The sequence below is a fragment of the Pseudophryne corroboree genome, unplaced genomic scaffold, assembly GCF_028390025.1.
Source record: "Pseudophryne corroboree isolate aPseCor3 unplaced genomic scaffold, aPseCor3.hap2 scaffold_142, whole genome shotgun sequence".
Classification (NCBI taxonomy): Eukaryota; Metazoa; Chordata; class Amphibia; order Anura; family Myobatrachidae; genus Pseudophryne; species Pseudophryne corroboree.
Window position 1 is genome coordinate 481,867 of NW_026968046.1, and position 72,089 is coordinate 553,955.

The 72,089-nt window shown below is 37.1% G+C and overlaps 8 non-coding genes across 8 annotated transcripts; all 8 read right to left on the reverse strand.

Annotated features, from left to right (window-relative positions):
- Window positions 1-31,535: 31,535 nt before the first annotated feature.
- Window positions 31,536-31,699, reverse strand: LOC134996363 (U1 spliceosomal RNA). Its single transcript, XR_010199063.1, has one exon. It is a non-coding gene; the product is annotated as a U1 spliceosomal RNA (small nuclear RNA).
- Window positions 31,700-31,850: 151 nt separating this feature from the next.
- Window positions 31,851-32,014, reverse strand: LOC134996220 (U1 spliceosomal RNA). Its single transcript, XR_010198926.1, has one exon. It is a non-coding gene; the product is annotated as a U1 spliceosomal RNA (small nuclear RNA).
- Window positions 32,015-32,688: 674 nt separating this feature from the next.
- LOC134996494 (U1 spliceosomal RNA) lies at window positions 32,689-32,851 on the reverse strand. Its single transcript, XR_010199185.1, has one exon. It is a non-coding gene; the product is annotated as a U1 spliceosomal RNA (small nuclear RNA).
- A 152-nt stretch (window positions 32,852-33,003) lies between these two features.
- LOC134996164 (U1 spliceosomal RNA) lies at window positions 33,004-33,167 on the reverse strand. The gene has a single exon (XR_010198871.1). It is a non-coding gene; the product is annotated as a U1 spliceosomal RNA (small nuclear RNA).
- A 10,993-nt stretch (window positions 33,168-44,160) lies between these two features.
- Window positions 44,161-44,324, reverse strand: LOC134996360 (U1 spliceosomal RNA). The gene has a single exon (XR_010199060.1). It is a non-coding gene; the product is annotated as a U1 spliceosomal RNA (small nuclear RNA).
- Window positions 44,325-44,474: 150 nt separating this feature from the next.
- LOC134996233 (U1 spliceosomal RNA) lies at window positions 44,475-44,638 on the reverse strand. Its single transcript, XR_010198938.1, has one exon. It is a non-coding gene; the product is annotated as a U1 spliceosomal RNA (small nuclear RNA).
- A 674-nt stretch (window positions 44,639-45,312) lies between these two features.
- Window positions 45,313-45,475, reverse strand: LOC134996496 (U1 spliceosomal RNA). Its single transcript, XR_010199186.1, has one exon. It is a non-coding gene; the product is annotated as a U1 spliceosomal RNA (small nuclear RNA).
- A 152-nt stretch (window positions 45,476-45,627) lies between these two features.
- LOC134996125 (U1 spliceosomal RNA) lies at window positions 45,628-45,791 on the reverse strand. The gene has a single exon (XR_010198832.1). It is a non-coding gene; the product is annotated as a U1 spliceosomal RNA (small nuclear RNA).
- Window positions 45,792-72,089: the final 26,298 nt, after the last annotated feature.

Below are 72,089 nucleotides of genomic sequence, written 5' to 3' on the forward strand. Positions count from 1 at the left end.
AGAGGATAGTTTCAATCTGCCTACCTCTGGGTTAAGGGGCCCAGCATGCTTCCATTGCAGTACTCTGCTGCACATGTAAGTGCAAGAGAACCTGAAGCACTCACTCATCATGGGAAAGTACCAATGCGTTTCTTCATTGGTTGATGGAAGAAACATCTTACAAAAACTCTCCAGATTATTGACTTTTTAAAGTTTTCTAGGAAACGTTCTAGATGAATGCTTATTAGCCTTTGTCAGTATGTACTTTTGCAAAGTGTCTCTGTAGTGCAATCGGTTAGTGTGTTTGGTTATTAACCAAAGGGTTGGTGGTTCAATCCCACCCAGGGATGTTATTGACCTTGTCATCAGATTTTGGTGATCTTTAAGTAGACAAGTCAAAATTTCAAACCCCCTCTTATGGTGTAGGGTACCTGGCCTACTCTGATGTAATCAGAGTTAGATTTGATTAAGTGATTTTATCAAAAAACAGCTAGGAAGCACAATTTAGCAGTGGTTTGCAGAGAAAATGAAATATGCTGGCAGAAAAATCCAATTGAGTGATTAAACAGCTCTTCATTTTCTGGCTTTATTTTTATGCTAACTAATTTGTTCTCTGAAAAGTGTCCACAAAGCCAAGTATCGGATTAACATCTTTGTAGGGATGGTTTTTCACCTATTACTAAATTAAACTTGCTTCATTGGAAAGGCAGCAAGATGCATCCTCATTTCAATATCTACTGAAATAATACAGGTTGACACCAGGAAACATTAACGCCACTGCATCCTTGCTGCTTTCTCATGTGGAAGTCTGTTTAATGTGAAAACAAGGTGATATCTAATTAGCACACAGGTAAGGAATTAAGAAAATCTTTATTTAAGGGTAAGATGTTTCTCACAAAATCGTTGCCCCAATGCATCATTGAAATTCAAGCTGGAAAGATGATTTTAATATATCATTTGTACATTTTGTATTGCTCTTCTGGTGACAATGTAGTTTGTTTTTGTCAATTACCATTTTAATAATCGGGTAAAGAAAATTAATTGGATTTTTGAAAGAAAACAATACTGTCAATATACTATTAAAACAAATTAAAATGGTAAAAGTTATTGTACTTTAAGTAAAAATAAAAGAGCAAAAATATCAATCCCAGTTTTGGATTACTTTAATTAACAAAAAAAAATGCATATAGCAGAGGATAGTTTCAATCTGCCTACCTCTGGGTTATGGACCCAGCATGCTTCCATTACAGTACTCTGCTGCACATGTAAGTGCAAGAGATCCTGAAGCACTCACTCATCATGGGAAAGTACCAATGTGTTTCTTCATTGGTTGATGGAAGAAACATCTTACAAAAACTCTCCACATTATTGACTTTTTAAAATGTTTCTAGGAATCGTTCTAGATGAATGCTTATTAGCCTTTGTCAGTATGGACTTTTGCAAAGTGTTGCTGTGGCGCAATCAGTTACTGTGTAAGGCTATTAACCAAAAGGTTGGTGGTTCAATCCCACCCAGGGACGTAATTGACCTTGTTATCAGATTTTGGTGATCTTTATGTAGACAAGTCAAAATTTCAAACCCCCTCTTATGGTGTAGGGTACCTGGCCTTCTCTGATGTAATCAGAGTTAGATTTGATTCAGTGATTTTATAAAAACAGCTAGGAAGCACAATTTAGCAGTGGGTTGCAGAGAAAAAGAAATATGCTGGCAAAAAAATCCAATTGAGTGATTAAACAGCTCTTCATTTTCTGGCTTTATTTTTATGCTAACAAATTTGTTCTCTGAAAAGTGTCCACAAAGCCAAGTTTCTGATTAACACCTTTGTAGGGATGGTTTTTCACCTATTACTAAATTAAACTTGCTTCATTGGAAAGGCAGCAAGATGCATCCTCATTTGAATATCTACTGAAATAATACAGGTTGACACCAGGAAACATTAACGCCACTGCATCCTTGCTGCTTTCTCATGTGGAAGTCTGTTTAATGTGAAAACAAGGTGATATCTAATTAGCACACAGGTAAGGAATTAAGAAAATCTTTATTTAAGGGTGAAGATGTTTCTCACAAAATCGTTGCCCCAATGCATCATTGAAATTCAAGCTGGAAAGATGATTTTAATATATCACTTGTACATTTTGTATTGCTCTTCTGGTGACAATGTAGTTTGTTTTTGTCAATTACCATTTTAATAATCGGGTAAAGAAAATTAAGTGGATTTTTGAAAGAAAACAATACTGTCAATATACTATTAAAACAAATGAAAATGGTAAAAGTTATTGTACTTTAAGTAAAAATAAAAGAACAAAAATATCAATCCCAGTTTTGGATTACTTTAATTAACAAAAAAAAACGCATATAGCAGAGGATAGTTTCAATCTGCCTACCTCTGGGCTATGGACCCAGCATGCTTCCATTACAGTACTCTGCTGCACATGTAATTGCAAGAGATCCTGAAGTACTCACTCATCATGGGAAAGTACCAATGTGTTTCTTCATTGGTTGATGGAAGAAACATCTTACAAAAACTCTCCAGATTATTGACTACTTAAAGTTTTTCTAGGAAACGTTCTAGATGAATGCTTATTAGCCTTTGTCAGTATGTACTTTTGCAAAGTGTCGCTGTGGCGCAATCAGTTAGTGTGTACGGCTATTAACCAAAAGGTTGGTGGTTCAATCCCACCCAGGGATGTAATTGACCTTGTTATCAGATTTTGGTGATCTTTAAGTAGACAAGTCAAAATTTCAAAAACCCCTGTTATGGTGTAGGGTACCTGGCCTTCTCTGATGTAATCAGAGTTAGATTTGATTCAGTGATTTTATAAAAACAGCTAGGAAGCACAATTTAGCAGTGGTTTGCAGAGAAAAAGAAATATGCTGGCAAAAAAATCCAATTGAGTGATTAAACAGCTCTTCATTTTCTGGCTTTATTTTTATGCTAACAAATTTGTTCTCTGAAAAGTGTCCACAAAGCCAAGTATCTGATTAACATCTTTGTAGGGATGGTTTTTCACCTATTACTAAATTAAACTTGCTTCATTGGAAAGGCAGCAAGATGCATCCTCATTTCAATATCTACTGAAATAATACAGGTTGACACCAGGAAACATTAACGCCACTGCATCCTTGCTGCTTTCTCATGTGGAAGTCTGTTTAATGTGAAAACAAGGTGATATCTAATTAGCACACAGGTAAGGAATTAAGAAAATCTTTATTTAAGGGTGAAGATGTTTCTCACAAAATCGTTGCCCCAATGCATCATTGAAATTCAAGCTGGAAAGATGATTTTAATATATCACTTGTACATTTTGTATTGCTCTTCTGGTGACAATGTAGTTTGTTTTTGTCAATTACCATTTTAATAATAGGGTAAAGAAAATTAAGTGGATTTTTGAAAGAAAACAATACTGTCAATATACTATTAAAACAAATTAAAATGGTAAAAGTTATTGTACTTTAAGTAAAAATAAAAGAGCAAAAATATCAATCCCAGTTTTGGATTACTTTAATTAACAAAAAAAAATGCATATAGCAGAGGATAGTTTCAATCTGCCTACCTCTGGGTTAAGGGGCCCAGCATGCTTCCATTGCAGTACTCTGCTGCACATGTAAGTGCAAGAGAACCTGAAGCACTCACTCATCATGGGAAAGTACCAATGCGTTTCTTCATTGGTTGATGGAAGAAACATCTTACAAAAACTCTCCAGATTATTGACTTTTTAAAGTTTTCTAGGAAACGTTCTAGATGAATGCTTATTAGCCTTTGTCAGTATGTACGTTTGCAAAGTGTCTCTGTGGTGCAATCGATTAGTGTGTTTGGTTATTAACCAAAGGGTTGGTGGTTCAATCCCACCCAGGGATGTTATTGACCTTGTCATCAGATTTTGGTGATCTTTAAGTAGACAAGTCAAAATTTCAAACCCCCTCTTATGGTGTAGGGTACCTGGCCTACTCTGATGTAATCAGAGTTAGATTTGATTAAGTGATTTTATCAAAAAACAGCTAGGAAGCACAATTTAGCAGTGGTTTGCAGAGAAAATGAAATATGCTGGCAGAAAAATCCAATTGAGTGATTAAACAGCTCTTCATTTTCTGGCTTTATTTTTATGCTAACTAATTTGTTCTCTGAAAAGTGTCCACAAAGCCAAGTATCGGATTAACATCTTTGTAGGGATGGTTTTTCACCTATTACTAAATTAAACTTGCTTCATTGGAAAGGCAGCAAGATGCATCCTCATTTCAATATCTACTGAAATAATACAGGTTGACACCAGGAAACATTAACGCCACTGCATCCTTGCTGCTTTCTCATGTGGAAGTCTGTTTAATGTGAAAACAAGGTGATATCTAATTAGCACACAGGTAAGGAATTAAGAAAATCTTTATTTAAGGGTGAAGATGTTTCTCACAAAATCGTTGCCCCAATGCATCATTGAAATTCAAGCTGGAAAGATGATTTTAATATATCACTTGTACATTTTGTATTGCTCTTCTGGTGACAATGTAGTTTGTTTTTGTCAATTACCATTTTAATAATAGGGTAAAGAAAATTAAGTGGATTTTTGAAAGAAAACAATACTGTCAATATACTATTAAAACAAATTAAAATGGTAAAAGTTATTGTACTTTAAGTAAAAATAAAAGAGCAAAAATATCAATCCTAGTTTTGGATTACTTTAATTAACAAAAAAAAAATGCATATAGCAGAGGATAGTTTCAATCTGCCTACCTCTGGGTTAAGGGGCCCAGCATGCTTCCATTGCAGTACTCTGCTGCACATGTAAGTGCAAGAGAACCTGAAGCACTCACTCATCATGGGAAAGTACCAATGTGTTTCTTCATTGGTTGATGGAAGAAACATCTTACAAAAACTCTCCACATTATTGACTTTTTAAAATGTTTCTAGGAATCGTTCTAGATGAATGCTTATTAGCCTTTGTCAGTATGGACTTTTGCAAAGTGTTGCTGTGGCGCAATCAGTTACTGTGTAAGGCTAATAACCAAAAGGTTGGTGGTTCAATCCCACCCAGGGACGTAATTGACCTTGTTATCAGATTTTGGTGATCTTTATGTAGACAAGTCAAAATTTCAAACCCCCTCTTATGGTGTAGGGTACCTGGCCTTCTCTGATGTAATCAGAGTTAGATTTGATTCAGTGATTTTATAAAAACAGCTAGGAAGCACAATTTAGCAGTGGGTTGCAGAGAAAAAGAAATATGCTGGCAAAAAAATCCAATTGAGTGATTAAACAGCTCTTCATTTTCTGGCTTTATTTTTATGCTAACAAATTTGTTCTCTGAAAAGTGTCCACAAAGCCAAGTTTCTGATTAACACCTTTGCAGGGATGGTTTTTCACCTATTACTAAATTAAACTTGCTTCATTGGAAAGGCTGCAAGATGCATCCTCATTTGAATATCTACTGAAATAATACAGGTTGACACCAGGAAACATTAACGCCACTGCATCCTTGCTGCTTTCTCATGTGGAAGTCTGTTTAATGTGAAAACAAGGTGATATCTAATTAGCACACAGGTAAGGAATTAAGAAAATCTTTATTTAAGGGTGAAGATGTTTCTCACAAAATCGTTGCCCCAATGCATCATTGAAATTCAAGCTGGAAAGATTATTTTAATATATCACTTGTACATTTTGTATTGCTCTTCTGGTGACAATGTAGTTTGTTTTTGTCAATTACCATTTTAATAATCGGGTAAAGAAAATTAAGTGGATTTTTGAAAGAAAACAATACTGTCAATATACTATTAAAACAAATGAAAATGGTAAAAGTTATTGTACTTTAAGTAAAAATAAAAGAGCAAAAATATCAATCCCAGTTTTGGATTACTTTAATTAACAAAAAAAAACGCATATAGCAGAGGATAGTTTCAATCTGCCTACCTCTGGGCTATGGACCCAGCATGCTTCCATTACAGTACTCTGCTGCACATGTAATTGCAAGAGATCCTGAAGTACTCACTCATCATGGGAAAGTACCAATGTGTTTCTTCATTGGTTGATGGAAGAAACATCTTACAAAAACTCTCCAGATTATTGACTACTTAAAGTTTTTCTAGGAAACGTTCTAGATGAATGCTTATTAGCCTTTGTCAGTATGTACTTTTGCAAAGTGTCGCTGTGGCGCAATCAGTTAGTGTGTACGGCTATTAACCAAAAGGTTGGTGGTTCAATCCCACCCAGGGATGTAATTGACCTTGTTATCAGATTTTGGTGATCTTTAAGTAGACAAGTCAAAATTTCAAAAACCCCTGTTATGGTGTTGGGTACCTGGCCTTCTCTGATGTAATCAGAGTTAGATTTGATTCAGTGATTTTATAAAAACAGCTAGGAAGCACAATTTAGCAGTGGTTTGCAGAGAAAAAGAAATATGCTGGCAAAAAAATCCAATTGAGTGATTAAACAGCTCTTCATTTTCTGGCTTTATTTTTATGCTAACAAATTTGTTCTCTGAAAAGTGTCCACAAAGCCAAGTATCTGATTAACATCTTTGTAGGGATGGTTTTTCACCTATTACTAAATTAAACTTGCTTCATTGGAAAGGCAGCAAGATGCATCCTCATTTCAATATCTACTGAAATAATACAGGTTGACACCAGGAAACATTAACGCCACTGCATCCTTGCTGCTTTCTCATGTGGAAGTCTGTTTAATGTGAAAACAAGGTGATATCTAATTAGCACACAGGTAAGGAATTAAGAAAATCTTTATTTAAGGGTGAAGATGTTTCTCACAAAATCGTTGCCCCAATGCATCATTGAAATTCAAGCTGGAAAGATGATTTTAATATATCACTTGTACATTTTGTATTGCTCTTCTGGTGACAATGTAGTTTGTTTTTGTCAATTACCATTTTAATAATAGGGTAAAGAAAATTAAGTGGATTTTTGAAAGAAAACAATACTGTCAATATACTATTAAAACAAATTAAAATGGTAAAAGTTATTGTACTTTAAGTAAAAATAAAAGAGCAAAAATATCAATCCTAGTTTTGGATTACTTTAATTAACAAAAAAAAATGCATATAGCAGAGGATAGTTTCAATCTGCCTACCTCTGGGTTAAGGGGCCCAGCATGCTTCCATTGCAGTACTCTGCTGCACATGTAAGTGCAAGAGAACCTGAAGCACTCACTCATCATGGGAAAGTACCAATGCGTTTCTTCATTGGTTGATGGAAGAAACATCTTACAAAAACTCTCCAGATTATTGACTTTTTAAAGTTTTCTAGGAAACGTTCTAGATGAATGCTTATTAGCCTTTGTCAGTATGTACTTTTGCAAAGTGTCTCTGTAGTGCAATCGGTTAGTGTGTTTGGTTATTAACCAAAGGGTTGGTGGTTCAATCCCACCCAGGGATGTTATTGACCTTGTCATCAGATTTTGGTGATCTTTAAGTAGACAAGTCAAAATTTCAAACCCCCTCTTATGGTGTAGGGTACCTGGCCTACTCTGATGTAATCAGAGTTAGATTTGATTAAGTGATTTTATCAAAAAACAGCTAGGAAGCACAATTTAGCAGTGGTTTGCAGAGAAAATGAAATATGCTGGCAGAAAAATCCAATTGAGTGATTAAACAGCTCTTCATTTTCTGGCTTTATTTTTATGCTAACTAATTTGTTCTCTGAAAAGTGTCCACAAAGCCAAGTATCGGATTAACATCTTTGTAGGGATGGTTTTTCACCTATTACTAAATTAAACTTGCTTCATTGGAAAGGCAGCAAGATGCATCCTCATTTCAATATCTACTGAAATAATACAGGTTGACACCAGGAAACATTAACGCCACTGCATCCTTGCTGCTTTCTCATGTGGAAGTCTGTTTAATGTGAAAACAAGGTGATATCTAATTAGCACACAGGTAAGGAATTAAGAAAATCTTTATTTAAGGGTAAGATGTTTCTCACAAAATCGTTGCCCCAATGCATCATTGAAATTCAAGCTGGAAAGATGATTTTAATATATCATTTGTACATTTTGTATTGCTCTTCTGGTGACAATGTAGTTTGTTTTTGTCAATTACCATTTTAATAATCGGGTAAAGAAAATTAATTGGATTTTTGAAAGAAAACAATACTGTCAATATACTATTAAAACAAATTAAAATGGTAAAAGTTATTGTACTTTAAGTAAAAATAAAAGAGCAAAAATATCAATCCCAGTTTTGGATTACTTTAATTAACAAAAAAAAATGCATATAGCAGAGGATAGTTTCAATCTGCCTACCTCTGGGTTATGGACCCAGCATGCTTCCATTACAGTACTCTGCTGCACATGTAAGTGCAAGAGATCCTGAAGCACTCACTCATCATGGGAAAGTACCAATGTGTTTCTTCATTGGTTGATGGAAGAAACATCTTACAAAAACTCTCCACATTATTGACTTTTTAAAATGTTTCTAGGAATCGTTCTAGATGAATGCTTATTAGCCTTTGTCAGTATGGACTTTTGCAAAGTGTTGCTGTGGCGCAATCAGTTACTGTGTAAGGCTATTAACCAAAAGGTTGGTGGTTCAATCCCACCCAGGGACGTAATTGACCTTGTTATCAGATTTTGGTGATCTTTATGTAGACAAGTCAAAATTTCAAACCCCCTCTTATGGTGTAGGGTACCTGGCCTTCTCTGATGTAATCAGAGTTAGATTTGATTCAGTGATTTTATAAAAACAGCTAGGAAGCACAATTTAGCAGTGGGTTGCAGAGAAAAAGAAATATGCTGGCAAAAAAATCCAATTGAGTGATTAAACAGCTCTTCATTTTCTGGCTTTATTTTTATGCTAACAAATTTGTTCTCTGAAAAGTGTCCACAAAGCCAAGTTTCTGATTAACACCTTTGTAGGGATGGTTTTTCACCTATTACTAAATTAAACTTGCTTCATTGGAAAGGCAGCAAGATGCATCCTCATTTGAATATCTACTGAAATAATACAGGTTGACACCAGGAAACATTAACGCCACTGCATCCTTGCTGCTTTCTCATGTGGAAGTCTGTTTAATGTGAAAACAAGGTGATATCTAATTAGCACACAGGTAAGGAATTAAGAAAATCTTTATTTAAGGGTGAAGATGTTTCTCACAAAATCGTTGCCCCAATGCATCATTGAAATTCAAGCTGGAAAGATGATTTTAATATATCACTTGTACATTTTGTATTGCTCTTCTGGTGACAATGTAGTTTGTTTTTGTCAATTACCATTTTAATAATCGGGTAAAGAAAATTAAGTGGATTTTTGAAAGAAAACAATACTGTCAATATACTATTAAAACAAATGAAAATGGTAAAAGTTATTGTACTTTAAGTAAAAATAAAAGAGCAAAAATATCAATCCCAGTTTTGGATTACTTTAATTAACAAAAAAAAACGCATATAGCAGAGGATAGTTTCAATCTGCCTACCTCTGGGCTATGGACCCAGCATGCTTCCATTACAGTACTCTGCTGCACATGTAATTGCAAGAGATCCTGAAGTACTCACTCATCATGGGAAAGTACCAATGTGTTTCTTCATTGGTTGATGGAAGAAACATCTTACAAAAACTCTCCAGATTATTGACTACTTAAAGTTTTTCTAGGAAACGTTCTAGATGAATGCTTATTAGCCTTTGTCAGTATGTACTTTTGCAAAGTGTCGCTGTGGCGCAATCAGTTAGTGTGTACGGCTATTAACCAAAAGGTTGGTGGTTCAATCCCACCCAGGGATGTAATTGACCTTGTTATCAGATTTTGGTGATCTTTAAGTAGACAAGTCAAAATTTCAAAAACCCCTGTTATGGTGTAGGGTACCTGGCCTTCTCTGATGTAATCAGAGTTAGATTTGATTCAGTGATTTTATAAAAACAGCTAGGAAGCACAATTTAGCAGTGGTTTGCAGAGAAAAAGAAATATGCTGGCAAAAAAATCCAATTGAGTGATTAAACAGCTCTTCATTTTCTGGCTTTATTTTTATGCTAACAAATTTGTTCTCTGAAAAGTGTCCACAAAGCCAAGTATCTGATTAACATCTTTGTAGGGATGGTTTTTCACCTATTACTAAATTAAACTTGCTTCATTGGAAAGGCAGCAAGATGCATCCTCATTTCAATATCTACTGAAATAATACAGGTTGACACCAGGAAACATTAACGCCACTGCATCCTTGCTGCTTTCTCATGTGGAAGTCTGTTTAATGTGAAAACAAGGTGATATCTAATTAGCACACAGGTAAGGAATTAAGAAAATCTTTATTTAAGGGTGAAGATGTTTCTCACAAAATCGTTGCCCCAATGCATCATTGAAATTCAAGCTGGAAAGATGATTTTAATATATCACTTGTACATTTTGTATTGCTCTTCTGGTGACAATGTAGTTTGTTTTTGTCAATTACCATTTTAATAATAGGGTAAAGAAAATTAAGTGGATTTTTGAAAGAAAACAATACTGTCAATATACTATTAAAACAAATTAAAATGGTAAAAGTTATTGTACTTTAAGTAAAAATAAAAGCAAAAATATCAATCCCAGTTTTGGATTACTTTAATTAACAAAAAAAAATGCATATAGCAGAGGATAGTTTCAATCTGCCTACCTCTGGGTTAAGGGGCCCAGCATGCTTCCATTGCAGTACTCTGCTGCACATGTAAGTGCAAGAGAACCTGAAGCACTCACTCATCATGGGAAAGTACCAATGCGTTTCTTCATTGGTTGATGGAAGAAACATCTTACAAAAACTCTCCAGATTATTGACTTTTTAAAGTTTTCTAGGAAACGTTCTAGATGAATGCTTATTAGCCTTTGTCAGTATGTACTTTTGCAAAGTGTCTCTGTGGTGCAATCGATTAGTGTGTTTGGTTATTAACCAAAGGGTTGGTGGTTCAATCCCACCCAGGGATGTTATTGACCTTGTCATCAGATTTTGGTGATCTTTAAGTAGACAAGTCAAAATTTCAAACCCCCTCTTATGGTGTAGGGTACCTGGCCTACTCTGATGTAATCAGAGTTAGATTTGATTAAGTGATTTTATCAAAAAACAGCTAGGAAGCACAATTTAGCAGTGGTTTGCAGAGAAAATGAAATATGCTGGCAGAAAAATCCAATTGAGTGATTAAACAGCTCTTCATTTTCTGGCTTTATTTTTATGCTAACTAATTTGTTCTCTGAAAAGTGTCCACAAAGCCAAGTATCGGATTAACATCTTTGTAGGGATGGTTTTTCACCTATTACTAAATTAAACTTGCTTCATTGGAAAGGCAGCAAGATGCATCCTCATTTCAATATCTACTGAAATAATACAGGTTGACACCAGGAAACATTAACGCCACTGCATCCTTGCTGCTTTCTCATGTGGAAGTCTGTTTAATGTGAAAACAAGGTGATATCTAATTAGCACACAGGTAAGGAATTAAGAAAATCTTTATTTAAGGGTAAGATGTTTCTCACAAAATCGTTGCCCCAATGCATCATTGAAATTCAAGCTGGAAAGATGATTTTAATATATCATTTGTACATTTTGTATTGCTCTTCTGGTGACAATGTAGTTTGTTTTTGTCAATTACCATTTTAATAATCGGGTAAAGAAAATTAATTGGATTTTTGAAAGAAAACAATACTGTCAATATACTATTAAAACAAATTAAAATGGTAAAAGTTATTGTACTTTAAGTAAAAATAAAAGAGCAAAAATATCAATCCCAGTTTTGGATTACTTTAATTAACAAAAAAAAATGCATATAGCAGAGGATAGTTTCAATCTGCCTACCTCTGGGTTATGGACCCAGCATGCTTCCATTACAGTACTCTGCTGCACATGTAAGTGCAAGAGATCCTGAAGCACTCACTCATCATGGGAAAGTACCAATGTGTTTCTTCATTGGTTGATGGAAGAAACATCTTACAAAAACTCTCCACATTATTGACTTTTTAAAATGTTTCTAGGAATCGTTCTAGATGAATGCTTATTAGCCTTTGTCAGTATGGACTTTTGCAAAGTGTTGCTGTGGCGCAATCAGTTACTGTGTAAGGCTATTAACCAAAAGGTTGGTGGTTCAATCCCACCCAGGGACGTAATTGACCTTGTTATCAGATTTTGGTGATCTTTATGTAGACAAGTCAAAATTTCAAACCCCCTCTTATGGTGTAGGGTACCTGGCCTTCTCTGATGTAATCAGAGTTAGATTTGATTCAGTGATTTTATAAAAACAGCTAGGAAGCACAATTTAGCAGTGGGTTGCAGAGAAAAAGAAATATGCTGGCAAAAAAATCCAATTGAGTGATTAAACAGCTCTTCATTTTCTGGCTTTATTTTTATGCTAACAAATTTGTTCTCTGAAAAGTGTCCACAAAGCCAAGTTTCTGATTAACACCTTTGTAGGGATGGTTTTTCACCTATTACTAAATTAAACTTGCTTCATTGGAAAGGCAGCAAGATGCATCCTCATTTGAATATCTACTGAAATAATACAGGTTGACACCAGGAAACATTAACGCCACTGCATCCTTGCTGCTTTCTCATGTGGAAGTCTGTTTAATGTGAAAACAAGGTGATATCTAATTAGCACACAGGTAAGGAATTAAGAAAATCTTTATTTAAGGGTGAAGATGTTTCTCACAAAATCGTTGCCCCAATGCATCATTGAAATTCAAGCTGGAAAGATGATTTTAATATATCACTTGTACATTTTGTATTGCTCTTCTGGTGACAATGTAGTTTGTTTTTGTCAATTACCATTTTAATAATCGGGTAAAGAAAATTAAGTGGATTTTTGAAAGAAAACAATACTGTCAATATACTATTAAAACAAATGAAAATGGTAAAAGTTATTGTACTTTAAGTAAAAATAAAAGAGCAAAAATATCAATCCCAGTTTTGGATTACTTTAATTAACAAAAAAAAACGCATATAGCAGAGGATAGTTTCAATCTGCCTACCTCTGGGCTATGGACCCAGCATGCTTCCATTACAGTACTCTGCTGCACATGTAATTGCAAGAGATCCTGAAGTACTCACTCATCATGGGAAAGTACCAATGTGTTTCTTCATTGGTTGATGGAAGAAACATCTTACAAAAACTCTCCAGATTATTGACTACTTAAAGTTTTTCTAGGAAACGTTCTAGATGAATGCTTATTAGCCTTTGTCAGTATGTACTTTTGCAAAGTGTCGCTGTGGCGCAATCAGTTAGTGTGTACGGCTATTAACCAAAAGGTTGGTGGTTCAATCCCACCCAGGGATGTAATTGACCTTGTTATCAGATTTTGGTGATCTTTAAGTAGACAAGTCAAAATTTCAAAAACCCCTGTTATGGTGTAGGGTACCTGGCCTTCTCTGATGTAATCAGAGTTAGATTTGATTCAGTGATTTTATAAAAACAGCTAGGAAGCACAATTTAGCAGTGGTTTGCAGAGAAAAAGAAATATGCTGGCAAAAAAATCCAATTGAGTGATTAAACAGCTCTTCATTTTCTGGCTTTATTTTTATGCTAACAAATTTGTTCTCTGAAAAGTGTCCACAAAGCCAAGTATCTGATTAACATCTTTGTAGGGATGGTTTTTCACCTATTACTAAATTAAACTTGCTTCATTGGAAAGGCAGCAAGATGCATCCTCATTTCAATATCTACTGAAATAATACAGGTTGACACCAGGAAACATTAACGCCACTGCATCCTTGCTGCTTTCTCATGTGGAAGTCTGTTTAATGTGAAAACAAGGTGATATCTAATTAGCACACAGGTAAGGAATTAAGAAAATCTTTATTTAAGGGTGAAGATGTTTCTCACAAAATCGTTGCCCCAATGCATCATTGAAATTCAAGCTGGAAAGATGATTTTAATATATCACTTGTACATTTTGTATTGCTCTTCTGGTGACAATGTAGTTTGTTTTTGTCAATTACCATTTTAATAATAGGGTAAAGAAAATTAAGTGGATTTTTGAAAGAAAACAATACTGTCAATATACTATTAAAACAAATTAAAATGGTAAAAGTTATTGTACTTTAAGTAAAAATAAAAGAGCAAAAATATCAATCCCAGTTTTGGATTACTTTAATTAACAAAAAAAAATGCATATAGCAGAGGATAGTTTCAATCTGCCTACCTCTGGGTTAAGGGGCCCAGCATGCTTCCATTGCAGTACTCTGCTGCACATGTAAGTGCAAGAGAACCTGAAGCACTCACTCATCATGGGAAAGTACCAATGCGTTTCTTCATTGGTTGATGGAAGAAACATCTTACAAAAACTCTCCAGATTATTGACTTTTTAAAGTTTTCTAGGAAACGTTCTAGATGAATGCTTATTAGCCTTTGTCAGTATGTACTTTTGCAAAGTGTCTCTGTGGTGCAATCGATTAGTGTGTTTGGTTATTAACCAAAGGGTTGGTGGTTCAATCCCACCCAGGGATGTTATTGACCTTGTCATCAGATTTTGGTGATCTTTAAGTAGACAAGTCAAAATTTCAAACCCCCTCTTATGGTGTAGGGTACCTGGCCTACTCTGATGTAATCAGAGTTAGATTTGATTAAGTGATTTTATCAAAAAACAGCTAGGAAGCACAATTTAGCAGTGGTTTGCAGAGAAAATGAAATATGCTGGCAGAAAAATCCAATTGAGTGATTAAACAGCTCTTCATTTTCTGGCTTTATTTTTATGCTAACTAATTTGTTCTCTGAAAAGTGTCCACAAAGCCAAGTATCGGATTAACATCTTTGTAGGGATGGTTTTTCACCTATTACTAAATTAAACTTGCTTCATTGGAAAGGCAGCAAGATGCATCCTCATTTCAATATCTACTGAAATAATACAGGTTGACACCAGGAAACATTAACGCCACTGCATCCTTGCTGCTTTCTCATGTGGAAGTCTGTTTAATGTGAAAACAAGGTGATATCTAATTAGCACACAGGTAAGGAATTAAGAAAATCTTTATTTAAGGGTAAGATGTTTCTCACAAAATCGTTGCCCCAATGCATCATTGAAATTCAAGCTGGAAAGATGATTTTAATATATCATTTGTACATTTTGTATTGCTCTTCTGGTGACAATGTAGTTTGTTTTTGTCAATTACCATTTTAATAATCGGGTAAAGAAAATTAATTGGATTTTTGAAAGAAAACAATACTGTCAATATACTATTAAAACAAATTAAAATGGTAAAAGTTATTGTACTTTAAGTAAAAATAAAAGAGCAAAAATATCAATCCCAGTTTTGGATTACTTTAATTAACAAAAAAAAATGCATATAGCAGAGGATAGTTTCAATCTGCCTACCTCTGGGTTATGGACCCAGCATGCTTCCATTACAGTACTCTGCTGCACATGTAAGTGCAAGAGATCCTGAAGCACTCACTCATCATGGGAAAGTACCAATGTGTTTCTTCATTGGTTGATGGAAGAAACATCTTACAAAAACTCTCCACATTATTGACTTTTTAAAATGTTTCTAGGAATCGTTCTAGATGAATGCTTATTAGCCTTTGTCAGTATGGACTTTTGCAAAGTGTTGCTGTGGCGCAATCAGTTACTGTGTAAGGCTATTAACCAAAAGGTTGGTGGTTCAATCCCACCCAGGGACGTAATTGACCTTGTTATCAGATTTTGGTGATCTTTATGTAGACAAGTCAAAATTTCAAACCCCCTCTTATGGTGTAGGGTACCTGGCCTTCTCTGATGTAATCAGAGTTAGATTTGATTCAGTGATTTTATAAAAACAGCTAGGAAGCACAATTTAGCAGTGGGTTGCAGAGAAAAAGAAATATGCTGGCAAAAAAATCCAATTGAGTGATTAAACAGCTCTTCATTTTCTGGCTTTATTTTTATGCTAACAAATTTGTTCTCTGAAAAGTGTCCACAAAGCCAAGTTTCTGATTAACACCTTTGTAGGGATGGTTTTTCACCTATTACTAAATTAAACTTGCTTCATTGGAAAGGCAGCAAGATGCATCCTCATTTGAATATCTACTGAAATAATACAGGTTGACACCAGGAAACATTAACGCCACTGCATCCTTGCTGCTTTCTCATGTGGAAGTCTGTTTAATGTGAAAACAAGGTGATATCTAATTAGCACACAGGTAAGGAATTAAGAAAATCTTTATTTAAGGGTGAAGATGTTTCTCACAAAATCGTTGCCCCAATGCATCATTGAAATTCAAGCTGGAAAGATGATTTTAATATATCACTTGTACATTTTGTATTGCTCTTCTGGTGACAATGTAGTTTGTTTTTGTCAATTACCATTTTAATAATCGGGTAAAGAAAATTAAGTGGATTTTTGAAAGAAAACAATACTGTCAATATACTATTAAAACAAATGAAAATGGTAAAAGTTATTGTACTTTAAGTAAAAATAAAAGAGCAAAAATATCAATCCCAGTTTTGGATTACTTTAATTAACAAAAAAAAACGCATATAGCAGAGGATAGTTTCAATCTGCCTACCTCTGGGCTATGGACCCAGCATGCTTCCATTACAGTACTCTGCTGCACATGTAATTGCAAGAGATCCTGAAGTACTCACTCATCATGGGAAAGTACCAATGTGTTTCTTCATTGGTTGATGGAAGAAACATCTTACAAAAACTCTCCAGATTATTGACTACTTAAAGTTTTTCTAGGAAACGTTCTAGATGAATGCTTATTAGCCTTTGTCAGTATGTACTTTTGCAAAGTGTCGCTGTGGCGCAATCAGTTAGTGTGTACGGCTATTAACCAAAAGGTTGGTGGTTCAATCCCACCCAGGGATGTAATTGACCTTGTTATCAGATTTTGGTGATCTTTAAGTAGACAAGTCAAAATTTCAAAAACCCCTGTTATGGTGTAGGGTACCTGGCCTTCTCTGATGTAATCAGAGTTAGATTTGATTCAGTGATTTTATAAAAACAGCTAGGAAGCACAATTTAGCAGTGGTTTGCAGAGAAAAAGAAATATGCTGGCAAAAAAATCCAATTGAGTGATTAAACAGCTCTTCATTTTCTGGCTATATTTTTATGCTAACAAATTTGTTCTCTGAAAAGTGTCCACAAAGCCAAGTATCTGATTAACATCTTTGTAGGGATGGTTTTTCACCTATTACTAAATTAAACTTGCTTCATTGGAAAGGCAGCAAGATGCATCCTCATTTCAATATCTACTGAAATAATACAGGTTGACACCAGGAAACATTAACGCCACTGCATCCTTGCTGCTTTCTCATGTGGAAGTCTGTTTAATGTGAAAACAAGGTGATATCTAATTAGCACACAGGTAAGGAATTAAGAAAATCTTTATTTAAGGGTGAAGATGTTTCTCACAAAATCGTTGCCCCAATGCATCATTGAAATTCAAGCTGGAAAGATGATTTTAATATATCACTTGTACATTTTGTATTGCTCTTCTGGTGACAATGTAGTTTGTTTTTGTCAATTACCATTTTAATAATAGGGTAAAGAAAATTAAGTGGATTTTTGAAAGAAAACAATACTGTCAATATACTATTAAAACAAATTAAAATGGTAAAAGTTATTGTACTTTAAGTAAAAATAAAAGAGCAAAAATATCAATCCCAGTTTTGGATTACTTTAATTAACAAAAAAAAATGCATATAGCAGAGGATAGTTTCAATCTGCCTACCTCTGGGTTAAGGGGCCCAGCATGCTTCCATTGCAGTACTCTGCTGCACATGTAAGTGCAAGAGAACCTGAAGCACTCACTCATCATGGGAAAGTACCAATGCGTTTCTTCATTGGTTGATGGAAGAAACATCTTACAAAAACTCTCCAGATTATTGACTTTTTAAAGTTTTCTAGGAAACGTTCTAGATGAATGCTTATTAGCCTTTGTCAGTATGTACTTTTGCAAAGTGTCTCTGTGGTGCAATCGATTAGTGTGTTTGGTTATTAACCAAAGGGTTGGTGGTTCAATCCCACCCAGGGATGTTATTGACCTTGTCATCAGATTTTGGTGATCTTTAAGTAGACAAGTCAAAATTTCAAACCCCCTCTTATGGTGTAGGGTACCTGGCCTACTCTGATGTAATCAGAGTTAGATTTGATTAAGTGATTTTATCAAAAAACAGCTAGGAAGCACAATTTAGCAGTGGTTTGCAGAGAAAATGAAATATGCTGGCAGAAAAATCCAATTGAGTGATTAAACAGCTCTTCATTTTCTGGCTTTATTTTTATGCTAACTAATTTGTTCTCTGAAAAGTGTCCACAAAGCCAAGTATCGGATTAACATCTTTGTAGGGATGGTTTTTCACCTATTACTAAATTAAACTTGCTTCATTGGAAAGGCAGCAAGATGCATCCTCATTGCAATATCTACTGAAATAATACAGGTTGACACCAGGAAACATAAACGCCACTGCATCCTTGCTGCTTTCTCATGTGGAAGTCTGTTTAATGTGAAAACAAGGTGATATCTAATTAGCACACAGGTAAGGAATTAAGAAAATCTTTATTTAAGGGTAAGATGTTTCTCACAAAATCGTTGCCCCAATGCATCATTGAAATTCAAGCTGGAAAGATGATTTTAATATATCATTTGTACATTTTGTATTGCTCTTCTGGTGACAATGTAGTTTGTTTTTGTCAATTACCATTTTAATAATCGGGTAAAGAAAATTAATTGGATTTTTGAAAGAAAACAATACTGTCAATATACTATTAAAACAAATTAAAATGGTAAAAGTTATTGTACTTTAAGTAAAAATAAAAGAGCAAAAATATCAATCCCAGTTTTGGATTACTTTAATTAACAAAAAAAAAATGCATATAGCAGAGGATAGTTTCAATCTGCCTACCTCTGGGTTATGGACCCAGCATGCTTCCATTACAGTACTCTGCTGCACATGTAAGTGCAAGAGATCCTGAAGCACTCACTCATCATGGGAAAGTATCAATGTGTTTCTTCATTGGTTGATGGAAGAAACATCTTACAAAAACTCTCCACATTATTGACTTTTTAAAATGTTTCTAGGAATCGTTCTAGATGAATGCTTATTAGCCTTTGTCAGTATGGACTTTTGCAAAGTGTTGCTGTGGCGCAATCAGTTACTGTGTAAGGCTATTAACCAAAAGGTTGGTGGTTCAATCCCACCCAGGGACGTAATTGACCTTGTTATCAGATTTTGGTGATCTTTATGTAGACAAGTCAAAATTTCAAACCCCCTCTTATGGTGTAGGGTACCTGGCCTTCTCTGATGTAATCAGAGTTAGATTTGATTCAGTGATTTTATAAAAACAGCTAGGAAGCACAATTTAGCAGTGGGTTGCAGAGAAAAAGAAATATGCTGGCAAAAAAATCCAATTGAGTGATTAAACAGCTCTTCATTTTCTGGCTTTATTTTTATGCTAACAAATTTGTTCTCTGAAAAGTGTCCACAAAGCCAAGTTTCTGATTAACACCTTTGTAGGGATGGTTTTTCACCTATTACTAAATTAAACTTGCTTCATTGGAAAGGCAGCAAGATGCATCCTCATTTGAATATCTACTGAAATAATACAGGTTGACACCAGGAAACATTAACGCCACTGCATCCTTGCTGCTTTCTCATGTGGAAGTCTGTTTAATGTGAAAACAAGGTGATATCTAATTAGCACACAGGTAAGGAATTAAGAAAATCTTTATTTAAGGGTGAAGATGTTTCTCACAAAATCGTTGCCCCAATGCATCATTGAAATTCAAGCTGGAAAGATGATTTTAATATATCACTTGTACATTTTGTATTGCTCTTCTGGTGACAATGTAGTTTGTTTTTGTCAATTACCATTTTAATAATCGGGTAAAGAAAATTAAGTGGATTTTTGAAAGAAAACAATACTGTCAATATACTATTAAAACAAATGAAAATGGTAAAAGTTATTGTACTTTAAGTAAAAATAAAAGAGCAAAAATATCAATCCCAGTTTTGGATTACTTTAATTAACAAAAAAAAACGCATATAGCAGAGGATAGTTTCAATCTGCCTACCTCTGGGCTATGGACCCAGCATGCTTCCATTACAGTACTCTGCTGCACATGTAATTGCAAGAGATCCTGAAGTACTCACTCATCATGGGAAAGTACCAATGTGTTTCTTCATTGGTTGATGGAAGAAACATCTTACAAAAACTCTCCAGATTATTGACTACTTAAAGTTTTTCTAGGAAACGTTCTAGATGAATGCTTATTAGCCTTTGTCAGTATGTACTTTTGCAAAGTGTCGCTGTGGCGCAATCAGTTAGTGTGTACGGCTATTAACCAAAAGGTTGGTGGTTCAATCCCACCCAGGGATGTAATTGACCTTGTTATCAGATTTTGGTGATCTTTAAGTAGACAAGTCAAAATTTCAAAAACCCCTGTTATGGTGTAGGGTACCTGGCCTTCTCTGATGTAATCAGAGTTAGATTTGATTCAGTGATTTTATAAAAACAGCTAGGAAGCACAATTTAGCAGTGGTTTGCAGAGAAAAAGAAATATGCTGGCAAAAAAATCCAATTGAGTGATTAAACAGCACTTCATTTTCTGGCTTTATTTTTATGCTAACAAATTTGTTCTCTGAAAAGTGTCCACAAAGCCAAGTATCTGATTAACATCTTTGTAGGGATGGTTTTTCACCTATTACTAAATTAAACTTGCTTCATTGGAAAGGCAGCAAGATGCATCCTCATTTCAATATCTACTGAAATAATACAGGTTGACACCAGGAAACATTAACGCCACTGCATCCTTGCTGCTTTCTCATGTGGAAGTCTGTTTAATGTGAAAACAAGGTGATATCTAATTAGCACACAGGTAAGGAATTAAGAAAATCTTTATTTAAGGGTAAGATGTTTCTCACAAAATCGTTGCCCCAATGCATCATTGAAATTCAAGCTGGAAAGATGATTTTAATATATCACTTGTACATTTTGTATTGCTCTTCTGGTGACAATGTAGTTTGTTTTTGTCAATTACCATTTTAATAATAGGGTAAAGAAAATTAAGTGGATTTTTGAAAGAAAACAATACTGTCAATATACTATTAAAACAAATTAAAATGGTAAAAGTTATTGTACTTTAAGTAAAAATAAAAGAGCAAAAATATCAATCCCAGTTTTGGATTACTTTAATTAACAAAAAAAAAATGCATATAGCAGAGGATAGTTTCAATCTGCCTACCTCTGGGTTAAGGGGCCCAGCATTCTTCCATTGCAGTACTCTGCTGCACATGTAAGTGCAAGAGATCCTGAAGCACTCACTCATCATGGGAAAGTACCAATGCGTTTCTTCATTGGTTGATGGAAGAAACATCTTACAAAAACTCTCCAGATTATTGACTTTTTAAAGTTTTCTAGGAAACGTTCTAGATGAATGCTTATTAGCCTTTGTCAGTATGTACTTTTGCAAAGTGTCTCTGTGGTGCAATCGGTTAGTGTGTTTGGTTATTAACCAAAGGGTTGGTGGTTCAATCCCACCCAGGGATGTTATTGACCTTGTCATCAGATTTTGGTGATCTTTAAGTAGACAAGTCAAAATTTCAAACCCCCTCTTATGGTGTAGGGTACCTGGCCTACTCTGATGTAATCAGAGTTAGATTTGATTAAGTGATTTTATCGAAAAACAGCTAGGAAGCACAATTTAGCAGTGGTTTGCAGAGAAAATGAAATATGCTGGCAGAAAAATCCAATTGAGTGATTAAACAGCTCTTCATTTTCTGGCTTTATTTTTATGCTAACTAATTTGTTCTCTAAAAAGTGTCCACAAAGCCAAGTATCGGATTAACATCTTTGTAGGGATGGTTTTTCACCTATTACTAAATTAAACTTGCTTCATTGGAAAGGCAGCAAGATGCATCCTCATTTCAATATCTACTGAAATAATACAGGTTGACACCAGGAAACATTAACGCCACTGCATCCTTGCTGCTTTCTCATGTGGAAGTCTGTTTAATGTGAAAACAAGGTGATATCTAATTAGCACACAGGTAAGGAATTAAGAAAATCTTTATTTAAGGGTAAGATGTTTCTCACAAAATCGTTGCCCCAATGCATCATTGAAATTCAAGCTGGAAAGATGATTTTAATATATCACTTGTACATTTTGTATTGCTCTTCTGGTGACAATGTAGTTTGTTTTTGTCAATTACCATTTTAATAATCGGGTAAAGAAAATTAAGTGGATTTTTGAAAGAAAACAATACTGTCAATATACTATTAAAACAAATTAAAATGGTAAAAGTTATTGTACTTTAAGTAAAAATAAAAGAGCAAAAATATCAATACCAGTTTTGGATTACTTTAATTAACAAAAAAAAATGCATATAGCAGAGGATAGTTTCAATCTGCCTACCTCTGGGTTATGGACCCAGCATGCTTCCATTACAATCCTCTGCTGCACATGTAAGTGCAAGAGATCCTGAAGCACTCACTCATCATGGGAAAGTACCAATGTGTTTCTTCATTGGTTGATGGAAGAAACATCTTACAAAAACTCTCCACATTATTGACTTTTTAAAATGTTTCTAGGAATCGTTCTAGATGAATGCTTATTAGCCTTTGTCAGTATGGACTTTTGCAAAGTGTTGCTGTGGCGCAATCAGTTACTGTGTAAGGCTATTAACCAAAAGGTTGGTGGTTCAATCCCACCCAGGGATGTAATTGACCTTGTTATCAGATTTTGGTGATCTTTATGTAGACAAGTCAAAATTTCGAAAACCCCTGTTATGGTGTAGGGTACCTGGCCTTCTCTGATGTAATCAGAGTTAGATTTGATTCAGTGATTTTATAAAAACAGCTAGGAAGCACAATTTAGCAGTGGGTTGCAGAGAAAAAGAAATATGCTGGCAAAAAAATCCAATTGAGTGATTAAACAGCTCTTCATTTTCTGGCTTTATTTTTATGCTAACAAATTTGTTCTCTGAAAAGTGTCCACAAAGCCAAGTTTCTGATTAACACCTTTGTAGGGATGGTTTTTCACCTATTACTAAATTAAACTTGCTTCATTGGAAAGGCAGCAAGATGCATCCTCATTTGAATATCTACTGAAATAATACAGGTTGACACCAGGAAACATTAACGCCACTGCATCCTTGCTGCTTTCTCATGTGGAAGTCTGTTTAATGTGAAAACAAGGTGATATCTAATTAGCACACAGGTAAGGAATTAAGAAAATCTTTATTTAAGGGTGAAGATGTTTCTCACAAAATCGTTGCCCCAATGCATCATTGAAATTCAAGCTGGAAAGATGATTTTAATATAACACTTGTACATTTTGTATTGCTCTTCTGGTGACAATGTAGTTTGTTTTTGTCAATTACCATTTTAATAATCGGGTAAAGAAAATTAAGTGGATTTTTGAAAGAAAACAATACTGTCAATATACTATTAAAACAAATGAAAATGGTAAAAGTTATTGTACTTTAAGTAAAAATAAAAGAGCAAAAATATCAATCCCAGTTTTGGATTACTTTAATTAACAAAAAAAAACGCATATAGCAGAGGATAGTTTCAATCTGCCTACCTCTGGGCTATGGACCCAGCATGCTTCCATTACAGTACTCTGCTGCACATGTAATTGCAAGAGATCCTGAAGTACTTACTCATCATGGGAAAGTACCAATGTGTTTCTTCATTGGTTGATGGAAGAAACATCTTACAAAAACTCTCCAGATTATTGACTATTTAAAGTTTTTCTAGGAAACGTTCTAGATGAATGCTTATTAGCCTTTGTCAGTATGTACTTTTGCAAAGTGTCGCTGTGGCGCAATCAGTTAGTGTGTACGGCTATTAACCAAAAGGTTGGTGGTTCAATCCCACCCAGGGATGTAATTGACCTTGTTATCAGATTTTGGTGATCTTTAAGTAGACAAGTCAAAATTTCAAAAACCCCTGTTATGGTGTAGGGTACCTGGCCTTCTCTGATGTAATCAGAGTTAGATTTGATTCAGTGATTTTATAAAAACAGCTAGGAAGCACAATTTAGCAGTGGTTTGCAGAGAAAAAGAAATATGCTGGCAAAAAAATCCAATTGAGTGATAAAACAGCTCTTCATTTTCTGGCTTTATTTTTATGCTAACAAATTTGTTCTCTGAAAAGTGTCCACAAAGCCAAGTATCTGATTAACATCTTTGTAGGGATGGTTTTTCACCTATTACTAAATTAAACTTGCTTCATTGGAAAGGCAGCAAGATGCATCCTCATTTCAATATCTACTGAAATAATACAGGTTGACACCAGGAAACATTAACGCCACTGCATCCTTGCTGCTTTCTCATGTGGAAGTCTGTTTAATGTGAAAACAAGGTGATATCTAATTAGCACACAGGTAAGGAATTAAGAAAATCTTTATTTAAGGGTAAGATGTTTCTCACAAAATCGTTGCCCCAATGCATCATTGAAATTCAAGCTGGAAAGATGATTTTAATATATCACTTGTACATTTTGTATTGCTCTTCTGGTGACAATGTAGTTTGTTTTTGTCAATTACCATTTTAATAATCGGGTAAAGAAAATTAAGTGGATTTTTGAAAGAAAACAATAATGTCAATATACTATTAAAACAAATTAAAATGGTAAAAGTTATTGTACTTTAAGTAAAAATAAAAGAGCAAAAATATCAATACCAGTTTTGGATTACTTTAATTAACAAAAAAAAAATGCATATAGCAGAGGATAGTTTCAATCTGCCTACCTCTGGGTTATGGACCCAGCATGCTTCCATTACAGTCCTCTGCTGCACATGTAAGTGCAAGAGATCCTGAAGCACTCACTCATCATGGGAAAGTACCAATGTGTTTCTTCATTGGTTGATGGAAGAAACATCTTACAAAAACTCTCCACATTATTGACTTTTTAAAATGTTTCTAGGAATCGTTCTAGATGAATGCTTATTAGCCTTTGTCAGTATGGACTTTTGCAAAGTGTTGCTGTGGCGCAATCAGTTACTGTGTAAGGCTATTAACCAAAATGTTGGTGGTTCAATCCCACCCAGGGATGTAATTGACCTTGTTATCCGATTTTGGTGATCTTTATGTAGACAAGTCAAAATTTCGAAAACCCCTGTTATGGTGTAGGGTACCTGGCCTTCTCTGATGTAATCAGAGTTAGATTTGATTCAGTGATTTTATAAAAACAGCTAGGAAGCACAATTTAGCAGTGGGTTGCAGAGAAAAAGAAATATGCTGGCAAAAAAATCCAATTGAGTGATTAAATAGCTCTTCATTTTCTGGCTTTATTTTTATGCTAACAAATTTGTTCTCTGAAAAGTGTCCACAAAGCCAAGTATCTGATTAACATCTTTGTAGGGATGGTTTTTCACCTATTACTAAATTAAACTTGCTTCATTGGAAAGGCAGCAAGATGCATCCTCATTTCAATATCTACTGAAATAATACAGGTTGACACCAGGAAACATTAACGCCACTGCATCCTTGCTGCTTTCTCATGTGGAAGTCTGTTTAATGTGAAAACAAGGTGATATCTAATTAGCACACAGGTAAGGAATTAAGAAAATCTTTATTTAAGGGTGAAGATGTTTCTCACAAAATCGTTGCCCCAATGCATCATTGAAATTCAAGCTGGAAAGATGATTTTAATATATCATTTGTACATTTTGTATTGCTCTTCTGGTGACAATGTAGTTTGTTTTTGTCAATTACCATTTTAATAATCGGGTAAAGAAAATTAATTGGATTTTTGAAAGAAAACAATACTGTCAATATACTATTAAAACAAATTAAAATGGTAAAAGTTATTGTACTTTAAGTAAAAATAAAAGAGCAAAAATATCAATCCCAGTTTTGGATTACTTTAATTAACAAAAAAAAATGCATATAGCAGAGGATAGTTTCAATCTGCCTACCTCTGGGTTATGGACCCAGCATGCTTCCATTACAGTACTCTGCTGCACATGTAAGTGCAAGAGATCCTGAAGCACTCACTCATCATGGGAAAGTACCAATGTGTTTCTTCATTGGTTGATGGAAGAAACATCTTACAAAATCTCTCCACATTATTGACTTTTTAAAATGTTTCTAGGAATCGTTCTAGATGAATGCTTATTAGCCTTTGTCAGTAAGGACTTTTGCAAAGTGTTGCTGTGGCGCAATCAGTTACTGTGTAAGGCTATTAACCAAAAGGTTGGTGGTTCAATCCCACCCAGGGACGTAATTGACCTTGTTATCAGATTTTGGTGATCTTTATGTAGACAAGTCAAAATTTCAAACCCCCTCTTATGGTGTAGGGTACCTGGCCTTCTCTGATGTAATCAGAGTTAGATTTGATTCAGTGATTTTATAAAAACAGCTAGGAAGCACAATTTAGCAGTGGGTTGCATAGAAAAAGAAATATGCTGGCAAAAAAATCCAATTGAGTGATTAAACAGCTCTTCATTTTCTGGCTTTATTTTTATGCTAACAAATTTGTTCTCTGAAAAGTGTCCACAAAGCCAAGTTTCTGATTAACACCTTTGTAGGGATGGTTTTTCACCTATTACTAAATTAAACTTGCTTCATTGGAAAGGCAGCAAGATGCATCCTCATTTGAATATCTACTGAAATAATACAGGTTGACACCAGGAAACATTAACGCCACTGCATCCTTGCTGCTTTCTCATGTGGAAGTCTGTTTAATGTGAAAACAAGGTGATATCTAATTAGCACACAGGTAAGGAATTAAGAAAATCTTTATTTAAGGGTGAAGATGTTTCTCACAAAATCGTTGCCCCAATGCATCATTGAAATTCAAGCTGGAAAGATGATTTTAATATATCACTTGTACATTTTGTATTGCTCTTCTGGTGACAATGTAGTTTGTTTTTGTCAATTACCATTTTAATAATCGGGTAAAGAAAATTAAGTGGATTTTTGAAAGAAAACAATACTGTCAATATACTATTAAAACAAATGAAAATGGTAAAAGTTATTGTACTTTAAGTAAAAATAAAAGAGCAAAAATATCAATCCCAGTTATGGATTACTTTAATTAACAAAAAAAAACGCATATAGCAGAGGATAGTTTCAATCTGCCTACCTCTGGGCTATGGACCCAGCATGCTTCCATTACAGTACTCTGCTGCACATGTAATTGCAAGAGATCCTGAAGTACTCACTCATCATGGGAAAGTACCAATGTGTTTCTTCATTGGTTGATGGAAGAAACATCTTACAAAAACTCTCCAGATTATTGACTATTTAAAGTTTTTCTAGGAAACGTTCTAGATGAATGCTTATTAGCCTTTGTCAGTATGTACTTTTGCAAAGTGTCGCTGTGGCGCAATCAGTTAGTGTGTACGGCTATTAACCAAAAGGTTGGTGGTTCAATCCCACCCAGGGATGTAATTGACCTTGTTATCAGATTTTGGTGATCTTTAAGTAGACAAGTCAAAATTTCAAAAACCCCTGTTATGGTGTAGGGTACCTGGCCTTCTCTGATGTAATCAGAGTTAGATTTGATTCAGTGATTTTATAAAAACAGCTAGGAAGCACAATTTAGCAGTGGTTTGCAGAGAAAAAGAAATATGCTGGCAAAAAAATCCAATTGAGTGATTAAACAGCTCTTCATTTTCTGGCTTTATTTTTATGCTAACAAATTTGTTCTCTGAAAAGTGTCCACAAAGCCAAGTATCTGATTAACATCTTTGTAGGGATGGTTTTTCACCTATTACTAAATTAAACTTGCTTCATTGGAAAGGCAGCAAGATGCATCCTCATTTCAATATCTACTGAAATAATACAGGTTGACACCAGGAAACATTAACGCCACTGCATCCTTGCTGCTTTCTCATGTGGAAGTCTGTTTAATGTGAAAACAGGGTGATATCTAATTAGCACACAGGTAAGGAATTAAGAAAATCTTTATTTAAGGGTGAAGATGTTTCTCACAAAATCGTTGCCCCAATGCACCATTGAAATTCAAGCTGGAAAGATGATTTTAATATATCACTTGTACATTTTGTATTGCTCTTCTGGTGACAATGTAGTTTGTTTTTGTCAATTACCATTTTAATAATAGGGTAAAGAAAATTAAGTGGATTTTTGAAAGAAAACAATACTGTCAATATACTATTAAAACAAATTAAAATGGTAAAAGTTATTGTACTTTAAGTAAAAATAAAAGAGCAAAAATATCAATCCCAGTTTTGGATTACTTTAATTAACAAAAAAAAAATGCATATAGCAGAGGATAGTTTCAATCTGCCTACCTCTGGGTTAAGGGGCCCAGCATGCTTCCATTGCAGTACTCTGCTGCACATGTAAGTGCAAGAGATCCTGAAGCACTCACTCATCATGGGAAAGTACCAATGCGTTTCTTCATTGGTTGATGGAAGAAACATCTTACAAAAACTCTCCAGATTATTGACTTTTTAAAGTTTTCTAGGAAACGTTCTAGATGAATGCTTATTAGCCTTTGTCAGTATGTACTTTTGCAAAGTGTCTCTGTGGTGTAATCGGTTAGTGTGTTTGGTTATTAACCAAAGGGTTGGTGGTTCAATCCCACCCAGGGATGTTATTGACCTTGTCATCAGATTTTGGTGATCTTTAAGTAGACAAGTCAAAATTTCAAACCCCCTCTTATGGTGTAGGGTACCTGGCCTACTCTGATGTAATCAGAGTTAGATTTGATTAAGTGATTTTATCAAAAAACAGCTAGGAAGCACAATTTAGCAGTGGTTTGCAGAGAAAATGAAATATGCTGGCAGAAAAATCCAATTGAGTGATTAAACAGCTCTTCATTTTCTGGCTTTATTTTTATGCTAACTAATTTGTTCTCTGAAAAGTGTCCACAAAGCCAAGTATCGGATTAACATCTTTGTAGGGATGGTTTTTCACCTATTACTAAATTAAACTTGCTTCATTGGAAAGGCAGCAAGATGCATCCTCATTTCAATATCTACTGAAATAATACAGGTTGACACCAGGAAACATTAACGCCACTGCATCCTTGCTGCTTTCTCATGTGGAAGTCTGTTTAATGTGAAAACAAGGTGATATCTAATTAGCACACAGGTAAGGAATTAAGAAAATCTTTATTTAAGGGTAAGATGTTTCTCACAAAATCGTTGCCCCAATGCATCATTGAAATTCAAGCTGGAAAGATGATTTTAATATATCACTTGTACATTTTGTATTGCTCTTCTGGTGACAATGTAGTTTGTTTTTGTCAATTACCATTTTAATAATCGGGTAAAGAAAATTAAGTGGATTTTTGAAAGAAAACAATACTGTCTATATACTATTAAAACAAATTAAAAAGGTAAAAGTTATTGTACTTTAAGTAAAATAAAAAGAGCAAAAATATCAATCCCAGTTTTGGATTACTTTAATTAACAAAAAAAATGCATATAGCAGAGGATAATTTCAATCTGCCTACCTCTGGGTTATGGACCCAGCATGCTTCCATTACAGTACTCTGCTGCACATGTAAGTGCAAGAGATCCTGAAGCACTCACTCATCATGGGAAAGTACCAATGTGTTTCTTCATTGGTTGATGGAAGAAACATCTTACAAAAACTCTCCAGATTATTGACTATTTAAAGTTTTTCTAGGAAACGTTCTAGATGAATGCTTATTAGCCTTTGTCAGTATGTACTTTCACAAAGTGTCGCTGTAGCGCAATCAGTTAGTGTGTACGGCTATTAACCAAAAAGTTGGTGGTTCAATCCCACCCAGGGACGTAATTGACCTTGTGATCAGATTTTGGTGATATTTAAGTAGACAAGTCAAAATTTCAAACCCTCTCTTATGGTGTAGGGTACCTGGCCTACTCTGATGTAATCAGTTAGATTTGATTAAGTGATTTTATGAAAAAAAACAGCTAGGAAGCACAATTTAGCAGTGGGTTGCAGAGAAAAAGAAATATGCTGGCAGAAAAATCCAATTGAGTGATTAAACAGCTCTTCATTTTCTGGCTTTATTTTTATGCTAACAAATTTGTTCTCTGAAAAGAGTCCACAAAGCCAAGTATCTGATTAACACCTTTGTAGGGATGGTTTTTCACCTATTACTAAATTAAACATGCTTCATTGGAAAGGCAGCAATATGCATCCTCATTTCAATATCTACTGAAATAATACAGGTTGACACCAGGAAACATTAACGCCACTGCATCCTTGCTGCTTTCTCATGTGGAAGTCTGTTTAATGTGAAAACAAGGTGATATCTAATTAGCACACAGGTAAGGAATTAAGAAAATCTTTATTTAAGGGTGAAGAGGTTTCTCACAAAATCGTTGCCCCAATGCATCATTGAAATTCAAGCTGGAAAGATGATTTTAATATATCACTTGTACATTTTGTATTGCTCTTCTGGTGACAATGTAGTTTGTTTTTGTCAATTACCATTTGAATAATAGGGTAAAGAAAATTAAGTGGATTTTTGAAAGAAAACAATACTGTCAATATACTATTAAAACAAATTAAAATAATAAAAGTTATTGTACTTTAAGTAAAAATAAAAGAGCAAAAATATCAATCCCAGTTTTGGATTACTTTAATTAACAAAAAAAAAATGCATATAGCAGAGGATAGTTTCAATCTGCCTACCTCTGGGTTATGGGCCCAGCATGCTTCCATTGCAGTACTCTGCTGCACATGTAAGTGCAAGAGATCCTGAAGCACTCACTCATCATGGGAAAGTACCAATGTGTTTCTTCATTGGTTGATGGAAGAAACATCTTACAAAAACTCTCCAGATTATTGACTTTTTAAAGTTTTTCTAGGAAACGTTCTAGATGAATGCTTATTAGCCTTTGTCAGTATATACTTTCGCAATGTGTCTCTGTGGCGCAATCAGTTAGCGTGTTCGGTTATTAACCAAAAGGTTGGTGGTTCAATCCTACCCAGGGACGTAATTTTCCTTGTTATCAGATTTTGGTGATCTTTAAGTAGACAAGTCAAAATTTCAAACCCCCTCTTATGGTGTAGGGTACCTGGCCTTCTCTGATGTAATCAGAGTTAGATTTGATTAAGTGATTTTATAAAAGAACAGCTAGGAAGCACAACTTAGCAGTGGGTTGCAGAGAAAAAGAAATACGCTTGCAGAAAAATCCAATTGAGTGATTAAACAGCTCTTCATTTTCTGGCTTTATTTTTATGCTAACAAATTTGTTCTCTGAAAAGTGTCCACAAAGCCAAGTATCTGATTAACACCTTTGTAGGGATGGTTTTTCACTTATTACTAAATTAAACTTGCTTCATTGGAAAGGCAGCAAGTGATGTCATCCAAGCAGTGGGTCAAAGTTGGCTTCATCCCTCGTCTGCTTATGAAAAGAGAAAAGGGATATGCAGGGCATGGCGGCCTTTTGCGACGCTTGGATGACCCCTAGTTCGCATTAAACACCCCCACCCTCCTTCGGTGTGGGGCTCATGTTGGCCATGCCCCAGCCCCTAAAGCATTCAAGCTGATTTCTTGCAGCAGCTGGGTACTGTAACAGCTCCAGAGCTGCTCTGTAAGGCAAGTAAAAGGGTGTGGGCCCTGCAGCACTACCTGTAGTTTGCATTGTGCATTGGAAGGCACAAAGTAAGCAGACGGGAGGAGAAGTCAGGATAGTGCACAAGGTTATAGAAGGGATGGGCTCAAGAAAAGAGAAGTGGAAACAGACAGCATACTAGGCTGGAGAGAGACCTGAGACAAAGAGATCTGAATTATACGAGAGCCGTCCAGGGGAAACACAAATTATGCAGTCAAGTTTCCCACATTTGGGGAAATCGCAAGGGGCAGCACACCCAGAGTGCAATGGGTGAGCCTTGCCCTGGGAGAAGCACCTTCATGATCATAGTATCTCACCTGGCAGGTTAGTAGGAGTTGGGCTAGAGCTGGGGAGGGTCGCTGCTCGGGCACTACCTTTCAAGTGAAGGAGATCCAACTGAGGCAGCACAAGGGAACTCTCAAAAGAAGAACAAGGCTAGAGGAAGATCTGAGACAAAGAAATCTGACTTTTACCAGAGCTGACCAGAGGAAAGCACAAACACAGTCCACCACTACCACAAATAATGCAGTCGAGTTTCCCACATTTGGGGAAATCACAGGGGTCAGCATACCCAGAATGCAATGAATGAACCTCACCCTGGGAGAACAATCTTCATGACAATAGTATCTCCTATGCAAAATAAGTATGATTTGGGATAGGGCTGGGGAGGGCCGTTGCTCAGGCACATCTCTGTCAAGTAAAGGAGATTCAACTGAGGCAGCACAAGGGAACTCTCATCTGGGGACAACAACTGCAGGGAGAACACATATTTTCAGATGAACATGGGGTGGCAGAAGGCTGCCTAATACTGAAGCACCCCCAAACAACAAACCAAATGCAACAACTAGTGCAAGCATTCCTGGGGGATGGCCTGCAGCAGATGGATTTGAATATGGTGATGTCATCCAAGCAGTGGGTCAAAGTTGGCTTCAACCCTCGTCTGCATATGAAAAGAGAAAAGGAGCGTGCAGGGCATGGAGGCCTTTTGTGGTGCTTGGATGACCCCTAGTTCGCATTAAGCACCCCCACCCTCCTTCGGTGTGGGGCTCATGTTGGCCATTCCCCAGCCCCTGAAGCATTCAAGCTGATTTCTTGCAGCAGCTGGGCACTGTAACAGCTCCAGAGCTGCTCTGTAAAGCAAGTAAAAGGGTGTGGGCCCTGCAGCACTACCCGTAGTTTGCATTGTGCATTGGGAGGCACAAAGTAAGCAGACGGGAGGAGAAGTCAGGATAGTGCACAAGGGTATAGAAGGGAGGGGCTCAAGAAAAAAGAAGTGGAACCAGACAGCAAACTAGGCTGGAGAGAGACCTGAGACAAAGAGATCTGAATTACATGAGAGCCGACCAGGGAAAACTCAAATTATGCAGTCAAGTTTCCCACATTTGGGGAAATCGCAGGGGCAGCACACCCAGAGTGCAATGGGTGAGCCTTGCCCTGGGAGAAGCAACTTCATGATCATAGTATCTCACCTGGCAGGTAAGTAGGAGTTGGGCTAGAGCTGGGGAGGGTCGCTGCTCGGGCACCCCCCTGTCAAGTGAAGGAGATCCAACTGAGGCAGCACAAGGGAACTCTCGAAAGAAGACAAAGGCTAGAGGAAGATCTGAGACAAAGAAATCTGACTTTTACCAGAGCTGACCAGAGGAAAGCACAAACACAGTCCCCCACTACCACAAATAATGCAGTCGAGTTTCCCACATTTGGGGAAATCACAGGGGTCAGCATACCCAGAATGCAATGAATGAACCTAACCCTGGGAGAACAATCTTCATGACCATGGTATCTCCTATGCAAAATAAGTATGATTTGGGATAGGGCTGGGGAGGGCCGTTGCTCAGGCACATCTCTGTCAAGTAAGTTGCATTTGATTTGTTGTTTGGGGGTGCTTTAGTATTAGGCAGCCTTCTGCCCTACCATGTTCATCTGAAAATATGTGTTCTCCCTGCAGTTGTTGTCCCCAGATGAGAGTTCCCTTGTGCTGCCTCAGTTGAATCTCCTTTTGGAGAAGACCTCAATAAGATTGTAGCTGATCTGGCTACTGCTAAAACAGCTTGCCTACCTAGTATGACTCCTACCACGCAGAAGGCTAAAAGTACTTTTCTTGGCCCTTTCATCCTCCAGGTAAAGCGTACCCAAGGTCAGGCATACCCAAAGCAAGCTCATGTTTCCAGACCTGCCAAGCCCAGACTGAAGCAATCCTGGGCTGCCCATCAGCCTGCTTCCAAAACGGACAAGCCTGCCGCATGACGGTGCAGGCCTCCCTCTGGGGGATCCCAGGGTGGGGGGCCCGACTTCTAGGTTTGGCAAAGAAAGGTATAATTCTAAGCTAGAGAATTCTGTTTGGAGCTCACCTTGTACTTTGTGAAGAAATAATCAGCATTGTGGCTGAGCAGATACATGTAGTGTGTGGCTGCAAACTGCATGGATCTGCTGCGTTGTAATGCTGATTCTTTTTTTTTGCAAAGTACCAATAGCTTCATATAATGTTCACAATTTTTATGCAGGATCAAATAGCTCAATAGGTAGGGTGTTTGATTAGAATTCAACAGGTTATAGGTTTGAATCCTGGGTATGGTAGTTTGAGATGTGTTATTTAATAAAGTATGTTGTTCTGACTGCCGGCATCCTATCACCTGGGATATCATACTAAATAAATGGAGTTGATAAAATTTTTTTTTTTTTTTTTTTAACTAGGGACAATTTCCAGATACTTCTCTTTATAACTGAGATTGCCCCCTGGAACTTCACATCAGTTGACAACTATGCATGAGTGGGCAGTGCTTGCCCTGGATCTGTCCACCCATTTATGTGCCGCCATAAAATAAAGCATGACTAACAGTTATCCTGGGCGTACACTACACAATTATCTGTCAGGCTATCTATCCAGTCTGGATGGATGGAATGAAAATCTGGTAATGTATAGGAGCAAATGTCAATTAACCATTTGCTCCCAAACACTAGAAAAGTGGTCAAAAATGGTCATTACACAAATTGGTTAAACCCAAAATTTAACCAATTTGTTTAGGGGACCATTTTTGTCCATTTTTTAGTGTTTGAGAGTAAATCGTTGATGGTCATTTGCTCACATAGATAACCGGATTTCTATTCCAACCAGCCAGTGTTGGAGAGATGGTCTGCCAGATTACATAATGCATACCAGAGCCATAACTAGACTTTTTGGTGCCCTGTGACAGAGAATTATATGCCCTCCCCCCCATTTTTGCAATATGGACAAAAGGCGCATGCCTTGTGGGGAAGGGGCATAACAAGATTGGTCTCAGAGAAAGCACATGAGATATGAAGATATATCTAGTATACTTGACACTCAATGGTTTGTGGTATTGCAGGGGTGCCCTCCTTAAATGCATATACAGTCACACATGGCATGTTTGTGTAAATGGCATATCAGCAGTCAGCACTAACTGGTGACATGCCATTTGTACAAGTAAGCCATGTGTGACTAATATATAAACATACTTTATTAAATAACACCTCAAACTATCATACCCAGGATTCAAACCTATAACCTGTTAAATTCTAATCAAACACCCTACCCATTGAGCTACTTGATCCTGCATCTATTCTAACCTCCAAAAACAGATTCAGTTGCATTTTCCAGCGTGTTTTGTTTGCGCCTTTGCAAATGTCTTACATCGACAAACTTATTTAGTACTATTTTGCAAATAGGGTTACATTGTCGCAACATTGTGTTCCCTAATTGCTTGATTTTTTAAATGCAAAAATTGATAAAGACACCTGATAATTGCTCTGTGGAGTCTTCTTTTGTGTCTACTTCTTATCTACATTTAATTCCCTACCTATAATCAAGGCATTTTTAAATGCTGGGTGCTGCCAGGACGTGAGGCCTACCTAGTCTTTAGATCTGAATTTGAATGTACTTGTGAACTAACTTAATTTCCTACTTCTAAACTCATTCCTAAATTCACTACTTACATTAATCCTGTAGTTGGGCATTTTGAGCCTTCAATTGTGGGCATTGTTTTGTGTCCAGACCAGCAGCTGGTGGTGTGCATTTGCTGGAAAGGCATCGAAGACCTCCGATATGCTGCATCTCCTGATGTGTGTCTGCCTCAAGTGGCTGTCAGCAAATGCATGCTAGACACCCCATTCCAAGCTGATTGTGACATCACGGAACATGCATCATAGAACAGGCATGCTAGAACATGGGTCTTCAACCTGCGACCCTCCAGCTGCTGTGGAACTACATATCCCAGCATGCCCTGCCTCAGTTTTAGCATACCTTAATAGCAAAACTGTGGCAGGGCATGCTGGGATGTGTAGTTTCACAGCAGCTGGAGGGCCACAGGATGAAGACCCATGTGCTAGAACCAAACCGCAGGTACATTGAATGCTAGCAAGCTGAATGTTTAAATCCTTTTTGTTCCGCAGCATTCCAATGCGGAAGATTCCATGGAACCAGAGATTATTCCATTGAGAAGGACATGCTGCCTGGATGACTGCACTGTGCAAATTAAATCACGGAGCCAGTTGGCTTGTGGGTGGCTCTGGTGACTGGGTGGTTGGGTGGGCGGTGTGTCGGAGGTGGAGCACATGCAAATGAATGTGTATCATCCAGCTAGTGAGAGAGAAAACTCATGCAGGAGTGTGCCTGCTTGTCAGTGAGTTATGCACCTTGCCAGACGTCAAATCTACATGGAGCAACTGGAGGGGACAAGAGCAGGTTTGGAAAATATACACAGAAGAGCATATATGCTGGCGCATTCTCCATGATTGTGTCAGCTTATGTTTTGGTGCACTGCACTTTCCTCCACTAAGTTTTAGCCATTTTGTTTAAACGCAAGTGTAGTTGCTTCTCGCTCTTTTGGCTGTGATATTGTATTGTGGTTGAAGAGTCTGCTGGAGGGATTGTTTTCTTCATTGGCGAGAGACTGAAGATATTCCAGGATGGAAGGCTTGGGAACACTATCCGTTTTTCAGTTGTGGAAGAGTTGAAAGACCGGATTGGACTACATTCTATAGTAAAGGGTATCTTTGTATTTATTAATCCTCCCTTTATATGTGTCTGTCTTTCAATAAAGCTTTGGGCTTGTGATTCCGTCACCCTCTTACACTCCACACCCATAGCCTTATTAACTATTGTATTGTTTAAATGTATAGTGCAGTTCATGATTTATAGTGTAGGCTGACCTGTACTGTAGTTCTTGAACTGTACTATACCGACAGCATTTGTATTGTGTTTTGGCTGTGCTGCAACACAGTACTTATGTGTGTAATGTTTATGTATGTTTTTTTGCTTCTTTATGTCAATAAAGACTGCTTTTTCAATCCAATATCTGAAAACAATCAATGTTTATCTTTGATGGCAATAGAAGTGGTATGATATTTGCTGCTTTTGAAAGGCAATATCTGATATGTCCCCTATCTGGGAACCATATATTAAATGGCTTTTCAGAAAAGGGAGATGGGAGAAGAGCTTTCAGTACTTGTAGGACCGATGCACATTTCCTATTCTAGCCTCCAAAAACAGATTCAGTTGCATTTTCCAGCGTGTTTTGGATGCGCCTTTGCAAATGTCTTACATCGACAAACTTATTTAGTACTATTTTGCAAATAGGGTTACATTGTTGCAACATTGTGTTCCCTAATTGCTTGATTTTTTAAATGCAACAATTGATAAAAACACCTGATAACTGCTCTGCGGAGTCTTATTTTGTGTCTACTTCTTATCTACATTTAATTCCGTACCTCTAATCAAGGCATTTTTAAATGCTGGCGGCTGCCAGGACGTAAGGCCTACCTAGACTTTAGATCTGAATTTGAATGTACTTGTGAACTAACTTAATTTCCTACTTCTAAATTCATTCCTAAATTCACTACTTACATGAATCCTGTAGTTGGGCATTTTGGGACTTCGATTGTGGGCATTGTTTTGTGTCCAGACCAGCAGCAGGTGGTGTGCATTTGCTGGAAAGGCATCAAAGACCTCCGATATGCTGCATCTCCTGATGTGTGTCTCCCTCAAGTGGCTGTCAGCAAATGCCTGCTAGACACCCCATTCCAAGCTGATTGTGACATCACGGAACATGCATCATAGAACAGGCATGCTAAAACATGGGTCTTCAACCTGCGACCCTCCAGCTGCTGTGGAACTACACATCCCAGCATGCCCTGCCTCAGTTTTAGCATACCTTATAGCAAAACTGTGGCAGGGCGTGCTGGGATGTGTAGTTTCACAGCAGCTGGAGGGCCACAGGATGAAGACCCATGTGCTAGAGCCAAGCCGCAGGTACATTGAATGCTAGCAAGCTGAATATTTAAATCCTTTTTGTTCCGCAGCATTCCAATGCGGAAGATTCCATGGAACCAGAGATCCTTCCATTGAGAAGGACATGCTGCCTGGATGACTACACTGTGCAAATTAAATCACGGAGCCAGTTGGTTTGTGGGTGGCTCTGGTGACTGGGTGGTTGGGTGGGTGGTGTGTCGGAGGTGGAGCACATGCAAATGATTGTGTATCATCCAGCTAGTGAGAGTGAAAACTCATGCAGGAGTGTGCCTGCTTGTCAGTGGGTTATGCACCTTGCCAGACGTTAAATCTACATAGAGCAGCTGGAGGGGACAAGAGCATGTTTGCAAAATATAGATAGAAGAGCATATATGCTGGCGCATTCTCCATGATTGTGTCAGCTTATGTTTTGGTGCACTGCACTTTCCTCCACTAAGTTTTAGCCATTTTTGTTAAGCTCAAGTGTAGTTGCTTCTCGGCCTTTTGGCTGTGATCTTGTATTGTGGTTGAAGGGTCTGCTGGAGGGAGGGATTGCTTTCTTCATTGGCGAAAGACCAAAGATATTCCAGGATGGAAGGCTTGGGAACACTATCTGTTTTTCAGTTGTGGAAGAGCACAGAGGTCGGATTGGACTACATTCTATAGTAAAGGATGTCTTTCTATTTATTAAACCTCCCCTTATATGTGTCAGTCTTTCAATAAAGCTTTGGGCTTGTGATTCCCTCACCCTCTTACACTCCACACCCATAGCCTTATTAACTGTTGTATTATTGTACAGTTTAAATGTATAGTGCAGTTCATGATTTATAGTGTAGGCTGGCCTGTGCTGTAGTTCTTGAACTGTACTATACCATCAGCATTTCTATTGTGTTTTGGCTGTGCCGCAACGCGGTACTTATGTGTGTAATGTTTATGTATGTTTTTTTGCTTCTTTATGTGCATCGGTCCTACAAGTAATGAAAGCTCTTCTCCCATCTCCCTTTTCTGAAAAGCCATTTAATATATGGTTCCCAGATAGGGGACATATCAGATATTGGATTTCAAAAGCATCAAATATCATACCACTTTTATTGCCATCAAAGATAAACATTGATTGTTTTCAGATATTGGCTTGAAAAAGCAGTCTTTATTGACATAAAAAAAAAACATACATAAACATTGCACACATAAATACAGTGTTGCAGCACAGCCAAAACACAATACAAATGCTGACGGTATAGTACAGTTCAAGAACTACAGCACAGGCCAGTCTACACTATAAATCATGAACTGCACTATACATTTAAAGTATACAATAATACAACAGTTAATAAGGCTATGGGTGTGGAGTGTAAGAGGGTGAGGGATTCACAAAACCGAAGCTTTATTGTAACACAGACACATATAAGGGGAGGGTCAATAAATAGAAAGATATCCTTTACTATAGAATGTAGTCCAATCCGACCTCTGTGCTCTTCCACAACTGAAAAACAGATAGTGTTCCCAAGCCTTCCATCCTGGAATATCTTTGGTCTTTCGCCAATGAAGAAAACAATCCCTCCCTCCAGCAGACCCTTCAACCACGATACAAGATCACAGCCAAAAGGCCGAGAAGCAACTACACTTGAGCTTAACAAAAATGGCTAAAACTTAGTGGAGGAAAGTGCAGTGCACCAAAACATAAGCTGACACAATCATGGAGAATGCGCCAGCATATATGCTCTTCTATCTATATTTTGCAAACCTGCTCTTGTCCCCTCCAGCTGCTCTATGTAGATTTAACGTCTGGCAAGGTGCATAACCCACTGACAAGCAGGAACACTCCTGCATGAGTTTTCTCTCTCACTAGCTGGATGATACACAATCATTTGCATGCGCTCCACTTCCGACACACCACCCACCCAACCACCCAGTCACCAGAGCCACCCACAAGCCAACTGGCTCCGTGATTTAATTTGCACAGTGTAGTCATCCAGGCAGCATGTCCTTCTCAATGGAAGGATCTCTGGTTCCATGGAATCTTCCGCATTGGAATGCTGCGGAACACAAAGGATTTAAATATTCAGCTTGCTAGCATTCAATGTACCTGCGGCTTGGCTCTAGCACATGGGTCTTCATCCTGTGGCCCTCCAGCTGCTGTGAAACTACACATCCCAGCATGCCCTGCCACAGTTTTGCTATTAAGGTATGCTAAAACTGAGGCAGGGCATGCTGGGATGTGTAGTTCCACAGCAGCTGGAGGGTCGCAGGTTGAAGACCCATGTTTTAGCATGCCTGTTCTATGATGCATGTTCCATGATGTCACAATCAGCTTGGAATGGGGTGTCTAGCAGGCATTTGCTGACAGCCACTTGAGGGAGACACACATCAGGAGATGCAGCATATCGGAGGTCTTCGATGCCTTTCCAGCAAATGCACACCACCTGCTGCTGGTCTGGACACAAAACAATGCCCACAATCGAAGTCCCAAAATGCCCAACTACAGGATTCATGTAAGTAGTGAATTTAGGAATGAATTTAGAAGTAGGAAATTAAGTTAGTTCACAAGTACATTCAAATTCAGATCTAAAGACTAAACACAAAACACAAAATAAGACTCCACAGAGCAATTATCAGGTGTCTTTATCAATTGTTGCATTTAAAAAATCAAGCAATTAGGGAGCACAATGTTGCGACAATGTAACCCTATTTGCAAAATAGTACTAAATAAGTTTGTCGATGTAAGACATTTGCAAAGGCGCAAACAAAACACGCTGGAAAATGCAACTGAATCTGTTTTTGGAGGTTAGAAAAGATGCAGGATCAAGTAGCTCCATGGGTAGGGTGTTTGATTAGAATTCAACAGGTTATAGGTTTGAATCCTGGGTATGATAGTTTGAGGTGTTATTTAATAAAGCATGTTTATATATTAGTCACACATGGCTTACTTGTACAAATGGCATGTCACCAGTTAGTGCTGACTGCTGATATGCCATTTGCACTAAAACAAATTAAAATGGTAAAAGTTATTGTACTTTAAGTAAAAATAAAAGCTAAAATATCAATCCCAGTTTTGGATTACTTTAATGAACAAAAAAAAAATGCATATAGCAAAGGATAGTTTCAATCTGCCTACCTCTGGGTTATGGACCCAGCATGCTTCCATTACAGTACTCTGCTGCACATGTAAGTGCAAGAGATCCTGAAGCACTCACTCATCATGGGAAAGTACCAATGTGTTTCTTCATTGGTTGATGGAAGAAACATCTTACAAAAACTCTCCACATTATTGACTTTTTAAAATGTTTCTAGGAATCGTTCTAGATGAATGCTTATTAGCCTTTGTCAGTATAGACTTTTACAAAGTGTTGCTGTGGCGCAATCAGTTACTGTGTAAGGCTATTAACCAAAAGGTTGGTGGTTCAATCCCACCCAGGGACGTAATTGACCTTGTTATCAGATTTTGGTGATCTTTATGTAGACAAGTGAAAATTTCAAACCCCCTCTTATGGTGTAGGGTACCTGGCCTTCTCTGATGTAATCAGAGTTAGATTTGATTCAGTGATTTTATAAAAACAGCTAGGAAGCACAATTTAGCAGTGGGTTGCAGAGAAAAAGAAATATGCTGGCAAAAAAATCCAATTGAGTGATTAAACAGCTTTTCATTTTCTGGCTTTATTTTTATGCTAACAAATTTGTTCTCTGAAAAGTGTCCACAAAGCCAAGTTTCTGATTAACACATTTGTAGGGATGGTTTTTAACCTATTACTAAATTAAACTTGCTTCATTGGAAAGGCAGCAAGATGCATCCTCATTTCAATATCTACTGAAATAATACAGGTTGACACCAGGAAACATTAACGCCACTGCATCCTTTGTGCTTTCTCATGTGGAAGTCTGTTTAATGTGAAAACAAGGTGATATCTAATTAGCACACAGGTAAGGAATTAAGAAAATATTTATTTAAGGGTGAAGATGTTTCTCACAAAATCGTTGCCCCAATGCATCATTGAAATTCAAGCTGGAAAGATGATTTTAATATATCACTTGTACATTTTGTATTGCTCTTCTGGTGACAATGTAGTTTGTTTTTGTCAATTACCATTTTAATAATCGGGTAAAGAAAATTAAGTGGATTTTTGAAAGAAAACAATACTGTCAATATACTATTAAAACAAATGAAAATGGTAAAAGTTATTGTACTTTAAGTAAAAATAAAAGAGCAAAAATATCAATCCCAGTTTTGGATTACTTTAATTAACAAAAAAAAAACGCATATAGCAGAGGATAGTTTCAATCTGCCTACCTCTGGGCTATGGACCCAGCATGCTTCCATTACAGTACTCTGCTGCACATGTAATTGCAAGAGATCCTGAAGCACTCACTCATCATGGGAAAGTACCAATGTGTTTCTTCATTGGTTGATGGAAGAAACATCTTACAAAAACTCTCCAGATTATTGACTATTTAAAGTTTTTCTAGGAAACGTTCTAGATGAATGCTTATTAGCCTTTGTCAGTATGTACTTTTGCAAAGTGTCGCTGTGGCGCAATCAGTTAGTGTGTACAGCTATTAACCAAAAGGTTGGTGGTTCAATCCCACCCAGGGATGTAATTGACCTTGTTATCAGATTTTGGTGATCTTTAAGTAGACAAGTCAAAATTTCAAAAACCCCTGTTATGGTGTAGGGTACCTGGCCTTCTCTGATGTAATCAGAGTTAGATTTGATTCAGTGATTTTATAAAAACAGCTAGGAAGCACAATTTAGCAGTGGTTTGCAGAGAAAAAGAAATATGCTGGCAAAAAAATCAAATTGAGTGATTAAACAGCTCTTCATTTTCTGGCTTTATTTTTATGCTAACAAATTTGTTCTCTGAAAAGTGTCCACAAAGCCAAGTATCTGATTAACATCTTTGTAGGGATGGTTTTTCACCTATTACTAAATTAAACTTGCTTCATTGGAAAGGCAGCAAGATGCATCCTCATTTCAATATCTACTGAAATAATACAGGTTGACACCAGGAAACATTAACGCCACTGCATCCTTGCTGCTTTCTCATGTGGAAGTCTGTTTAATGTGAAAACAAGGTGATATCTAATTAGCACACAGGTAAGGAATTAAGAAAATCTTTATTTAAGGGTGAAGATGTTTCTCACAAAATCGTTGCCCCAATGCATCATTGAAATTCAAGCTGGAAAGATGATTTTAATATATCACTTGTACATTTTGTATTGCTCTTCTGGTGACAATGTAGTTTGTTTTTGTCAATTACCATTTTAATAATAGGGTAAAGAAAATTAAGTGGATTTTTGAAAGAAAACAATACTGTCAATATACTATTAAAACAAATTAAAATGGTAAAAGTTATTGTACTTTAAGTAAAAATAAAAGAGCAAAAATATCAATCCCAGTTTTGGATTACTTTAATTAACAAAAAAAAATGCATATAGCAGAGGATAGTTTCAATCTGCCTACCTCTGGGTTAAGGGGCCCAGCATGCTTCCATTGCAGTACTCTGCTGCACATGTAAGTGCAAGAGTTCCTGAAGCACTCACTCATCATGGGAAAGTACCAATGCGTTTCTTCATTGGTTGATGGAAGAAACATCTTACAAAAACTCTCCAGATTATTGACTTTTTAAAGTTTTCTAGGAAACGTTCTAGATGAATGCTTATTAACCTTTGTCAGTATGTACTTTTGCAAAGTGTCTCGGTGGTGCAATCGGTTAGTGTGTTTGGTTATTAACCAAAGGGTTGGTGGTTCAATCCCACCCAGGGATGTTATTGACCTTGTCATCAGATTTTGGTGATCTTTAAGTAGACAAGTCAAAATTTCAAACCCCCTCTTATGGTGTAGGGTACCTGGCCTTCTCTGATGTAATCAGAGTTAGATTTGATTAAGTGATTTTATAAAAGAACAGCTAGGAAGCACAACTTAGCAGTGGGTTGCAGAGAAAAAGAAATACGCTTGCAGAAAAATCCAATTGAGTGATTAAACAGCTCTTCATTTTCTGGCTTTATTTTTATGCTAACTAATTTGTTCTCTGAAAAGTGTCCACAAAGCCAAGTATCTGATTAACACCTTTGTAGGGATGGTTTTTCACCTATTACTAAATTAAACTTGCTTCATTGGAAAGGCAGCAAGTGATGTCATCCAAGCAGTGGGTCAAAGTTGGCTTCAACCCTCGTCTGCTTATGAAAAGAGAAAAGGGATATGCAGGGCATGGCGGCCTTTTGCGACGCTTGGATGACCCCTAGTTCGCATTAAACACCCCCACCCTCCTTCGGTGTGGGGCTCATGTTGGCCATGCCCCAGCCCCTGAAGCATTCAAGCTGATTTCTTGCAGCAGCTGGGTACTGTAACAGCTCCAGAGCTGCTCTGTAAGGCAAGTAAAAGGGTGTGGGCCCTGCAGCACTACCTGTAGTTTGCATTGTGCATTGGAAGGCACAAAGTAAGCAGACGGGAGGAGAAGTCAGGATAGTGCACAAGGTTATAGAAGGGAGGGGCTCAAGAAAAGAGAAGTGGAAACAGACAGCATACTAGGCTGGAGAGAGACCTGAGACAAAGAGATCTGAATTATACGAGAGCCGTCCAGGGGAAACACAAATTATGCAGTCAAGTTTCCCACATTTGGGGAAATCGCAAGGGGCAGCACACCCAGAGTGCAATGGGTGAGCCTTGCCCTGGGAGAAGCACCTTCATGATCGTAGTATCTCACCTGGCAGGTTAGTAGGAGTTGGGCTAGAGCTGGGGAGGGTCGCTGCTCGGGCACTACCTTTCAAGTGAAGGAGATCCAACTGAGGCAGCACAAGGGAACTCTCAAAAGAAGAACAAGGCTAGAGGAAGATCTGAGACAAAGAAATCTGACTTTACCAGAGCTGACCAGAGGAAAGCACAAACACAGTCCACCACTACCACAAATAATGCAGTCGAGTTTCCCACATTTGGGGAAATCACAGGGGTCAGCATACCCAGAATGCAATGAATGAACCTCACCCTGGGAAAACAATCTTCATGACAATAGTATCTCCTATGCAAAATAAGTATGATTTGGGATAGGGCTGGGGAGGGCCGCTGCTCAGGCACATCTCTGTCAAGTAAAGGAGATTCAACTGAGGCAGCACAAGGGAACTCTCATCTGGGGACAACAACTGCAGGGAGAACACATATTTTCAGATGAACATGGGGTGGCAGAAGGCTGCCTAATACTGAAGCACCCCCAAACAACAAACCAAATGCAACAACTAGTGCAAGCATTCCTGGGGGATGGCCTGCAGCAGATGGATTTGAATATGGTGATGTCATCCAAGCAGTGGGTCAAAGTTGGCTTCAACCCTTGTCTGCATATGAAAAGAGAAAAGGAGCGTGCAGGGCATGGAGGCCTTTTGTGGTGCTTGGATGACCCCTAGTTCGCATTAAGCACCCCCACCCTCCTTCGGTGTGGGGCTCATGTTGGCCATTCCCCAGCCCCTGAAGCATTCAAGCTGATTTCTTGCAGCAGCTGGGCACTGTAACAGCTCCAGAGCTGCTCTGTAAAGCAAGTAAAAGGGTGTGGGCCCTGCAGCACTACCCGTAGTTTGCATTGTGCATTGGGAGGCACAAAGTAAGCAGACGGGAGGAGAAGTCAGGATAGTGCACAAGGGTATAGAAGGGAGGGGCTCAAGAAAAAAGAAGTGGAACCAGACAGCAAACTAGGCTGGAGAGAGACCTGAGACAAAGAGATCTGAATTACATGAGAGCCGACCAGGGAAAACTCAAATTATGCAGTCAAGTTTCCCACATTTGGGGAAATCGCAGGGGCAGCACACCCAGAGTGCAATGGGTGAGCCTTGCCCTGGGAGAAGCAACTTCATGATCATAGTATCTCACCTGGCAGGTAAGTAGGAGTTGGGCTAGAGCTGGGGAGGGTCGCTGCTCGGGCACCCCCCTGTCAAGTGAAGGAGATCCAACTGAGGCAGCACAAGGGAACTCTCGAAAGAAGAACAAGGCTAGAGGAAGATCTGAGACAAAGAAATCTGAATTTTACCAGAGCTGACCAGAGGAAAGCACAAATACAGTCCCCCACTACCACAAATAATGCAGTCGAGTTTCCCACATTTGGGGAAATCACAGGGGTCAGCATACCCAGAATGCAATGAATGAACCTAACCCTGGGAGAACAATCTTCATGACCATGGTATCTCCTATGCAAAATAAGTATGATTTGGGATAGGGCTGGGGAGGGCCGTTGCTCAGGCACATCTCTGTCAAGTAAGTTGCATTTGATTTGTTGTTTGGGGGTGCTTCAGTATTAGGCAGCCTTCTGCCCTACCATGTTCATCTGAAAATATGTGTTCTCCCTGCAGTTGTTGTCCCCAGATGAGAGTTCCCTTGTGCTGCCTCAGTTGAATCTCCTTTTGGAGAAGACCTCAATAAGATTGTAGCTGATCTGGCTACTGCTAAAACAGCTTGCCTACCTAGTATGACTCCTACCACGCAGAAGGCTAAAAGTACTTTTCTTGGCCCTTTCATCCTCCAGGTAAAGCGTACCCAAGGTCAGGCATACCCAAAGCAAGCTCATGTTTCCAGACCTGCCAAGCCCAGACTGAAGCAATCCTGGGCTGCCCATCAACCTGCTTCCAAAATGGACAAGCCTGCCGCATGACGGTGCAGGCCTCCCTCTGGGGGATCCCAGGGTGGGGGGCCCGACTTCTAGGTTTGGCAAAGAAAGGTATAATTCTAAGCTAGAGAATTCTGTTTGGAGCTCACCTTGTACTTTGTGAAGAAATAATCAGCATTGTGGCTGAGCAGATACATGTAGTGTGTGGCTGCAAACTGCATGGATCTGCTGCGTTGTAATGCTGATTCTTTTTTTTTGCAAAGTACCAATAGCTTCATATAATGTTCACAATTTTTATGCAGGATCAAATAGCTCAATAGGTAGGGTGTTTGATTAGAATTCAACAGGTTATAGGTTTGAATCCTGGGTATGGTAGTTTGAGATGTGTTATTTAATAAAGTATGTTGTTCTGACTGCCGGCATCCTATCACCTGGGATATCATACTAAATAAATGGAGTTGATCAAATTTTTTTTTTTTTTTTAACTAGGGACAATTTCCAGATACTTCCCTTTATAACTGAGATTGCCCCCTGGAACTTCACATCAGTTGACAACTATGCATGAGTGGGCAGTGCTTGCCCTGGATCTGTCCACCCATTTATGTGCCGCCATAAAATAAAGCATGACTAACAGTTATCCTGGGCGTACACTACACAATTATCTGTCAGGCTATCTATCCAGTCTGGATGGTTGGAATGAAAATCTGGTAATGTATAGGAGCAAATGTCAATTAACCATTTGCTCCCAAACACTAGAAAAGTGGTCAAAAATGGTCATTACACAAATTGGTTAAACCCAAAATTTAACCAATTTGTTTAGGGGACCATTTTTGTCCATTTTTTAGTGTTTGAGAGTAAATCGTTGATGGTCATTTGCTCACATAGATAACCGGATTTCTATTCCAACCAGCCAGTGTTGGAGAGATGGTCTGCCAGATTACATAATGCATACCAGAGCCATAACTAGACTTTTTGGTGCCCTGTGACAGAGAATTATATGCCCTCCCCCCCATTTTTGCAATATGGACAAAAGGCGCATGCCTTGTGGGGAAGGGGCATAACAAGATTGGTCTCAGAGAAAGCACATGAGATATGAAGATATATCTAGTATACTTGACACTCAATGGTTTGTGGTATTGCAGGGGTGCCCTCCTTAAATGCATATACAGTCACACATGGCATGTTTGTGTAAATGGCATATCAGCAGTCAGCACTAACTGGTGACATGCCATTTGTACAAGTAAGCCATGTGTGACTAATATATAAACATACTTTATTAAATAACACCTCAAACTATCATACCCAGGATTCAAACCTAAAACCTGTTAAATTCTAATCAAACACCCTACCCATTGAGCTACTTGATCCTGCATCTATTCTAACCTCCAAAAACAGATTCAGTTGCATTTTCCAGCGTGTTTTGTTTGCGCCTTTGCAAATGTCTTACATCGACAAACTTATTTAGTACTATTTTGCAAATAGGGTTACATTGTTGCAACATTGTGTTCCCTAATTGCTTGATTTTTTAAATGCAAAAATTGATAAAGACACCTGATAATTGCTCTGTGGAGTCTTCTTTTGTGTCTACTTCTTATCTACATTTAATTCCCTACCTATAATCAAGGCATTTTTAAATGCTGGGTGCTGCCAGGACGTGAGGCCTACCTAGTCTTTAGATCTGAATTTGAATGTACTTGTGAACTAACTTAATTTCCTACTTCTAAATTCATTCCTAAATTCACTACTTACATTAATCCTGTAGTTGGGCATTTTGAGCCTTCAATTGTGGGCATTGTTTTGTGTCCAGACCAGCAGCTGGTGGTGTGCATTTGCTGGAAAGGCATCGAAGACCTCCGATATGCTGCATCTCCTGATGTGTGTCTGCCTCAAGTGGCTGTCAGCAAATGCATGCTAGACACCCCATTCCAAGCTGATTGTGACATCACGGAACATGCATCATAGAACAGGCATGCTAGAACATGGGTCTTCAACCTGCGACCCTCCAGCTGCTGTGGAACTACATATCCCAGCATGCCCTGCCTCAGTTTTAGCATACCTTAAAAGCAAAACTGTGGCAGGGCATGCTGGGATGTGTAGTTTCACAGCAGCTGGAGGGCCACAGGATGAAGACCCATGTGCTAGAACCAAACCGCAGGTACATTGAATGCTAGCAAGCTGAATGTTTAAATCCTTTTTGTTCCGCAGCATTCCAATGCGGAAGATTCCATGGAACCAGAGATTATTCCATTGAGAAGGACATGCTGCCTGGATGACTGCACTGTGCAAATTAAATCACGGAGCCAGTTGGCTTGTGGGTGGCTCTGGTGACTGGGTGGTTGGGTGGGCGGTGTGTCGGAGGTGGAGCACATGCAAATGAATGTGTATCATCCAGCTAGTGAGAGAGAAAACTCATGTAGGAGTGTGCCTGCTTGTCAGTGAGTTATGCACCTTGCCAGACGTCAAATCTACATGGAGCAACTGGAGGGGACAAGAGCAGGTTTGGAAAATATAGACAGAAGAGCATATATGCTGGCGCATTCTCCATGATTGTGTCAGCTTATGTTTTGGTGCACTGCACTTTCCTCCACTAAGTTTTAGCCATTTTGTTTAAACGCAAGTGTAGTTGCTTCTCGCTCTTTTGGCTGTGATATTGTATTGTGGTTGAAGAGTCTGCTGGAGGGATTGTTTTCTTCATTGGCGAGAGACTGAAGATATTCCAGGATGGAAGGCTTGGGAACACTATCCGTTTTTCAGTTGTGGAAGAGTTGAAAGACCGGATTGGACTACATTCTATAGTAAAGGGTATCTTTGTATTTATTAATCCTCCCTTTATATGTGTCTGTCTTTCAATAAAGCTTTGGGCTTGTGATTCCGTCACCCTCTTACACTCCACACCCATAGCCTTATTAACTATTGTATTGTTTAAATGTATAGTGCAGTTCATGATTTATAGTGTAGGCTGACCTGTGCTGTAGTTCTTGAACTGTACTATACCGACAGCATTTGTATTGTGTTTTGGCTGTGCTGCAACACAGTACTTATGTGTGTAATGTTTATGTATGTTTTTTTGCTTCTTTATGTCAATAAAGACTGCTTTTTCAATCCAATATCTGAAAACAATCAATGTTTATCTTTGATGGCAATAGAAGTGGTATGATATTTGCTGCTTTTGAAAGGCAATATCTGATATGTCCCCTATCTGGTAACCATATATTAAATGGCTTTTCAGAAAAGGGAGATGGGAGAAGAGCTTTCAGTACTTGTAGGACCGATGCACATTTCCTATTCTAGCCTCCAAAAACAGATTCAGTTGCATTTTCCAGCGTGTTTTGGATGCGCCTTTGCAAATGTCTTACATCGACAAACTTATTTAGTACTATTTTGCAAATAGGGTTACATTGTTGCAACATTGTGTTCCCTAATTGCTTGATTTTTTAAATGCAACAATTGATAAAAACACCTGATAACTGCTCTGCGGAGTCTTATTTTGTGTCTACTTCTTATCTACATTTAATTCCGTACCTCTAATCAAGGCATTTTTAAATGCTGGCGGCTGCCAGGACGTGAGGCCTACCTAGACTTTAGATCTGAATTTGAATGTACTTGTGAACTAACTTAATTTCCTACTTCTAAATTCATTCCTAAATTCACTACTTACATGAATCCTGTAGTTGGGCATTTTGGGACTTCGATTGTGGGCATTGTTTTGTGTCCAGACCAGCAGCAGGTGGTGTGCATTTGCTGGAAAGGCATCGAAGACCTCCGATATGCTGCATCTCCTGATGTGTGTCTCCCTCAAGTGGCTGTCAGCAAATGCCTGCTAGACACCCCATTCCAAGCTGATTGTGACATCACGGAACATGCATCATAGAACAGGCATGCTAAAACATGGGTCTTCAACCTGCGACCCTCCAGCTGCTGTGGAACTACACATCCCAGCATGCCCTGCCTCAGTTTTAGCATACCTTATAGCAAAACTGTGGCAGGGCATGCTGGGATGTGTAGTTTCACAGCAGCTGGAGGGCCACAGGATGAAGACCCATGTGCTAGAGCCAAGCCGCAGGTACATTGAATGCTAGCAAGCTGAATATTTAAATCCTTTTTGTTCCGCAGCATTCCAATGCGGAAGATTCCATGGAACCAGAGATCCTTCCATTGAGAAGGACATGCTGCCTGGATGACTACACTGTGCAAATTAAATCACGGAGCCAGTTGGTTTGTGGGTGGCTCTGGTGACTGGGTGGTTGGGTGGGTGGTGTGTCGGAGGTGGAGCACATGCAAATGATTGTGTATCATCCAGCTAGTGAGAGTGAAAACTCATGCAGGAGTGTGCCTGCTTGTCAGTGGGTTATGCACCTTGCCAGACGTTAAATCTACATAGAGCAGCTGGAGGGGACAAGAGCAGGTTTGCAAAATATAGATAGAAGAGCATATATGCTGGCGCATTCTCCATGATTGTGTCAGCTTATGTTTTGGTGCACTGCACTTTCCTCCACTAAGTTTTAGCCATTTTTGTTAAGCTCAAGTGTAGTTGCTTCTCGGCCTTTTGGCTGTGATCTTGTATTGTGGTTGAAGGGTCTGCTGGAGGGAGGGATTGCTTTCTTCATTGGCGAAAGACCAAAGATATTCCAGGATGGAAGGCTTGGGAACACTATCCGTTTTTCAATTGTGGAAGAGTTGAAAGACCGGATTGGACTACATTCTATAGTAAAGGATGTCTTTCTATTTATTAATCCTCCCCTTATATGTGTCAGTCTTTCAATAAAGCTTCGGGCTTGTGATTCCCTCACCCTCTTACACTCCACACCCATAGCCTTATTAACTGTTGTATTATTGTACAGTTTAAATGTATAGTGCAGTTCATGATTTATAGTGTAGGCTGGCCTGTGCTGTAGTTCTTGAACTGTACTATACCGTCAGCATTTCTATTGTGTTTTGGCATTGCCGCAACGCGGTACTTATGTGTGTAATGTTTATGTATGTTTTTTTGCTTCTTTATGTGCATCGGTCCTACAAGTACTGAAAGCTCTTCTCCCATCTCCCTTTTCTGAAAAGCCATTTAATATATGGTTCCCAGATAGGGGACATATCAGATATTGCCTTTCAAAAGCATCAAATATCATACCACTTTTATTGCCATCAAAGATAAACATTGATTGTTTTCAGATATTGGCTTGAAAAAGCAGTTTTTATTGACATTAAAAAAACATACATAAACATTACACACATAAGTACAGTGTTGCAGCACAGCCAAAACACAATACAAATGCTGACGGTATAGTACAGTTCCAGAACTACAGCACAGGCCAGCCTACACTATAAATCATGAACTGCACTATACATTTAAACTATACAATAATAGAACAGTTAATAAGGCTATGGGTGTGGAGTGTAAGAGGGTGAGGGATTCACAAAACCGAAGCTTTATTGTAACACAGACACATATAAGGGGAGGGTCAATAAATAGAAAGATATCCTTTACTATAGAATGTAGTCCAATCCGACCTCTGTGCTCTTCCACAACTGAAAAACAGATAGTGTTCCCAAGCCTTCCATCCTGGAATATCTTTGGTCTTTCGCCAATGAAGAAAACAATCCCTCCCTCCAGCAGACCCTTCAACCACGATACAAGATCACAGCCAAAAGGCCGAGAAGCAACTACACTTGAGCTTAACAAAAATGGCTAAAACTTAGTGGAGGAAAGTGCAGTGCACCAAAACATAAGCTGACACAATCATGGAGAATGCGCCAGCATATATGCTCTTCTATCTATATTTTGCAAACCTGCTCTTGTCCCCTCCAGCTGCTCTATGTAGATTTAACGTCTGGCAAGGTGCATAACCCACTGACAAGCAGGCACACTCCTGCATGAGTTTTCTCTCTCACTAGCTGGATGATACACAATCATTTGCATGCGCTCCACTTCCGACACACCACCCACCCAACCACCCAGTCACCAGAGCCACCCACAAGCCAACTGGCTCCGTGATTTAATTTGCACAGTGTAGTCATCCAGGCAGCATGTCCTTCTCAATGGAAGGATCTCTGGTTCCATGGAATCTTCCGCATTGGAATGCTGCGGAACAAAAAGGATTTAAATATTCAGCTTGCTAGCATTCAATGTACCTGCGGCTTGGCTCTAGCACATGGGTCTTCATCCTGTGGCCCTCCAGCTGCTGTGAAACTACACATCCCAGCATGCCCTGCCACAGTTTTGCTATTAAGGTATGCTAAAACTGAGGCAGGGCATGCTGGGATGTGTAGTTCCACAGCAGCTGGAGGGTCGCAGGTTGAAGACCCATGTTTTAGCATGCCTGTTCTATGATGCATGTTCCATGATGTCACAATCAGCTTGGAATGGGGTGTCTAGCAGGCATTTGCTGACAGCCACTTGAGGGAGACACACATCAGGAGATGCAGCATATCGGAGGTCTTCGATGCCTTTCCAGCAAATGCACACCACCTGCTGCTGGTCTGGACACAAAACAATGCCCACAATCGAAGTCCCAAAATGCCCAACTACAGGATTCATGTAAGTAGTGAATTTAGGAATGAATTTAGAAGTAGGAAATTAAGTTAGTTCACAAGTACATTCAAATTCAGATCTAAAGACTAAACACAAAACACAAAATAAGACTCCACAGAGCAATTATCAGGTGTCTTTATCAATTGTTGCATTTAAAAAATCAAGCAATTAGGGAACACAATGTTGCGACAATGTAACCCTATTTGCAAAATAGTACTAAATAAGTTTGTCGATGTAAGACATTTGCAAAGGCGCAAACAAAACACGCTGGAAAATGCAACTGAATCTGTTTTTGGAGGTTAGAAAAGATGCAGGATCAAGTAGCTCCATGGGTAGGGTGTTTGATTAGAATTCAACAGGTTATAGGTTTGAATCCAGGGTATGATAGTTTGAGGTGTTATTTAATAAAGTATGTTTATATATTAGTCACACATGGCTTACTTGTACAAATGGCATGTCACCAGTTAGTGCTGACTGCTGATATGCCTTTTGCACTAAAACAAATTAAAATGGTAAAAGTTATTGTACTTTAAGTAAAAATAAAAGCTAAAATATCAATCCCAGTTTTGGATTACTTTAATGAACAAAAAAAAAATGCATATAGCAAAGGATAGTTTCAATCTGCCTACCTCTGGGTTATGGGCCCAGCATGCTTCCATTGCAGTACTCTGCTGCACATGTAAGTGCAAGAGATCCTGAAGCACTCACTCATCATGCGAAAGTACCAATGTGTTTCTTCATTGGTTGCTGGAAGAAACATCTTACAAAAACTCTCCAGATTATTGACTTTTTAAAGTTTTTCTAGGAAACGTTCTAGATGAATGCTTATTAATCTTTGTCAGTATGTACTTTTTGCAAAGTGTCTCTGTGGCGCAATCGGTTAGTGTGTTCAGCTATTAATCAAAAGGTTGGTGGTTCAATCCCACCCAGGGACGTAATTGACCTTGTAATCAGATTTTGGTGATATTTAAGTAGACAAGTCAAAATTGCAAACCCCCTCTTATGGTGTAGGGTACCTGGCCTTCTCTGATGTAATCAGAGTTAGATTTGATTAAGTGATTTTATAAAAAAAACAGCTAGGAAGCACAATTTAGCAGTGGGTTGCAGAGAAAAAGAAAAATGCTGGCAGAAAAATCCAATTGAGTGATTAAACAGCTCTTCATTTTCTGGGTTTATTTTTATGATAACAAATTTGTTCTCTGAAAAGTGTCCACAAAGCCAAGTATCTGATTAACATCTTTGTAGGGATGTTTTTTCACCTATTACTAAATTAAACTTGCTTCATTGGAAAGGCAGCAAGATGCATCCTCATTTCAATATCTACGGAAATAATACAGGTTGACACCAGGAAACATTAACGCCACTGCATCTTTGCTGTTTTCTCATGTGGAAGTCTGTTTAATGTGAAAACAAGGTGATATCTAATTAGCACACAGGTAAGGAATTAAGAAAATCTTTATTTAAGGGTGAAGATGTTTCTCACAAAATCGTTGCCCCAATGCATCATTGAAATTCAAGCTGGAAAGATGATTTTAATATATCACTTGTACATTTTGTATTGCTCTTCTGGTGACAATGTAGTTTGTTTTTGTCAATTACCATTTTAATAATCGGGTAAAGAAAATTAATTGGATTTTTGAAAGAAAACAATACTGTCAATATACTATTAAAACAAATTAAAATGGTAAAAGTTATTGTACTTTAAGTAAAAATAAAAGAGCAAAAATATCAATCCCAGTTTTGGATTAATTTAATTAACAAAACAAAATGCATATAGCAGAGGATAGTTTCAATCTGCCTACCTCTGGGTTATGGACCCAGCATGCTTCCATTACAGTACTCTGCTGCACATGTAAGTGCAAGAGATCCTGAAGCACTCACTCGTCATGGGAAAGTACCAATGTGTTTCTTCATTGGTTGATGGAAGAAACATCTTACAAAAACTCTCCACATTATTGACTTTTTAAAATGTTTCTAGGAATCGTTCTAGATGAATGCTAATTAGCCTTTGTCAGTATGTACTTTTGCAAAGTGTCGCTGTGGCGCAATCAGTTAGTGTGTAAGGCTATTAACCAAAAGGTTGGTGGTTCAATCCCACCCAGGGACTTAATTGACCTTGTTATCAGATTTTGGTGATCTTTAAGTAGACAAGTCAAAATTTCAAACCCCCTGTTATGGTGTAGGGTACCTGGCCTTCTCTGATGTAATCAGAGTTAGATTTGATTCAGTGATTTTATAAAAACAGCTAGGAAGCACAATTTAGCAGTGGGTTGCAGAGAAAAAGAAATATGCTGGCAGAAAAATCCAATTGAGTGATTAAACAGCTCTTCATTTTCTGGCTTTATTTTTATGCTAACTAATTTGTTCTCTGAAAAGTGTCCACAAAGCCAAGTATCTGATTAACATATTTGTAGGGATGGTTTTTCACCTATTACTAAATTAAACTTGCTTCATTGGAAAGGCAGCAAGATGCATCCTCATTTCAATATCTACTGAAATAATACAGGTTGACACCAGGAAACATTAACGCCACTGCATCCTTGCTGCTTTCTCATGTGGAAGTCTGTTTAATGTGAAAACAAGGTGATATCTAATTAGCACACAGGTAAGGAATTAAGAAAATCTTTATTTAAGGGTGAAGATGTTTCTCACAAAATCGTTGCCCCAATGCATCATTGAAATTCAAGCTGGAAAGATGATTTTAATATATCACTTGTACATTTTGTATTGCTCTTCTGGTGACAATGTAGTTTGTTTTTGTCAATTACCATTTTAATAATAGGGTAAAGAAAATTAAGTGGATTTTTGAAAGAAAACAATACTGTCAATATACTATTAAAACAAATTAAAATGGTAAAAGTTATTGTACTTTAAGTAAAAATAAAAGCTAAAATATCAATCCCAGTTTTGGATTACTTTAATGAACAAAAAAAAATGCATATAGCAAAGGATAGTTTCAATCTGCCTACCTCTGGGTTATGGGCCCAGCATGCTTCCATTGCAGTACTCTGCTGCACATGTAAGTGCAAGAGATCCTGAAGCACTCACTCATCATGCGAAAGTACCAATGTGTTTCTTCATTGGTTGCTGGAAGAAACATCTTACAAAAACTCTCCAGATTATTGACTTTTTAAAGTTTTTCTAGGAAACGTTCTAGATGAATGCTTATTAGTCTTTGTCAGTATGGACTTTTTGCAAAGTGTCTCTGTGGCGCAATCGGTTAGTGTGTTCAGCTATTAGTCAAAAGGTTGGTGGTTCAATCCCACCCAGGGACGTAATTGACCTTGTGATCAGATTTTGGTGATATTTAAGTAGACAAGTCAAAATTTCGAAAACCCCTGTTATGGTGTAGGGTACCTGGCCTTCTCTGATGTAATCAGAGTTAGATTTGATTCAGTGATTTTATAAAAACAGCTAGGAAGCACAATTTAGCAGTGGGTTGCAGAGAAAAAGAAATATGCTGGCAAAAAAATCCAATTGACTGATTAAACAGCTCTTCATTTTCTGGCTTTATTTTTATGCTAACAAATTTGTTCTCTGAAAAGTGTCCACAAAGCCAAGTATCTGATTAACATCTTTGTAGGGATGGTTTTTCACCTATTACTAAATTAAACTTGCTTCATTGGAAAGGCAGCAAGATGCATCCTCATTTCAATATCTACTGAAATAATACAGGTTGACACCAGGAAACATTAACGCCACTGCATCCTTGCTGCTTTCTCATGTGGAAGTCTGTTTAATGTGAAAACAAGGTGATATCTAATTAGCACACAGGTAAGGAATTAAGAAAATCTTTATTTAAGGGTGAAGATGTTTCTCACAAAATCGTTGCCCCAATGCATCATTGAAATTCAAGCTGGAAAGATGATTTTAATATATCACTTGTACATTTTGTATTGCTCTTCTGGTGACAATGTAGTTTGCTTTTGTCAATTACCATTTTAATAATCGGGTAAAGAAAATTAATTGGATTTTTGAAAGAAAACAATACTGTCAATATACTATTAAAACAAATTAAAATGGTAAAAGTTATTGTACTTTAAGTAAAAATAAAAGAGCAAAAATATCAATCCCAGTTTTGGATTACTTTAATTAACAAAAAAAAATGCATATAGCAGAGGATAGTTTCAATCTGCCTACCTCTGGGTTATGGACCCAGCATGCTTCCATTACAGTACTCTGCTGCACATGTAAGTGCAAGAGATCCTGAAGCACTCACTCATCATGGGAAAGTACCAATGTGTTTCTTCATTGGTTGATGGAAGAAACATCATACAAAAACTCTCCACATTATTGACTTTTTAAAATGTTTCTAGGAATCGTTCTAGATGAATGCTTATTAGCCTTTGTCAGTATGTACTTTTGCAAAGTGTCGCGGTGGCGCAATCAGTTAGTGTGTAAGGCTATTAACCAAAAGGTTGGTGGTTCAATCCCACCCAGGGACTTAATTGACCTTGTTATCAGATTTTGGTGATCTTTAAGTAGACAAGTCAAAATTTCAAACCCCCTGTTATGGTGTAGGGTACCTGGCCTTCTCTGATGTAATCAGAGTTAGATTTGATTCAGTGATTTTATAAAAACAGCTAGGAAGCACAATTTAGCAGTGGGTTGCAGAGAAAAAGAAAAATGCTGGCAGAAAAATCCAATTGAGTGATTAAACAGCTCTTCATTTTCTGGCTTTATTTTTATGCTAACTAATTTGTTCTCTGAAAAGTGTCCACAAAGCCAAGTATCTGATTAACATATTTGTAGGGATGGTTTTTCACCTATTACTAAATTAAACTTGCTTCATTGGAAAGGCAGCAAGATGCATCCTCATTTCAATATCTACTGAAATAATACAGGTTGACACCAGGAAACATTAACGCCACTGCATCCTTGCTGCTTTCTCATGTGGAAGTCTGTTTAATGTGAAAACAAGGTGATATCTAATTAGCACACAGGTAAGGAATTAAGAAAATCTTTATTTAAGGGTGAAGATGTTTCTCACAAAATCGTTGCCCCAATGCATCATTGAAATTCAAGCTGGAAAGATGATTTTAATATATCACTTGTACATTTTGTATTGCTCTTCTGGTGACAATGTAGTTTGTTTTTGTCAATTACCATTTTAATAATAGGGTAAAGAAAATTAAGTGGATTTTTGAAAGAAAACAATACTGTCAATATACTATTAAAACAAATTAAAATGGTAAAAGTTATTGTACTTTAAGTAAAAATAAAAGCTAAAATATCAATCCCAGTTTTGGATTACTTTAATGAACAAAAAAAAAATGCATATAGCAAAGGATAGTTTCAATCTGCCTACCTCTGGGTTATGGACCCAGCATGCTTCCATTGCAGTACTCTGCTGCACATGTAAGTGCAAGAGATCCTGAAGCACTCACTCATCATGCGAAAGTACCAATGTGTTTCTTCATTGGTTGCTGGAAGAAACATCTAACAAACACTCTCCAGATTATTGACTTTTTAAAGTTTTTCTAGGAAACGTTCTAGATGAATGCTTATTAGTCTTTGTCAGTATATACTTTTTGCAAAGTGTCTCTGTGGCGCAATCGGTTAGTGTGTTCAGCTATTAATCAAAAGGTTGGTGGTTCAATCCCACCCAGGGACGTAATTGACCTTGTGATCAGATTTTGGTGATATTTAAGTAGACAAGTCAAAATTGCAAACCCCCTCTTATGGTGTAGGGTACCTGGCCTTCTCTGATGTAATCAGAGTTAGATTTGATTCAGTGATTTTATAAAAACAGCTAGGAAGCACAATTTAGCAGTGGGTTGCAGAGAAAAAGAAATATGCTGGCAGAAAAATCCAATTGAGTGATTAAACAGCTCTTCATTTTCTGGCTTTATTTTTATGCTAACTAATTTGTTCTCTGAAAAGTGTCCACAAAGCCAAGTATCTGATTAACATATTTGTAGTGATGGTTTTTCACCTATTACTAAATTAAACTTGCTTCATTGGAAAGGCAGCAAGATGCATCCTCATTTCAATATCTACTGAAATAATACAGGTTGACACCAGGAAACATTAACGCCACTGCATCCTTGCTGCTTTCTCATGTGGAAGTCTGTTTAATGTGAAAACAAGGTGATATCTAATTAGCACACAGGTAAGGAATTAAGAAAATCTTTATTTAAGGGTGAAGATGTTTCTCACAAAATCGTTGCCCCAATGCATCATTGAAATTCAAGCTGGAAAGATGATTTTAATATATCACTTGTACATTTTGTATTGCTCTTCTGGTGACAATGTAGTTTGCTTTTGTCAATTACCATTTTAATAATCGGGTAAAGAAAATTAATTGGATTTTTGAAAGAAAACAATACTGTCAATATACTATTAAAACAAATTAAAATGGTAAAAGTTATTGTACTTTAAGTAAAAATAAAAGAGCAAAAATATCAATCCCAGTTTTGGATTACTTTAATTAACAAAAAAAAAATGCATATAGCAGAGGATAGTTTCAATCTGCCTACCTCTGGGTTATGGACCCAGCATGCTTCCATTACAGTACTCTGCTGCACATGTAAGTGCAAGAGATCCTGAAGCACTCACTCATCATGGGAAAGTACCAATGTGTTTCTTCATTGGTTGCTGGAAGAAACATCTTACAAAAACTCTCCAGATTATTGACTTTTTAAAGTTTTTCTAGGAAACGTTCTAGATGAATGCTTATTAGTCTTTGTCAGTATGGACTTTTTGCAAAGTGTCTCTGTGGCGCAATCGGTTAGTGTGTTCAGCTATTAGTCAAAAGGTTGGTGGTTCAATCCCACCCAGGGACGTAATTGACCTTGTGATCAGATTTTGGTGATATTTAAGTAGACAAGTCAAAATTGCAAACCCCCTCTTATGGTGTAGGGTACCTGGCCTTCTCTGATGTAATCAGAGTTAGATTTGTTTAAGTGATTTTATAAAAAATCAGCTAGGAAGCACAATTTAGCAGTGGGTTGCAGAGAAAAAGAAAAATGCTGGCAGAAAAATCCAATTGAGTGATTAAACAGCTCTTCATTTTCTGGCTTTATTTTTATGATAACAAATTTGTTCTCTGAAAAGTGTCCACAAAGCCAAGTATCTGATTAACATCTTTGTAGGGATGGTTTTTCACCTATTACTAAATTAAACTTGCTTCATTGGAAAGGCAGCAAGATGCATCCTCATTTCAATATCTACGGAAATAATACAGGTTGACACCAGGAAACATTAACGCCACTGCATCTTTGCTGTTTTCTCATGTGGAAGTCTGTTTAATGTGAAAACAAGGTGATATCTAATTAGCACACAGGTAAGGAATTAAGAAAATCTTTATTTAAGGGTGAAGATGTTTCTCACAAAATCGTTGCCCCAATGCATCATTGAAATTCAAGCTGGAAAGATGATTTTAATATATCACTTGTACATTTTGTATTGCTCTTCTGGTGACAATGTAGTTTGTTTTTGTCAATTACCATTTTAATAATCGGGTAAAGAAAATTAATTGGATTTTTGAAAGAAAACAATACTGTCAATATACTATTAAAACAAATTAAAATGGTAAAAGTTATTGTACTTTAAGTAAAAATAAAAGAGCAAAAATATCAATCCCAGTTTTGGATTACTTTAATTAACAAAAAAAATGCATATAGCAGAGGATAGTTTCAATCTGCCTACCTCTGGGTTATGGACCCAGCATGCTTCCATTACAGTACTCTGCTGCACATGTAAGTGCAAGAGATCCTGAAGCACTCACTCATCAGGGGAAAGTACCAATGTGTTTCTTCATTGGTTGATGGAAGAAACATCTTACAAAAACTCTCCACATTATTGACTTTTTAAAATGTTTCTAGGAATCGTTCTAGATGAATGCTTATTAGCCTTTGTCAGTATATAGTTTTGCAAAGTGTCGCTGTGGCGCAATCAGTTAGTGTGTAAGGCTATTAACCAAAAGGTTGGTGGTTCAATCCTACCCAGGGACTTAATTGACCTTGTTATCAGATTTTGGTGATATTTAAGTAGACAAGTCAAAATTTCAAACCCCCTGTTATGGTGTAGGGTACCTGGCCTTCTCTGATGTAATCAGAGTTAGATTTGATTCAGTGATTTTATAAAAACAGCTAGGAAGCACAATTTAGCAGTGGGTTGCAGAGAAAAAGAAATATGCTGGCAGAAAAATCCAATTGAGTGATTAAACAGCTCTTCATTTTCTGGCTTTATTTTTATGCTAACTAATTTGTTCTCTGAAAAGTGTCCACAAAGCCAAGTATCTGATTAACATCTTTGTAGGGATGGTTTTTCACCTATTACTAAATTAAACTTGCTTCATTGGAAAGGCAGCAAGATGCATCCTCATTTCAATATCTACTGAAATAATACAGGTTGACACCAGGAAACATTAACGCCACTGCATCCTTGCTGCTTTCTCATGTGGAAGTCTGTTTAATGTGAAAACAAGGTGATATCTAATTAGCACACAGGTAAGGAATTAAGAAAATCTTTATTTAAGGGTGAAGATGTTTCTCACAAAATCGTTGCCCCAATGCATCATTGAAATTCAAGCTGGAAAGATGATTTTAATATATCACTTGTACATTTTGTATTGCTCTTCTGGTGACAATGTAGTTTGTTTTTGTCAATTACCATTTTAATAATCGGGTAAAGAAAATTAATTGGATTTTTGAAAGAAAACAATACTGTCAATATACTATTAAAACAAATTAAAATGGTAAAAGTTATTGTACTTTAAGTAAAAATAAAAGCTAAAATATCAATCCCAGTTTTGGATTACTTTAATGAACAAAAAAAAAATGCATATAGCAAAGGATAGTTTCAATCTGCCTACCTCTGGGTTATGGGCCCAGCATGCTTCCAGTGCAGTACTCTGCTGCACATGTAAGTGCAAGAGATCCTGAAGCACTCACTCATCATGCGAAAGTACCAATGTGTTTCTTCATTGGTTGCTGGAAGAAACATCTTACAAAAACTCTCCAGATTATTGACTTTTTAAAGTTTTTCTAGGAAACGTTCTAGATGAATGCTTATTAGTCTTTGTCAGTATGTACTTTTTGCAAAGTGTCTCTGTGGCGCAATCGGTTAGTGTGTTCAGCTATTAATCAAAAGGTTGGTGGTTCAATCCCACCCAGGGACGTAATTGACCTTGTGATCAGATTTTGGTGATATTTAAGTAGACAAGTCAAAATTTCGAAAACCCCTGTTATGGTGTAGGGTACCTGGCCTTCTCTGATGTAATCAGAGTTAGATTTGATTCAGTGATTTTATAAAAACAGCTAGGAAGCACAATTTAGCAGTGGGTTGCAGAGTAAAAGAAATATGCTGGCAAAAAAATCCAATTGACTGATTAAACAGCTCTTCATTTTCTGGCTTTATTTTTATGCTAACAAATTTGTTCTCTGAAAAGTGTCCACAAAGCCAAGTATCTGATTAACATCTTTGTAGGGATGGTTTTTCACCTATTACTAAATTAAACTTGCTTCATTGGAAAGGCAGCAAGATGCATCCTCATTTCAATATCTACTGAAATAATACAGGTTGACACCAGGAAACATTAACGCCACTGCATCCTTGCTGCTTTCTCATGTGGAAGTCTGTTTAATGTGAAAACAAGGTGATATCTAATTAGCACACAGGTAAGGAATTAAGAAAATCTTTATTTAAGGGTGAAGATGTTTCTCACAAAATCGTTGCCCCAATGCATCATTGAAATTCAAGCTGGAAAGATGATTTTAATATATCACTTGTACATTTTGTATTGCTCTTCTGGTGACAATGTAGTTTGTTTTTGTCAATTACCATTTTAATAATCGGGTAAAGAAAATTAATTGGATTTTTGAAAGAAAACAATACTGTCAATATACTATTAAAACAAATTAAAATGGTAAAAGTTATTGTACTTTAAGTAAAAATAAAAGAGCAAAAATATCAATCCCAGTTTTGGATTACTTTAATTAACAAAAAAAATGCATATAGCAGAGGATAGTTTCAATCTGCCTACCTCTGGGTTATGGACCCAGCATGCTTCCATTACAGTACTCTGCTGCACATGTAAGTGCAAGAGATCCTGAAGCACTCACTCATCAGGGGAAAGTACCAATGTGTTTCTTCATTGGTTGATGGAAGAAACATCTTACAAAAACTCTCCACATTATTGACTTTTTAAAATGTTTCTAGGAATCGTTCTAGATGAATGCTTATTAGCCTTTGTCAGTATATAGTTTTGCAAAGTGTCGCTGTGGCGCAATCAGTTAGTGTGTAAGGCTATTAACCAAAAGGTTGGTGGTTCAATCCTACCCAGGGACTTAATTGACCTTGTTATCAGATTTTGGTGATATTTAAGTAGACAAGTCAAAATTTCAAACCCCCTGTTATGGTGTAGGGTACCTGGCCTTCTCTGATGTAATCAGAGTTAGATTTGATTCAGTGATTTTATAAAAACAGCTAGGAAGCACAATTTAGCAGTGGGTTGCAGAGAAAAAGAAATATGCTGGCAGAAAAATCCAATTGAGTGATTAAACAGCTCTTCATTTTCTGGCTTTATTTTTATGCTAACTAATTTGTTCTCTGAAAAGTGTCCACAAAGCCAAGTATCTGATTAACATATTTGTAGTGATGGTTTTTCACCTATTACTAAATTAAACTTGCTTCATTGGAAAGGCAGCAAGATGCATCCTCATTTCAATATCTACTGAAATAATACAGGTTGACACCAGGAAACATTAACGCCACTGCATCCTTGCTGCTTTCTCATGTGGAAGTCTGTTTAATGTGAAAACAAGGTGATATCTAATTAGCACACAGGTAAGGAATTAAGAAAATCTTTATTTAAGGGTGAAGATGTTTCTCACAAAATCGTTGCCCCAATGCATCATTGAAATTCAAGCTGGAAAGATGATTTTAATATATCACTTGTACATTTTGTATTGCTCTTCTGGTGACAATGTAGTTTGTTTTTGTCAATTACCATTTTAATAATCGGGTAAAGAAAATTAATTGGATTTTTGAAAGAAAACAATACTGTCAATATACTATTAAAACAAATTAAAATGGTAAAAGTTATTGTACTTTAAGTAAAAATAAAAGCTAAAATATCAATCCCAGTTTTGGATTACTTTAATGAACAAAAAAAAAATGCATATAGCAAAGGATAGTTTCAATCTGCCTACCTCTGGGTTATGGGCCCAGCATGCTTCCAGTGCAGTACTCTGCTGCACATGTAAGTGCAAGAGATCCTGAAGCACTCACTCATCATGCGAAAGTACCAATGTGTTTCTTCATTGGTTGCTGGAAGAAACATCTTACAAAAACTCTCCAGATTATTGACTTTTTAAAGTTTTTCTAGGAAACGTTCTAGATGAATGCTTATTAGTCTTTGTCAGTATGTACTTTTTGCAAAGTGTCTCTGTGGCGCAATCGGTTAGTGTGTTCAGCTATTAATCAAAAGGTTGGTGGTTCAATCCCACCCAGGGACGTAATTGACCTTGTGATCAGATTTTGGTGATATTTAAGTAGACAAGTCAAAATTTCGAAAACCCCTGTTATGGTGTAGGGTACCTGGCCTTCTCTGATGTAATCAGAGTTAGATTTGATTCAGTGATTTTATAAAAACAGCTAGGAAGCACAATTTAGCAGTGGGTTGCAGAGTAAAAGAAATATGCTGGCAAAAAAATCCAATTGACTGATTAAACAGCTCTTCATTTTCTGGCTTTATTTTTATGCTAACAAATTTGTTCTCTGAAAAGTGTCCACAAAGCCAAGTATCTGATTAACATCTTTGTAGGGATGGTTTTTCACCTATTACTAAATTAAACTTGCTTCATTGGAAAGGCAGCAAGATGCATCCTCATTTCAATATCTACTGAAATAATACAGGTTGACACCAGGAAACATTAACGCCACTGCATCCTTGCTGCTTTCTCATGTGGAAGTCTGTTTAATGTGAAAACAAGGTGATATCTAATTAGCACACAGGTAAGGAATTAAGAAAATCTTTATTTAAGGGTGAAGATGTTTCTCACAAAATCGTTGCCCCAATGCATCATTGAAATTCAAGCTGGAAAGATGATTTTAATATATCACTTGTACATTTTGTATTGCTCTTCTGGTGACAATGTAGTTTGTTTTTGTCAATTACCATTTTAATAATCGGGTAAAGAAAATTAATTGGATTTTTGAAAGAAAACAATACTGTCAATATACTATTAAAACAAATTAAAATGGTAAAAGTTATTGTACTTTAAGTAAAAATAAAAGAGCAAAAATATCAATCCCAGTTTTGGATTACTTTAATTAACAAAAAAAAAATGCATATAGCAGAGGATAGTTTCAATCTGCCTACCTCTGGGTTATGGACCCAGCATGCTTCCATTACAGTACTCTGCTGCACATGTAAGTGCAAGAGATCCTGAAGCACTCACTCATCATGGGAAAGTACCAATGTGTTTCTTCATTGGTTGCTGGAAGAAACATCTTACAAAAACTCTCCAGATTATTGACTTTTTAAAGTTTTTCTAGGAAACGTTCTAGATGAATGCTTATTAGTCTTTGTCAGTATGGACTTTTTGCAAAGTGTCTCTGTGGCGCAATCGGTTAGTGTGTTCAGCTATTAGTCAAAAGGTTGGTGGTTCAATCCCACCCAGGGACGTAATTGACCTTGTTATCAGATTTTGGTGATATTTAAGTAGACAAGTCAAAATTGCAAACCCCCTCTTATGGTGTAGGGTACCTGGCCTTCTCTGATGTAATCAGAGTTAGATTTGTTTAAGTGATTTTATAAAAAATCAGCTAGGAAGCACAATTTAGCAGTGGGTTGCAGAGAAAAAGAAAAATGCTGGCAGAAAAATCCAATTGAGTGATTAAACAGCTCTTCATTTTCTGGCTTTAATTTTATGATAACAAATTTGTTCTCTGAAAAGTGTCCACAAAGCCAAGTATCTGATTAACATCTTTGTAGGGATGGTTTTTCACCTATTACTAAATTAAACTTGCTTCATTGGAAAGGCAGCAAGATGCATCCTCATTTCAATATCTACGGAAATAATACAGGTTGACACCAGGAAACATTAACGCCACTGCATCTTTGCTGTTTTCTCATGTGGAAGTCTGTTTAATGTGAAAACAAGGTGATATCTAATTAGCACACAGGTAAGGAATTAAGAAAATCTTTATTTAAGGGTGAAGATGTTTCTCACAAAATCGTTGCCCCAATGCATCATTGAAATTCAAGCTGGAAAGATGATTTTAATATATCACTTGTACATTTTGTATTGCTCTTCTGGTGACAATGTAGTTTGTTTTTGTCAATTACCATTTTAATAATCGGGTAAAGAAAATTAATTGGATTTTTGAAAGAAAACAATACTGTCAATATACTATTAAAACAAATTAAAATGGTAAAAGTTATTGTACTTTAAGTAAAAATAAAAGAGCAAAAATATCAATCCCAGTTTTAGATTACTTTAATTAACAAAAAAAATGCATATAGCAGAGGATAGTTTCAATCTGCCTACCTCTGGGTTATGGACCCAGCATGCTTCCATTACAGTACTCTGCTGCACATGTAAGTGCAAGAGATCCTGAAGCACTCACTCATCATGGGAAAGTACCAATGTGTTTCTTCATTGGTTGATGGAAGAAACATCTTACAAAAACTCTCCACATTATTGACTTTTTAAAATGTTTCTAGGAATCGTTCTAGATGAATGCTTATTAGCCTTTGTCAGTATATAGTTTTGCAAAGTGTCGCTGTGGCGCAATCAGTTAGTGTGTAAGGCTATTAACCAAAAGGTTGGTGGTTCAATCCCACCCAGGGACTTAATTGACCTTGTTATCAGATTTTGGTGATCTTTAAGTAGACAAGTCAAAATTTCAAACCCCCTGTTATGGTGTAGGGTACCTGGCCTTCTCTGATGTAATCAGAGTTAGATTTGATTCAGTGATTTTATAAAAACAGCTAGGAAGCACAATTTAGCAGTGGGTTGCAGAGAAAAAGAAATATGCTGGCAGAAAAATCCAATTGAGTGATTAAACAGCTCTTCATTTTCTGGCTTTATTTTTATGCTAACTAATTTGTTCTCTGAAAAGTGTCCACAAAGCCAAGTATCTGATTAACATATTTGTAGTGATGGTTTTTCACCTATTACTAAATTAAACTTGCTTCATTGGAAAGGCAGCAAGATGCATCCTCATTTCAATATCTACTGAAATAATACAGGTTGACACCAGGAAACATTAACGCCACTGCATCCTTGCTGCTTTCTCATGTGGAAGTCTGTTTAATGTGAAAACAAGGTGATATCTAATTAGCACACAGGTAAGGAATTAAGAAAATCTTTATTTAAGGGTGAAGATGTTTCTCACAAAATCGTTGCCCCAATGCATCATTGAAATTCAAGCTGGAAAGATGATTTTAATATATCACTTGTACATTTTGTATTGCTCTTCTGGTGACAATGTAGTTTGTTTTTGTCAATTACCATTTTAATAATCGGGTAAAGAAAATTAATTGGATTTTTGAAAGAAAACAATACTGTCAATATACTATTAAAACAAATTAAAATGGTAAAAGTTATTGTACTTTAAGTAAAAATAAAAGCTAAAATATCAATCCCAGTTTTGGATTACTTTAATGAACAAAAAAAAAATGCATATAGCAAAGGATAGTTTCAATCTGCCTACCTCTGGGTTATGGGCCCAGCATGCTTCCAGTGCAGTACTCTGCTGCACATGTAAGTGCAAGAGATCCTGAAGCACTCACTCATCATGCGAAAGTACCAATGTGTTTCTTCATTGGTTGCTGGAAGAAACATCTTACAAAAACTCTCCAGATTATTGACTTTTTAAAGTTTTTCTAGGAAACGTTCTAGATGAATGCTTATTAGTCTTTGTCAGTATGTACTTTTTGCAAAGTGTCTCTGTGGCGCAATCGGTTAGTGTGTTCAGCTATTAATCAAAAGGTTGGTGGTTCAATCCCACCCAGGGACGTAATTGACCTTGTGATCAGATTTTGGTGATATTTAAGTAGACAAGTCAAAATTTCGAAAACCCCTGTTATGGTGTAGGGTACCTGGCCTTCTCTGATGTAATCAGAGTTAGATTTGATTCAGTGATTTTATAAAAACAGCTAGGAAGCACAATTTAGCAGTGGGTTGCAGAGTAAAAGAAATATGCTGGCAAAAAAATCCAATTGACTGATTAAACAGCTCTTCATTTTCTGGCTTTATTTTTATGCTAACAAATTTGTTCTCTGAAAAGTGTCCACAAAGCCAAGTATCTGATTAACATCTTTGTAGGGATGGTTTTTCACCTATTACTAAATTAAACTTGCTTCATTGGAAAGGCAGCAAGATGCATCCTCATTTCAATATCTACTGAAATAATACAGGTTGACACCAGGAAACATTAACGCCACTGCATCCTTGCTGCTTTCTCATGTGGAAGTCTGTTTAATGTGAAAACAAGGTGATATCTAATTAGCACACAGGTAAGGAATTAAGAAAATCTTTATTTAAGGGTGAAGATGTTTCTCACAAAATCGTTGCCCCAATGCATCATTGAAATTCAAGCTGGAAAGATGATTTTAATATATCACTTGTACATTTTGTATTGCTCTTCTGGTGACAATGTAGTTTGTTTTTGTCAATTACCATTTTAATAATCGGGTAAAGAAAATTAATTGGATTTTTGAAAGAAAACAATACTGTCAATATACTATTAAAACAAATTAAAATGGTAAAAGTTATTGTACTTTAAGTAAAAATAAAAGAGCAAAAATATCAATCCCAGTTTTGGATTACTTTAATTAACAAAAAAAAAATGCATATAGCAGAGGATAGTTTCAATCTGCCTACCTCTGGGTTATGGACCCAGCATGCTTCCATTACAGTACTCTGCTGCACATGTAAGTGCAAGAGATCCTGAAGCACTCACTCATCATGGGAAAGTACCAATGTGTTTCTTCATTGGTTGATGGAAGAAACATCATACAAAAACTCTCCACATTATTGACTTTTTAAAATGTTTCTAGGAATCGTTCTAGATGAATGCTTATTAGCCTTTGTCAGTATGTACTTTTGCAAAGTGTCGCGGTGGCGCAATCAGTTAGTGTGTAAGGCTATTAACCAAAAGGTTGGTGGTTCAATCCCACCCAGGGACTTAATTGACCTTGTTATCAGATTTTGGTGATCTTTAAGTAGACAAGTCAAAATTTCAAACCCCCTGTTATGGTGTAGGGTACCTGGCCTTCTCTGATGTAATCAGAGTTAGATTTGATTCAGTGATTTTATAAAAACAGCTAGGAAGCACAATTTAGCAGTGGGTTGCAGAGAAAAAGAAATATGCTGGCAGAAAAATCCAATTGAGTGATTAAACAGCTCTTCATTTTCTGGCTTTATTTTTATGCTAACTAATTTGTTCTCTGAAAAGTGTCCACAAAGCCAAGTATCTGATTAACATATTTGTAGTGATGGTTTTTCACCTATTACTAAATTAAACTTGCTTCATTGGAAAGGCAGCAAGATGCATCCTCATTTCAATATCTACTGAAATAATACAGGTTGACACCAGGAAACATTAACGCCACTGCATCCTTGCTGCTTTCTCATGTGGAAGTCTGTTTAATGTGAAAACAAGGTGATATCTAATTAGCACACAGGTAAGGAATTAAGAAAATCTTTATTTAAGGGTGAAGATGTTTCTCACAAAATCGTTGCCCCAATGCATCATTGAAATTCAAGCTGGAAAGATGATTTTAATATATCACTTGTACATTTTGTATTGCTCTTCTGGTGACAATGTAGTTTGTTTTTGTCAATTACCATTTTAATAATCGGGTAAAGAAAATTAATTGGATTTTTGAAAGAAAACAATACTGTCAATATACTATTAAAACAAATTAAAATGGTAAAAGTTATTGTACTTTAAGTAAAAATAAAAGCTAAAATATCAATCCCAGTTTTGGATTACTTTAATGAACAAAAAAAAAATGCATATAGCAAAGGATAGTTTCAATCTGCCTACCTCTGGGTTATGGGCCCAGCATGCTTCCAGTGCAGTACTCTGCTGCACATGTAAGTGCAAGAGATCCTGAAGCACTCACTCATCATGCGAAAGTACCAATGTGTTTCTTCATTGGTTGCTGGAAGAAACATCTTACAAAAACTCTCCAGATTATTGACTTTTTAAAGTTTTTCTAGGAAACGTTCTAGATGAATGCTTATTAGTCTTTGTCAGTATGTACTTTTTGCAAAGTGTCTCTGTGGCGCAATCGGTTAGTGTGTTCAGCTATTAATCAAAAGGTTGGTGGTTCAATCCCACCCAGGGACGTAATTGACCTTGTGATCAGATTTTGGTGATATTTAAGTAGACAAGTCAAAATTTCGAAAACCCCTGTTATGGTGTAGGGTACCTGGCCTTCTCTGATGTAATCAGAGTTAGATTTGATTCAGTGATTTTATAAAAACAGCTAGGAAGCACAATTTAGCAGTGGGTTGCAGAGTAAAAGAAATATGCTGGCAAAAAAATCCAATTGACTGATTAAACAGCTCTTCATTTTCTGGCTTTATTTTTATGCTAACAAATTTGTTCTCTGAAAAGTGTCCACAAAGCCAAGTATCTGATTAACATCTTTGTAGGGATGGTTTTTCACCTATTACTAAATTAAACTTGCTTCATTGGAAAGGCAGCAAGATGCATCCTCATTTCAATATCTACTGAAATAATACAGGTTGACACCAGGAAACATTAACGCCACTGCATCCTTGCTGCTTTCTCATGTGGAAGTCTGTTTAATGTGAAAACAAGGTGATATCTAATTAGCACACAGGTAAGGAATTAAGAAAATCTTTATTTAAGGGTGAAGATGTTTCTCACAAAATCGTTGCCCCAATGCATCATTGAAATTCAAGCTGGAAAGATGATTTTAATATATCACTTGTACATTTTGTATTGCTCTTCTGGTGACAATGTAGTTTGTTTTTGTCAATTACCATTTTAATAATCGGGTAAAGAAAATTAATTGGATTTTTGAAAGAAAACAATACTGTCAATATACTATTAAAACAAATTAAAATGGTAAAAGTTATTGTACTTTAAGTAAAAATAAAAGAGCAAAAATATCAATCCCAGTTTTGGATTACTTTAATTAACAAAAAAAAAATGCATATAGCAGAGGATAGTTTCAATCTGCCTACCTCTGGGTTATGGACCCAGCATGCTTCCATTACAGTACTCTGCTGCACGTGTAAGTGCAAGAGATCCTGAAGCACTCACTCATCATGGGAAAGTACCAATGTGTTTCTTCATTGGTTGATGGAAGAAACATCATACAAAAACTCTCCACATTATTGACTTTTTAAAATGTTTCTAGGAATCGTTCTAGATGAATGCTTATTAGCCTTTGTCAGTATGTACTTTTGCAAAGTGTCGCGGTGGCGCAATCAGTTAGTGTGTAAGGCTATTAACCAAAAGGTTGGTGGTTCAATCCCACCCAGGGACTTAATTGACCTTGTTATCAGATTTTGGTGATCTTTAAGTAGACAAGTCAAAATTTCAAACCCCCTGTTATGGTGTAGGGTACCTGGCCTTCTCTGATGTAATCAGAGTTAGATTTGATTCAGTGATTTTATAAAAACAGCTAGGAAGCACAATTTAGCAGTGGGTTGCAGAGAAAAAGAAAAATGCTGGCAGAAAAATCCAATTGAGTGATTAAACAGCTCTTCATTTTCTGGCTTTATTTTTATGCTAACTAATTTGTTCTCTGAAAAGTGTCCACAAAGCCAAGTATCTGATTAACATATTTGTAGGGATGGTTTTTCACCTATTACTAAATTAAACTTGCTTCATTGGAAAGGCAGCAAGATGCATCCTCATTTCAATATCTACTGAAATAATACAGGTTGACACCAGGAAACATTAACGCCACTGCATCCTTGCTGCTTTCTCATGTGGAAGTCTGTTTAATGTGAAAACAAGGTGATATCTAATTAGCACACAGGTAAGGAATTAAGAAAATCTTTATTTAAGGGTGAAGATGTTTCTCACAAAATCGTTGCCCCAATGCATCATTGAAATTCAAGCTGGAAAGATGATTTTAATATATCACTTGTACATTTTGTATTGCTCTTCTGGTGACAATGTAGTTTGTTTTTGTCAATTACCATTTTAATAATAGGGTAAAGAAAATTAAGTGGATTTTTGAAAGAAAACAATACTGTCAATATACTATTAAAACAAATTAAAATGGTAAAAGTTATTGTACTTTAAGTAAAAATAAAAGCTAAAATATCAATCCCAGTTTTGGATTACTTTAATGAACAAAAAAAAATGCATATAGCAAAGGATAGTTTCAATCTGCCTACCTCTGGGTTATGGACCCAGCATGCTTC